The 55262-nt window shown below is 41.0% G+C and overlaps 6 protein-coding genes across 10 annotated transcripts; all 6 read left to right on the plus strand.

Moving 5' to 3' along the window:
* The first annotated feature begins 544 nt into the window (after positions 1–544).
* Positions 545–5406, plus strand: zfpl1 (zinc finger protein-like 1). 2 transcript variants are annotated; one of them, XM_082548551.1, is made up of 8 exons: positions 545–715; positions 1944–2061; positions 2153–2264; positions 2431–2624; positions 2792–2870; positions 2989–3174; positions 3948–4071; positions 4162–5406. In XM_082548551.1, the coding sequence occupies exons 2-8, from the start codon at positions 1960–1962 to the stop codon at positions 4346–4348; spliced, it is 984 nt and encodes a 327-aa protein (XP_082404677.1). In that variant the 5' UTR covers positions 545–715; positions 1944–1959; the 3' UTR covers positions 4349–5406. The 2 variants fall into 2 exon arrangements, with proteins under 2 accessions (XP_082404677.1, XP_082404676.1); XM_082548550.1 differs by having other exon boundaries at positions 1947–2061.
* A 3345-nt stretch (positions 5407–8751) lies between these two features.
* On the plus strand, positions 8752–17136 carry LOC309715778 (uncharacterized protein). 2 transcript variants are annotated; one of them, XM_082549160.1, is made up of 8 exons: positions 8752–8831; positions 9862–10119; positions 10444–12997; positions 13399–13427; positions 13577–13738; positions 13827–13893; positions 13997–14101; positions 15383–17136. In XM_082549160.1, exons 2-8 carry the CDS (start codon positions 9980–9982, stop codon positions 16223–16225), a joined length of 3900 nt encoding a protein of 1299 aa, XP_082405286.1. In that variant the 5' UTR covers positions 8752–8831; positions 9862–9979; the 3' UTR covers positions 16226–17136. The 2 variants fall into 2 exon arrangements, with proteins under 2 accessions (XP_082405286.1, XP_082405287.1); XM_082549161.1 differs by having other exon boundaries at positions 8765–8831; positions 9868–10119.
* Positions 17137–18832: 1696 nt separating this feature from the next.
* Positions 18833–23844, plus strand: rom1a (retinal outer segment membrane protein 1a). 2 transcript variants are annotated; one of them, XM_082549504.1, is made up of 5 exons: positions 18833–18945; positions 19197–19433; positions 22028–22458; positions 22594–22840; positions 22980–23844. In XM_082549504.1, the coding sequence occupies exons 2-5, from the start codon at positions 19284–19286 to the stop codon at positions 23187–23189; spliced, it is 1038 nt and encodes a 345-aa protein (XP_082405630.1). In that variant the 5' UTR covers positions 18833–18945; positions 19197–19283; the 3' UTR covers positions 23190–23844. The 2 variants fall into 2 exon arrangements, with proteins under 2 accessions (XP_082405630.1, XP_082405631.1); XM_082549505.1 differs by lacking the exon at positions 18833–18945 and adding an exon at positions 18963–19126 and having other exon boundaries at positions 19201–19433.
* Positions 23845–25274: 1430 nt separating this feature from the next.
* Positions 25275–36579, plus strand: frmd8 (FERM domain containing 8). The gene is made up of 11 exons (XM_082549591.1): positions 25275–25710; positions 26941–27038; positions 27166–27333; positions 27450–27551; positions 28810–28868; positions 29189–29355; positions 31273–31488; positions 31569–31692; positions 31788–31937; positions 33882–34110; positions 34240–36579. Exons 2-11 carry the CDS (start codon positions 26948–26950, stop codon positions 34347–34349), a joined length of 1416 nt encoding a protein of 471 aa, XP_082405717.1. The 5' UTR covers positions 25275–25710; positions 26941–26947; the 3' UTR covers positions 34350–36579.
* An 888-nt stretch (positions 36580–37467) lies between these two features.
* On the plus strand, positions 37468–43796 carry vps51 (VPS51 subunit of GARP complex). Its single transcript, XM_082549830.1, has 11 exons — positions 37468–37922; positions 38282–38411; positions 38521–38667; positions 38767–38986; positions 39181–40072; positions 40217–40432; positions 40543–40626; positions 40711–40845; positions 40932–41053; positions 42770–42857; positions 42948–43796. The coding sequence occupies exons 1-11, from the start codon at positions 37746–37748 to the stop codon at positions 43206–43208; spliced, it is 2472 nt and encodes an 823-aa protein (XP_082405956.1). The 5' UTR covers positions 37468–37745; the 3' UTR covers positions 43209–43796.
* Positions 43797–45033: 1237 nt separating this feature from the next.
* On the plus strand, positions 45034–55001 carry tm7sf2 (transmembrane 7 superfamily member 2). Of its 2 annotated transcripts, none has more exons than XM_082549831.1 (10): positions 45034–45110; positions 45963–46159; positions 46644–46698; positions 47086–47280; positions 47573–47676; positions 49972–50091; positions 50173–50341; positions 50445–50525; positions 50687–50809; positions 54518–55001. In XM_082549831.1, the coding sequence occupies exons 1-10, from the start codon at positions 45038–45040 to the stop codon at positions 54676–54678; spliced, it is 1278 nt and encodes a 425-aa protein (XP_082405957.1). In that variant the 5' UTR covers positions 45034–45037; the 3' UTR covers positions 54679–55001. The 2 variants fall into 2 exon arrangements, with proteins under 2 accessions (XP_082405957.1, XP_082405958.1); XM_082549832.1 differs by lacking the exon at positions 54518–55001 and adding an exon at positions 54123–54500.
* Positions 55002–55262: the final 261 nt, after the last annotated feature.

The raw sequence follows: 55262 nt of genomic DNA on the forward strand, positions 1-55262 counted from the left end.
TTAATTGTACAGTCAGTATTATGAAAATAGAAAGGGAAGACAAATTTATTTCATCAGTCAGACACAAGCCCCTGGAGAGCAGACTAGGAGAAAAGGGGAAAGAGAAACAAAAGGGAGGTGTGTGTGTGTGTGTGTGTGTGTGTGTGTGTGTGGGTGGGTGGTTGGGTGGGGGGTATAATGGTGTTATCGTTTCATGAAAAACGCTGCTTTTAATCTACATCTCAGATGCCATACTCCAAGTATTCTGTATCATGAGTAATTTTTGAAGTAGGAAAAAAACATGTCGGCTAGTGCCAACATTTGGCCCAGGGTCTGTAACTTATGTCTGTTTGGCATAAGCGCCAAAGAGGGTTGTGATTAGAAACAGATTTACAAAACAAAGCATGGCTCATGCTAAGGTTTATACTTATCACTTTAGTACATTTAATTACCGATATGACAACATTCAGCTTTTTACAAATCATTCTAACAGGGTAGTCCTGTGCGCTTCGACGCAGCAGATGGCAGTATACGCCAATCGGTTTGTTTACAAAAACACACGAAGAAGAAAGAGAAGCGGAAGAGACGTGGCACATAAACAGAAGGAGGAAGGAAACAGTTTTACTGATGACAACCTCTGGAGCCGCCTTCCATGTGAATTCAGCAAGGAAGCTTAAATGACAGGCGTACCACATCACCTAAAGCGAAAGCGACTCGATTAATGTCTGTCTGATAGGTAACGTCAGTAATTATTGTCTATATTTGAACTTCGTCAACTCAAACAGCTAGCTAGTTTAGCTCGCTAACGCTGCTTTACCCGGTAACTTCCAGTTGAGCTAGCAGCTAGCCGCTGTTAGCTCAGTTAAATGTTAGAATTAAGCTGTGGCCGGGTGTTACAGCTGTCAAGACGTGTTAGTTGATATCTAAAAAGACGTAGATGCTGAGCAGCTGGGTTTCCGAATTACTTATGGGAAGTTCCCACGTCCAAACACTGCGTGCAACTATTACAGATAAAGAAATGAAAAGTACTGACAGTAAATACAATGAGTAGCATCTGTTGCCGTGTTTGAGTGGTATATTGCTCATATATAAATTGTGGCACGTTGACAGAAGAACCCCAACCTTTAAACTGCGTTATAATATCCAAAGAGTGTTAGGTTTGTTTGGGACAGTTCATTTGCTGACTGTGATATGACAGCAGGATGACATCAGCGAAGTAGTTATGAAGACCACCCATGCTTCAACCTTTGTACTTACTATCACCTAGCTAGGGCAAAACACTCAGCAAACGTCACTTATATTTAATAGAATTCTAAATTCAGAAAAGCTGAAGTCAAGTTTACTTCAGCCCCTGCAATACTAACATCGTTTGTAACTCTGTATGGAACTATGTATGAAGTACTGTAACATATCAACATAAGATCTGTTCTTTGGAACTCCTGATCCCAGGAGGAAACAAAGATTCTTTGGGGAATATATTTGGTTCAAACCAAATATATATGTTTCTCTTTGTGACTGAGAGAGCAGACAAAGCTAGCTCTTTATAAATTAAATTTGTATTAAAACCATTACATATTTTTCATGCCAGATGTTGAATAGGTTTATTTTCTTGAGCACAACATAAGTTAAAACCCGACTTATTACTTTTTTTTTTTTATTCAGGAGGATTTCTACACTCAATGTCAGGAATTTTGTCAAACATTTCCTGTCAGGAAAACATCAACAAATAAAGTTCTGTCATTTTTTGTCTCTAAGCTGTATTTAAAGTGCAGCTGACCTCAGGATAACTAGATTAAATGTGAGCCTTTAAAAGTCTCATGTTTTACAGGCATGCTTCATGTTTGTAGCTTCTGCTCATAGTAAAATGGAGTATAGCCTTGAAGTTACAAAATGACAATTGTGATCCTCAGTCTGAGCTCATGCTTTTTTTTGGAGTCCAACACAAACTACTTGTTTGTCCTCAGCAGATTGCAGGTGGCCATGGGTCTCTGCAAGTGTCCAAAGAGAAAAGTGACCAATTTATTCTGCTTCGAACACCGTGTGAACGTGTGCGAGCATTGCCTTGTCTCCAATCACAACAAGGTTAGTGGGTGAACGCATGGTGTCACGCATATTTGTGCAAAACTTGTAGCATCACAGTAACCTTTTTTGTTTTTAACATTTTCTCCTTCAGTGTATTGTGCAATCGTATTTGCAATGGCTTCAGGACAGTGATTACAACCCCAACTGTACTCTGTGCAATAATCCGCTCGCTGCACAGGACACTGTCAGACTAATCTGCTATGGTGAGATTCAAGTTTCTTTTCCTTCTTTTCCAGCAGTTCATTGTAAGCAGAACAGCAAAGATTAATGGAATATTTAAAAAAAAAAAAAAAAAATTGTGCTCATAGCTTAAATAAATACGATTCTGATCCTATCTCTGCAAAGTGAAACTTTATTTTTCCCTCACAGATGTGTTTCACTGGGCATGTCTTAATAACCTGGCATCTCGACTGCCCCTCCATACGGCCCCAGCAGGATACCAGTGTCCCACCTGCCAGGGTCCAGTTTTCCCCCCTACCAACATGGCCAGCCCAGTTGCTGATGTGCTGAAGGAACAGTTGTCATCTGTTAACTGGGCTAGAGCTGGTTTGGGGCTGCCACTGGTAAGTCGTTGTTGTGTAATCTCCCTTTCGTCGTTGTATCCTGAAAACCAATAAAGTAAAAAAGCATACACACAGCCATTCTTAGCATTTTCTGGTTGTATTTAAATATCAAGTTTACACGTGTGATGCTCTGAGATAATGAAGCGAGTGATGTTTGACTATCTCAGATTGAGGAGCCTGTCCAGGTCCTTGATGAGACTGCATCTAATGATGTCACAGATTATGCAGACTGGTCAACATTTGATTGTAAGCCTTACTCCGTTTCCTTCTCCGTTCTATTTGAAGTGTTTTCATTTGTAATAAAAGTAGCAAACATCAGATCAGATCAGCTGTCTCTCTCTTTTTTTTGTGTGTGTTTCTACAGCACAAGAACAAAGCAACATGTACCCCAGCCATTCTTACACCAGCAGCGCACCATCTAATTACATCTCACCTCCACAACAGGGAGACATTGGAGGTCCTCATAAGAATGGGGATCCAAACATGCAGGAGCACTCTATGATCAACTTTACTACTGGCACCGCCGGTGACACTATCACAATACACACAGGTACAGTGCTCAGAAAGCCCTCCCAATCTGCTCCCACTCTCTGCTTAGACCTTCCACCCTTTTTTGCCAAACAAAGCTAAACTTTTCATAAGCATTCTCATAAATGCCAAAATGCATTCAGGGTATGAAACATAAGTCCTTTTACCACCATCTGACTTCCATACCCAACCTCTTCAACCCCAAGTTTCCCCAAGTGCTGTCCTAAAATGTCTTTGTACAGACAATGATTAAGATTCTAGTGGTGACAGTCCACGATGCTGTGGAGCAGTGCGTCAACCTTGATGCCTAAATTGGGCCAAGAAATTGAAATTTACAAAATTGGGCCAAGATGCCTGTCCGTTATTTCTCCCCCATTCGTCTCTGTGCTGCGTCCTCAGGGACAGCCATGATAGCAGCTGGAGGACGTGTCATAAATTTCTCCTGTCAAAACTCTATCCATCCATTTTCTTCCAGCTGTCCAATTCAGGGTTGCATGGGGGGAGCTGAAGCCTGTGTCGGTTGTCAGGGTGAAATGAGCAGGTACACCTTGAACAGGTCACTAGTCCATGGCAGCGCTAAAGTAGAGAGACAGCCAACTATTCACACTCGCATTCCCACCTACAGCCGGTTTAGAATCACCAGTGTACCTGGAGAGAACCTGCACATTCCACATAAAAAGATCTTAGCTGGCTAATCGGTTTGAGCCCAGAACCTTATTGAACTCAGTAGCTCAAAATATAATATGAAAGCAGTTTTCCTTTCTTGATGAGACGTGATCCTTTTCTTTCCTCCAGCGTCATCACCGAGAAAGGTCTATGACACACGGGACGGTGGTCACAGCTCTGTGACACAGATCGACTTTGATGACGACAAGTATCGGCGGCGACCAGCGTTAAGTTGGTTTGCTCAAATACTCAAGTTAGTATTATATGACAGCATTTTGGGACAGAGACTTCTTTATTTGCTGTGACAGAAAATAATATGGGAATGTTCTTGTGATCTTTCCAGGAACCGCACTGGTGGAAAGCGGAGCTCTCTTTCCTGGAAACAGCGCGTCTTCATGCTTCTGCTGGTCGGAGTTCTGGGATTCTTTACGTTGATAATCATCATGGCTAAACTTGGACGCGCGTCGGCTGGCTCAGACCCAAATTTAGATCCTCTTCTTAACCCCAACATCCGTGTGGGGAAAAACTAATGACATGCAGTGACCCCTTCTTTTTCTCATGCGTTACACAACGTATGCCTGTGTAGAAAAAGAGCTGAAACTGGACTACTATTATAGGGTTAGCTCACCAGAGGGTGCTGTTTACCCACTGGGAAGAGGCTGTACTTTATAGTGGAGGCAATCCCTGATTTCTCTCTGTTACACAGGGCCATGGACCTGGGGACGTGACCAAGGCTTGGTGTGTTTTGGCAAAGGATTTGGTAACTGTTGCTTTGATAAAGAGGGGCAGTATTTGTATAATATTTGTCACTGATCTCTATAATTTGATTTTCTCTTTTTTGTTTTTCTTTTTCCTCAAGTTTACTAGAAACTAAACACTGTTGATGTTGAAAGAACATCTTAAGCTGGCAGAAATGCCAGAATGTAACAAAAAAAAGCCACCTTTACCCAGATGTAAACAGATTCCAGTTACAGGTTTGTTTTTGAGGGTTGTGAATCTCTCATTGAGAAAATGTTGCCCTCATAACTGGAGTTGTACCCCACACATAATACACAACTATTTACAAGTGTCTGCATTACTCCTGAAAACTGAATGCTTTGCTTTTAGATTTTCCATACATACCGTGTGTACATTTTTTCCTGATGTTTTTTTGACTGGCCATTAAATAGAAATGCTCCAGAAAGGCAGTATTTTTTATTTTATTTTATGGTGATGTATTCTTCTGCTGTGCGCAACAAAAATCATGCGTGAGCTATGTTTGAAATGCCACTTGTATAGCTTCAGCGGGGATGTTATATTGCACTTTATAGTGTCGTATATCAAACGTATTTATTATCTTATTGCCCAGTTTTAATGAACCTCCTGCTGACTGCTGGCGATGCAGACCAGTGATTTTAAGAGTAAATAAGATCCCACATAAATGACAACATTTCTGGATGATTTCTCCAGCCTTCAAAGAGCAGGAAGAAAGGAAAAAACAACTGCAGGCAGACAGCCTGCAGGAGTGCGTCTTCTCTTCTACAGTATCTCACTGTGACAAAACACTACATATAGAGTACATCTGTTCTAATAAATGGTGACTTTGAAAGGTTTTGGAGTTTGTATCTTATTTCAGTAGGTTTTCATGTTTTTCAATCAGGATATATTTAAAATCATACTTTTTTTTCTTTTTTTTTTTTTTAAATTCTTCCACAGGGAGTATGCATGGGCTTTAGAATTATGTTTTGAAGGAGCTGCATGCTTGGACTTGATACATTAGGAAAAAAATACAGGCAGGTCTACATGGTGTAGACAAAGCCTGATGAATACACGGTGCTAAACCATGTGACTGCAAGCAACTCTAACTCAACTCCCCCTGCTGGTTTAACTTTGCTCTTAAAGATCAGAGTCTGGCCTCTGAACAGACTTCCAGTTCCCCTGTTTTAAAATGTATTATTATTAATTAAATACTTTATGCAGGGTTTTCCTGAATAGTTGTGTACATATGACAGTAGTCAGTGCTCAAAAGCATAATAGTTACAATTTGGGGCTTAAAGATCCAGAATCATATTAACTAAACCTTTTAGTCTCATCTCGTCACGCACTCACTGGCCACTTTGTTAGGAACACATTGCTAATACTACGTTCCTCTGGTTTTGTGATATTTGGCTCATATTTACTTCATAGATCAGCAACAATGCAGCCATTAGGACATGGGGACACTGTGGTCATAAAGGACACTGACATGTCAGCAACAATACTCATGCAGGCTGTGACCTTTAAACAATCCATCACCCTGAACTGTTGATACAAGGCAAGATGGATCCATGCTTTCATTTTTCAAAATTCTCACCCTACCATGTAAATGTTGCAGAAGACATTAGAATAGGCAATGTTTTTATTATTGCTGTTATTATGTTTTTCCACTCTTCTATTATCCAATTTTGGTGAACTTGTGCAAATTGTAGCTTCAGTTTCTTCTTCTTCTTAGCGGAAAGAAGTGTCACCTGATGTGGTCTTCTGTAGCCCATCTGCTACAAGGTTCAATGTGCTCTCCATTCAGAGATGCTGTTCTGCATACTTTGTAATGCATGGTTATCTGAGTTACTGTTGCCTTCCTATCAACTTAAAGCAGTCTGGGCATTTTGTTCTGGCAACAACATTGTCTCAACATTGCAACAACACTGAGAGCTGCCACTCACTGGATATTCTCCCTTTTTTTCAGAACATCCTCTGTAAACCCCGGAGACGGCTGGGTGGGGAAATGCCAATGTGGAAATGAATAACAATGAAATATTCATGTGAAAATGGCAATAGGATGCAGGAGCTTCAATTAACAGACCACAACTGGCCATTTATTAGAAACATACAAACATACAAAGAAATTATATGACCGCAAAAGTCATTGAATTCCTTGTATGGCAACAACTCCCGTGACTGGAGGCAACCACCAGCTGCAGTCCTAGAAGCAAACAAGGAATTAAAAATCTACACTAAATACAGCCGCTAGAATTACTAAACAAGTCAGTTCTGTGAATGGCGTCTAAAACAATCCTTAAATAAAAGGCAGCCAGTGCTCTGCTCATTTTCTGCCTACAATTAAAAGTAATGTATGAATTAATAAATACAAAACACACCAATACAGAAACAGTAAAGCTTTACAATTATTAAAACTACTCATAAAATATCTGTCATTTCATTTTATCTGGCAAAAGTATTAGTCAGATCTGGAAGTCAGGCAGGAAGCAGGCCCTACAGCTGGCAGCAATCACCTGTGTGACTCACTTGTGATTGGCCCTTCCCTTGCTTGGTGTTCCTAAGCTACACTCAGACCAGCACACCTGGCACCAGGAACTGTACCACATTTAAAGTCTCTTTATTACTTCTGTTTGTTTATTATTAAAATGATCTGAGATTCAGGAAGTGACCTTAAGGCATGCTTTGGATTGTTCATGTGATGTACCAAGTGAACCTGCATCACATGATAGGGCAAGATACCCATTCAACAGTCATATTTTCCCTGCATAAAAAGTTTACTTAAAAGCTATAATAATTAAATGTATTTGAAAAAGGACAGTCACAGTCTTTTAGCGTGGAGAGTACAGCATTCATTTCTGCCTGCAGTGACTTATTGCGTGATGTAACTTTGCCACATCCTGATTTATTGAGTCCTGTGCAGATATTAGTGTTATAAATATCCACCAATGCGCATGAGCATTATCTGACTCTCCCAGCTTTCCATTGTGCATGCTATTGATTTTCTGTGGTTCTGAGCCACGGTTACATTGATGAGGGGAGACCTGCCAGCAGTTATCAACATGCACATGTTGCAAAAATTACAAAGCGGATCACAGCTCTGTGGTATACACCAGAATATTTTGATTGTATTCTCCAACATGTTACTCGATACATGAAAATTTTCTTTGGTGGTTTAACATAACCGCTTGACTGCTTTGTGAAGTCTAATGGTTTTTGTCACTCTATCGGAGTTCAATGTATTTCTCAGTAACTCTGAGTTATTAGATTGTCCATTGCACTGACATAATAGGGACATCCTGATCAATACGTCCACACTTTCATGTTAACACGCTGCACACTTTTCCTGCACTTCACTGCACTCCTGATGCCAATCGTAGGCAGTAAAAATGTCTTTGTAATGAACTCTCACATCTGGAGTGAGTTTTATAGGCTAGCTTGGCCTTTTTAACAGAAGAATTTTCATTTCCCCATCTCTAACACATTAACAGACAAAAAAGAGCATTTTGTGAAATGTATGATACAAGAAGATAACATCTGATACCCACCCACCACCATGCCTTGCAGTCATACAGACTCGCTTCAAAAACAGTTTACCTCACATTTTGTTCCCTTTGCTGTTCCTATTTTTGATGAGCCCAGCTGTACGTGCCCCTGTGCACACTGAGCAATGAATGCTGGAAGCCATTGTGTGTTTTTGGCTGGCATAGCAGCTCACATCAGTGACATTAAGGCTTCATTCTATCGCTGTGTCTTCAGGCCATTTCCAAAATAAAGATAGATTCTTGTGATTTTTGAGACTTCTTTGGTGATATATTGAGACAGGAAGACAAAGTTCAAATAATGCAGCGCTGCTTCGATGTCTTGCAGCTTCAGCAGAACAAAACTTGTACAAAAATCCAGAAATATTAAAAAAAAAATGAAAGTGAATGAAAACTGCAGTGAAAATTTATGTTTCAGGCTTTTTTTTTTATGTACACTGCAGAAATGTGTACATGTGGCTTGTATTGATTTTGGAGTTATACTGTACATGCACAGACCAATGCATTCCTCATTCAGCTGGTTATTTTTAAATTCAAAAGGTGTCATACAGAGTATTCAATAGAGTTTAATAGAGTTCAAAGTAGCTGCTCGTGGCAGCTTTCCTTTCTGTCATTGGACGGTGCAGGAGTATAAATTGAAATGGGAGTGTGTGTGCTTCACATGTGCCTCCCAGTTCAATTAGAAGGCTCATCACACAAGGGAAGCTTCTGTGAACGTCAGGGCCCGTGGAAGACTGTGAGTACAGCTCTTGTCTCTATGGCAGCTTAGTTAGTCACAAAAAAGCAGCTGAAACAGTTTTTCATCCTCTCGAAACCTGTTGGTTTTTATTACATGTGAGAAATGACACTGATGTCAATGCTGTAATTTTAAGTTTAAATTAAGTTTAAGTAAGTTTATGTTATTTGTTTTCATTCTGGATCTAGATTGCAGTAATCTAGAATAGATCTATGAATTTGTAATCACTGAATGTATATTATAACAGGCATTCTCAGATTTTATAGATGCAAATATGAAGTATTGCTGTGTTCCTGTTATTATGCACACTTTGAATATGATAGAAAAATAAGCAAGACTGAAAGCACAAACCTCCACTAAGGCAGCTCACTCTCTTGGGGTCAACTTCAAAGACAGGCAGATGTGAAATGTAAACGTGAGGTCGGAGGTCAAATGTGACATGACATTTGGATACAAACTGTAATGTAAGAATCCCCATCATATACCAGTTTCATTTCCTTTATTCTGCCAACGCAAACAAAGGCAACAGAATTTTAAGCATAGTCTAAGAGAAAGTTTTATCAAAGTTTTACCTTATTTGGCCTTGAAGAAGTCAGAGGTCCAAAGTAATGTGATATTTAGAATCCTCATATATCATTCACTACATACCAATACCTTATCAGTACAAACAATGACAATAAGAAATATAGTTTAAATAGATCATTATTATCACATTGAAGCAAAGGTTAGAGGTTAAATGTGACATAATATTTTAAATCTTTCTATGGTACAATAAACACCACAATTTTGTTTCTAAGTTATAAGGTTTTTAGTCAATTCTTGACTAATAAATCATTACATTGACCTTGAAGAATTGGTGGATGTAAGCCAAATTTTAATGGACTGCTGACATATCCTACTCTACACCCCTACAATGTTTTATCACAATTCATTGAAAAACCTTTCACATTTATATTAGCAGAGGTAATAATGTGATCAAAGCAGAGGGATTTATATTGTAAAGTTGTAAATAAAGCAAATATTTTCCCAGGAACAGAGTTTGTGCAAGTTTCTGAGGACTCCTGATTGCATTGCCAGCTGATGGAAAAAAATTCAGACCTGTACATCCTCATCAGAACACCAGGGAGATCATAAGTCACAAGGCAGAAATGTGTGATCATCAAGAAAAAGAGCACAAGCACAGAAGACCAGCCGGCTCCAAAGGTCCACATGTGAAGCACCACCATCAAAATCAAGGCCATCAGCGTCACAATAATAAACAAAGGTCAGATGGCAACGATAGTCATGAGTAAGTCCATCCTTTTTCTAACTGTATGTTAACAGTAATTATTTAAGCATTTCATATAGATTTTGTTTTTATTTTTACAAAATTAATCACACATTAATTAGACCTCACATTAATCATGTGAGGTCTTTTCCATTATCAGTGATGAGAAGTAACCTTTTCACCAATCACGTCATATGCTATCAGAATAGAATTTTTGTTTCTTCTTAAAATTGTCTTGGGGGAATGAATCTCTGGGGTTGGTTGGTAGTTAGGCTAACCAAGTATCAGAATTAATTTACTGTAGACACTGTGCCCTTTAACACCCATGTTTTCTTTTTGAAATAGCACTCATTCTACAGCAGAGGAGAGCATTTTGAGTGATCATCATACCAACCGTCAACATCAGTCCGAATCTCACCATTACCACCACAAGCAAAACCATCGTCATGTTTCTCTTTCACAAACTTCCTCAAGTTCCTCAAGCCATTCTTCTTCATCCTCTTCATCCTCTTCATCTTCATTGACATCCTCATCTTCCTCTTTGTCCTCCTCTTCTTCTTCCTCCTCCCCTTCCTCTTTCTCTTCCTCTTCTACAACATCTTCCTCTTCTTCTAGTCTGTCTTCTGAGAACAGCAGCAGAAGTGACACTTCAGATAGCAATCCTTTCAGGAAGCCACAGCATTCACAATCCTGGACCGATATCTCTGGAAAACACAAGTACTTTGATGAAGGAGATGATATGGCTCCTTTGATAAATAAACCAGCTAATCTAAATGAGCTGCCCAGCAAACAGAAACAAGAGAAAAGCAAGTCCTCTCGTTGTGGCCCCAAAAAGGGAACCTCAAAAAGCCCTAAGAAAATTGCAAGAAGCTTTGAAAATGATGGAAGTTTCCGCAAGGCCAAATCAATGGAGGCTCTCACCACACCCAAAGACAAAGGACATGGAAATGAGGATGAAAATGAATCGGAGAAGAGGAAAAATGAAGCCAGGAAGAATTTAATGAAAGAAAAAATGAAGTTCTCTGCTTTTCTTAATGAGATTACTCGGCAGGTGCTCAGCCCAATGAGGCTAACCACTCTTGGCGTGACAGATGCGCAACGACCCTGCAGTCCAGGGCAGGCCTCTCTTAGATCCAGGAAGGCGGACAGCAGGACTGACAAACCTAGACAGCAAAGAAGCCGGCCCACCAGTGCGGACTCAATTAGCTCCAGCAAATATTCACACTCTTCGCAGTTGTCTCAGTCTAAATCTTTCCACGGTGAAAGTCGCTATTTTGAAGAGTCACCCCATCACATGCATCATAGGCCAAAAAGCTGCACAGAATTCAGCTGTTTTAGAAGACGTCACTCATGGTCTCAATCTCCTGAGCGTCACTCCCATTCTTTTAAGCACTACCATAACCACCACAAAGGAGACCATGAGACTTCTAGTCACCATCACCATCATCATTACCATGGAAATAGCCCAAGTCCTCACCATCATCACAGAAAGGACCACAGTCCTGTTTATCCCCATGGAGATTCACATAGCCATACCTACCACAACAAAGATCACCACTCTGCATCACATCACCATTACCGTGGGCAACATCGACATAGAGAACCCTATAGCCCATCCCATCATCATAGTAATGCACACCATCACCACCATGGCAAGCAATACGGTCATGTTCATCACCATCACCATCATCATGTAGACCACAATAGCCAAGGCCATCACCAAGGAGACCATGATAGTCCAGACCATCACCATCATCACAAAGACCACCATAGTCCAGACCATCACCATCATCACAGAGACCACCATAGTCCAGACCACCCACATCATCACAGAGACCACCATAGTCCAGACCATCACCATCATCACCAAGAAGACCATAGTCCAGACCATCACCATCACCATGGAGACAACCATAGTCCAGACCATCACCATTATCACAAAGACAACCATAGTCCAGACCATCACCATCATCACAGAGACCACCATAGTCCAGACCATCCACATCATCACAGAGACCACCATAGTCCAGACCATCACCATCATCACCAAGAAGACCATAGCCAAGGTCACCACCATCACCATGGAGACAACCGTAGTCCAGACCATCACCATCATCACAAAGACCACCATAGTCCAGACCATCACCATCATCATGGGGACCATCACAAGCCAGACCATCACCATCATCACGGAGATCACCATAGCCAAGACCATCACCATCACCATGGGGGCCACCACAGACCAAACCATCACCATCACCATGGGGACCACAATAGCCCAGAACACCAACTTCATCATGGGGACCACCACAGCCCAGTGCATCAGCATCATGGAGACCACCGCAATCTGGGGCATCCCCATCATCATCATGGAGACCGCCACAGTCAAGATCATCATCACCATCATCATAGAGACCACCACTTTTCAGACCATCATCGTCATCATGGAGACCATCACAGTCCAGAGCATCACTATCGTCACCGTGACCATCGTATTTTGAACATTCACCATCAACATGACCACCACAGTCTAGATCATCATCATGATGATGTTGATAGTTCAGGCCATCATCACCATGAAGATCAACATAGGGAATCTCATCAACATCAGCATCATGGAGACCAGCACAATCCAGGCCATTGCGTACAACATGGAGACCACTACAGATCAGGTCATCACCACCATGAATCGCATCCCAACCAGCACCACTCAAGAAACAATGATTTTGACCACGATGACCACCACACTCATTTGAAGGGGCATTCTGCTGGCAGTCCACTGGCACACAGGAAGACGGAGCCTCTTTCCATTAAACCAGAGTCTTCCATGACAACAACAAGCAACCCCAGCAGCCACGAAGAGGAACGAACAAGTTTCATTGGCCCATCATTACAACAAGTATGGCATTATTATACTCACTGAAAATGTTTTCTATTATGATGTGCATACACACAAGTAACTACCAGGATCACATGGCTGCCTGTGTTTTGTGTTTTTTATTATCTGGTTATGTAATGATGTTCATCTAATTTCCGTTCATATTGATTTGGGCAACAGCTTACACGTCATGGCAGACAATAGATCTGCAAATGACGTTCACGTGTTAAAGAACAATAGATTAGTTACAGAACAATAGATTAGCTACTAAATACAAACTAATAGCAATCAATTTGACATCCTAGACGAATATTATGTGTTCATCTTTCATTTCATTTCATTTTTCACTTTAGGCCTAACAGAGTACCCGTTGAATGCTTTTTAAAAAAAAAATAATTCATGTATTTATTACTTCAACGCAGGAGAAGAAAGAGGAGCTGGGTAGAATCATGTAAGTGCAATGTTATTCATTTGGGTGTTTGGGTATTTGGATGTGTAACATAGAAAATATGGAACTGTTCATTTAAAAAGAAAAACAACGATTTAAAAATAAATGGATCAAAGCTTGACAACTCTTGCTTTTGTCTGTCTGTATTTTAGGATAATACAGGAACAAAATGAAGGTCTGCACCACAGTTTGCTGAAGACAGCTGTGAGGATGGAGTGTTTGGGAGAGGAATTCATGAGTAGCCAAAAGCTGTTGGAGGCGGAACTTCAGAGGACACGCACAGAGCTCAGCAACCTCACAGAGAGGTTTAAGAGGTGAAGAATGCCTTTTCCAGAGACTAACTGCAAATAGTGATAACTGTTATAATGTTTGCTGAGTAAGTCTGTCTCTGCCTTATTTCAGACTACATGATAACTGCTCGTCCACACAGCAGACTAATAATGTTCTGGAGCAAAAGCTTCACTCAGTGGTGAGAAAGCAAGCATGGCTGTACATCTGATGTAAGACATCCATTACTATAAACATATATGTGAGCTATTACATCTTGTTCCCCCATTTTCCTTCTGTTTCAGACTCAAAATATGGAAGAAGAACGGCAAAGATTGAACTGTCGTATTTCAGAGCTGACACAGCAGCTTGGTAATGTGAAATTTGGCAACTCTGGCGAAGTGTTCAGTGTAAGCTCTTTGGCATTCTTTCATTTCTAGGTCTGGAAAATATTAGTAACATTTAATTCTGGCATTCCTTGCAAATATCAAAGTAGCGGCTGCTAAGGTTGCAGAAAAAAAAATCTGATTGTTTAGATCAGTGTGGAAAATATCTCTAGGTGCTGCAAGTGAGCTGCAGTAATAAAATAAATTCATTTTGAAATTACTTTCTAGTCACATACAGTTAGATATTTATATAAATGTATTTCATTATATAAAAATAACTTTAAACTGGTAACAAGGGGGTGGGGGTTAGTTTGTGATATTAATAATTACTCTCACCTAAATGTACCACTCTGGTATTGAAGTTTGTGTCCCAGAGGCAAGTGGGTCACACACTGGCCTAAACACTTGTGTCTGAGTAGGATTAGCAATTTATAACCAACAGCCTGTGTAGTTTATGTTTTTTGAATACAGTTTTCAAATGCATCACTCTTTCTTGTATTTTGATTAGAGTGAGATTTATGATTCGGTAGCCCTGGAATTCTTGGTTTTTAAGCAGGCCCGCAGCACTCTTGATCTCAGGAATGGCTTATTGCTCAGGTGGCAGAGCGTCTCAGCCACTAACCAGAAGGTTGGTGGTTCGATTCCAGGCTGCTCCATTCTGCATGCCAAATATCCTTGGGCAAGATACTAACCCCATGTTGCTCTCCGATATATCCATCTGAGTGTTAGATACTTAGCGCTTAAGCTTAGAAGTGCTTGGGTGATTGGGTGAATGGATTAGCTGTATAAAGAGCTTTGAGTGCTCGGAGAGAGTAGAAAAGCGCTAGATATAAGAATCAGTCCATTTACCGTTTATGGAAAAATACCTAAATTCCCACTGAATTCAATACCCCAATAATAATTTGATATTCTAGTTGTAAGTTTGTTAAATAGATGACAAACCACATGATTTATGGTGTTTCTAGCTTGTGATTGACAAAATGCATATGTATGTGGAGTGTCGTTGGTTTCTCAGTCGGATCCATTCATCCCTTGTGATTTCTGATGTCTGTGAAGATGATATTGACCAAAATGTCAAATTTGAGGTTTCAGAGTCCACATGACATGCAGGCTATATTAGTCTTTTCATACAGTATGAAGTATATAAATATGTTTTTCCTATGTCTTAAATAGTTTAGAGGACAGCGTAGTACTCGGCATTAGTATAATTTTGTTCATACAAAACCTTTGTTTTTCTTTCAATCATATTTCATATTTATTATTTCCAAATTCCATTGAACTGATCAGTTTCTCTTCTCATTTCAGGTGACTTCTGCAATACACAAAAACAACCATCATTTTCAGTCAGATGATACCATTAATCAGGTGGTTCTCCCAATCGCTCCCCCTCCAGTTCAGTTTATGGACAACGATAATTATGGAAAGGTTAAAGCTGCTGGGCAGGAGCAACCTCTAGGGTCAGTCCCAGAGGAGGAGGAATCTGACTGGTCTGAAGTGGGAGAAGAGACCCCACGGCTTATACTGACAGGATCAAACAGGGGTCAGACCTGGAGACACCGGGAAGCAGACCTGGACAGAGACAGCGAGTCAGGAAGTGAGGAAATTCCCAGACCACACTCTCCACGCCCACTGCAAATACCTCATCTTCAGTTCACCTCCCACAGTGACAATTTACCTGCACCACAAACTAGTTCTCGCCCTTCTGGCATTAAGAATCTTTCTGATGACATTACAGGTGAGGGAAGTTACAGGTCCTCTAGTCCAAATCATGGATCTGCCATTCTTATCCGGTCAGCAAGCCTGGAGGAAATTCCTCTGGCATGCCATCACATGCAAAAAGAGCTGAGAGGCACAGAGGCCATGATGGACCTCCGCCATCGAGGGAATGAAGCTACTGAGGATTTAGATAATGAGATCATTCATCATTGGAACACAAGCAACCACAGGGTTATTGGGAGGCCAATAGATAGCAGTATGTCAAAGGCAGAAAGCAGCTTGGCCAGCCTGCAGTCAGCCGAGCGGATGCTAAACCACTTCATATGTGATTCTTACACTACAGAGGGAAGAGAGCAGGACAGGGCTGAAGTACATGGCTGGATAGGAGGGATTCCAGATGAGGTGCTGAAAGGAGAGCGAACAAAGCTGTGACAGTAACATGACTGCACTAAAATCCTAATTTAATGTAGCTGTAGTAGCAAGTTTAATGAATAAGCTCGTTTTAGTGGTTTATGGATTCAGCAACATTAATTTGATGTTTGATGTAATTTAATTTCTGAATTTGAAAAGTAGATTTTATGGATTTACTTTGATAAACTTTCCTACTGTCCAATTGGTGTATTCAATAAAAGCGATGAGTTTCTAGCTTTAAATTATTATAGCTGGCATTTGCTGAAAGTGATTGTTGGTTGATGAATACTATATTATACTATACTATATACTATATATTTTCCACTACTTGGAAAATCCTGTACAGCTTAGATAAACTGATTAATTCATTGTAAAATGTAAATGTGTATTTTTGTTGCATAGATACAAATAGAATGGTCAGCCAAAACCACTGACAGGTGGGCCTCCAAGGCTCCACCACAGAGCCCACATGAGCCAAAGGTTCCACTGCTGAAACAACAAAATAGCCACAGTTCATACTCTGACAGGTCAAATGTGGTTTTGTGGCTAAAGGAGGACATACACAATGTTAGGCAGGTGGTTTTAATGTTGTGGCTGATTACTGCAGTTCCTTTTCTTTTTTCATCATTGCAGAATTTTAAAAAGTCATCATATAAGTTATACTTATTTACATAGCTAGCTACTGTTAGATACTCTTGAATGCTATAAACAACATCAAGCACAATTTAAAACAGTTAAAAAGATTATATTGAACCTGATTTCCTTTCAGTTTATAGTACAATTTAATTATGATAGGCTTGCCTTACATGCTACTGATAATATATATATATACTTATAAATACGGTATTGCTATAGCTTTTAAAATGTGAAAATTATGTTATGTTTGCTGTTTTCCTCATATTACAATATCCTGCCAAAATAAAAGCTTGCAAATGAACAGATTTTACAGTTGTGTCTCTGTCCATGTCACATCTAACTGAAATGAAAAAAACAAACCCAAAACAAAACAGTGAGACACAGTTTCAGCTGTGAATAGAATAGAATAGAATTCAACTTTAGTGTCATTGTACATGTCACAAGTACAAGGCAACGGAATGCAGTTTGCATCCATCCAGAAAGTGCTTTAGCAATAATATAGATATATTACAGAATATAGATCTATTATAGGTATGTTACAATGTACACGGTATGAAGGTATATTATGAATATACTATAACTATAAGCATGTACAGGCTATAGCTGTAGTAATAATAATAATGGATTGGATTTATATAGCGCTTTTCATGGACCAGTACGGTAGTTATTGGTAGAGCAGAGCAAAGCAAAAAAAAAAAAAAAAGAAGTAAATGGACTGGTTCTTATATAGCACTTTTCCACTCTTCTGAGCACTCAAAGCGCTTTACACAACTTGTGCATTCACCCATTCACACAAGCACAACTGACATTCACACTCCAATGAATGCATCGGAGAGCAATTTCAGGTTAGTATCTTGCCCAAGGATATTTGGCATGCAGACTAGGGGAAGCCGGGAATCGAACCACCAACCTTCCGATCAGTAGATGACCTGCTCTACCACCTGAGCTACAGCCACCCACAGTAAAAATTCAATACTAGCATGACAGCGTGGATACTTTGTTTCTATTATCTAAGTGATGTAATCCACTGAATTGAGTTAAATAAATTATTTTTTGGAAACGAAAAAAATCTATAGATACACCTTAAACATGAAAAACGTCTGAAACTTATAGCATTGCTGTCACATCTATTTTATTTATGGCCTATATCACATTTTAAAGAAAAGCACTTTACATTCCAGGTCTCCAAAAATTCCAGTTTCAAAATACAAGAAAAGCTGAAAGGTGTGTTTTGTTGCACTGACTAATAATTGTGGAAAGCAAAAATGTCAATACTTACCCTGTATTTACTTGATCCTGGATTGATACCAAAATTAGTACAACAGTAGTGATACACTTTCAGATGCCTTTTGTGAACTGTAATAAATCATCATCTCACTGTATACATGTTCTGATTAAGAAGGTGGAGACAAATATTCATTGTAGATTTGTTTGCTTACATATAAGAGGAGTTCTGCAAAGTCAGAGCAAATGAAAGAGACCATATTGACCAGAAATATTAATGGAAAATTGGTACCAGTATGGATGAGGAGGTGAGAATGTTTGCCACCTTGGGACCATGCTACTTGGATTCAGAGTATCAGTCAGGCAGTAATGAGAGTTGGCTACTCTTCCCCTCATATATTACTACACAGAGTTGAGAGCCAGTGACTCTGGGTCCAATAGAGGACTTTGACTGTTTCTCAACCTGTAGACTTCTACATAATGGCAAATTGAAAATGGAAATAAATATTTAGACCTATTTGTCTAAATATTTTTTTAAATCTCATGTAATTTTCTTGTACTTTGTAATTTTTTCCAGTAGATGTGTCCCAAGTGTCTGCATTACACAGATAATGACTTGTGTATTAATAATACCTCCCTGTCAATTTCAATTTGGCTTGTCATCCATGTCCCTCTGTATGAGTGACAGATGCTGAGCAGACAATGGCCTGGATCCACAAACCAGTTTAATAGGATAGGTAGGTATTAGTGGTAAGACGCCCCCCTGCATCCAGGTTTACCAAATCCAGTGTGCCAAATCCACTGTGTGGCACATTGGACGGTACACAGTGGTTGCTGGAGATAACTGGACTTTTTTTCAGAATCTTTTAGGAAAAAATAAGGTAAAATTTGACCCACCAACATCAGTTTAATTGAAGATGCACCACTTGTGATGTAAAGCTCTAAAACTCAGAAGTTTCCAAGGACTTTCTGCTAACCTCTCTACTTCTTAGTTTGGTTGTTTGTTTCTCACAAAACTACTGTTTTGTGTCTGAACTGTCCTCACACTGTTTATACAGGGGTGTTTCAGTTCTGCCATCTTCATCTTTAAGCCTTTGGAGTCCTCCCTCTCATCTCTTCTCCTCTCTCACAGCCAGAGCACAGCATCGTCCCCCGCGGCCTCGTCGCTCTCCTTCCCCTACCCCCCGGTGAGACCTGGTAAGATTCCCCCGCTGCAACCATGGTGGTGATGAAGATGAAGTTCCCCTTTCAGAAAAGGGTGAAGCTAGCCCAGGGACTGTGGATCCTGTCATGGTGTGCCACGGTTGCTGGGGCCACGACCTTCACCCTGGGGTGCATCCTCAAGACGGAGCTCCGCAGGAGGGCAGAGGTACTTAAAATTTGACCTCCTAGAGTGAATACTTTCTTATACTTTTTGAATTTACCCATTGTAGGATGCCTGAAAATTACTACTGGGTAACTACTATTTGCATGAAATGTAGTATTAAGAGTATGCATAGTTACTGTAACTGTGTGTAATGGGAAGAAAGTCATTAAAATTATTGTTGTCTGCAATGATAACTATTACAAATAATGTCAAATAATAAACCACTAATAAGTGCTAATATTTCTAATCTCACATCAAGTTGTGCATCAAATATCAGGGACGCTATATTTAATTGCCTAAAGAATCTGATTATACGCTATAATACCAGGTGTGAATATTCCTGAGTACACTCAACAAATGCCTTCTGTGTTGGGTTTTAACTGTAGACACTAGATTTTCAGGGAAAATGCAAAAGGAAAAAGTCTTAGAGGATAAATGAAATCTCCGTGCTAATCGGCAATCAACACACCTGTGACCCACTTTGGATCCTGACTCATCATTTCATAAATTAGGCTTCGTCAGTCTTAATTACCCTAATCCCTACTGCTACTTAAAGCTGTCACCATAGCTTTGTATGATCAGTTTTATTGTTACACACGCTTGGAATGATTGAAAAATGCAAAGAAAATATTATCTTATTATGTAGATTACAGTAAAGGTTTAATCCCATCATCAGAGAACGTTTGACTGAACACAAGACTTTGTTGTGTTTTCAAAATGAAATTATTTTTTTAAATTTCCATTTTACCAAAATGAATCTCTGAGGATGTTAGTTTGCTTGACATATAGCTTCAGGAACTGTGCTCTACAAACATGTTCCATTGGAATCACATTGGTTTACCAAATACGTAAACCAAAGACAAACCAAAGACAAATAGTGCAGCATTCAGTAGAACCTCACTACCATATTTAAAAGGGAAGTGGCTGCAATTTCATGCAGTTGTGGTGTTTGTGTCTGTTCTGTGTGGTAGAAGTGGATAACAAACTGAGTTCTGAGTTACTAAATGTACGACAGGTATCCTTGAACGATACTTTTAAGCCCCAGCTGCTTGTGGCTCATACATTCTGGTCTAGTTCTTCATTATGACATTTAGCATCTGACAGTAATGCTGACAATATGTTTTATTTCTATATATATTTACGCACATTTACAAATTGACGTCTCTTCATAAATAAAGGTGGAATCCTTTTAAGCCTTCTAAGCCTCATCAACGCATGTTGTGATGTCAAAAATGTTAACTTTCATTTCAGGACTGTACTCTCCGCATTAGTGTCTATATATTCAAAATAGTAGGCATTGGAGAAGAACAGTCTGACTTATTAGAGGAGAAAAATTGGTTAAAAAGTTTACATATACATGCAATTATGTTTATGGCTGTGAACATAAGCTCTCTGGACATTTTATTAGACATTCACCTGACACAACTGCTTTTTGCTTTTAAGAACTGACTTAATTATTCATAGCAAAGTTTCAACATGGTGCTGGAAACATTCCTTAGAGAGCTTGGTCCATATTGACATGATAGCATCACACAGTTATTGCAGATTTTTTTGGCTGCACATCCATGACTTGAATTTTGGTGTTGCATCACTCCCAAAGGTGCCAGATTAAGATTTGGTGGCTGTGGAGACTGTTTGTGGACAGTGAACATTATCATGTTCAAGAAACCAGTTTGGGATTATCTAAGCTTTGTGACATGGAGTGTTGTCCTGTACAAGGCCACAGCCGTCAGAAGATGGGTACACTGTGAATATAAAGGGATGGACATGGTCAGGAGCATGTAAGCTTTGGGGTTTAAACCATGCTCAGTTGGTACTGAGGGGCCCAAAGTGTGCCAAGAAAATATCCCCACATCATTACAACCCCAAAACAACAAAGTAAATCATTGATACAAGGCAGAAAACGAGACTCACCCGACCAACATTTTTCTAGTCTTCTGGTGTTCAATTTTGCAGAGGCCATGCAAATTGTAGCCGCAATTTCCTGTTCTTAGCTGACAGGAGTGGTACCTGATGTGGTCTTTTGCTGCTGTAGCCCATTGCTTAAATGTGTTGTGCACTCAGAGATGCTCTTCTGCATACCCTGTTTGTAACGAGTGTTCTTTTTTCAGTCACCATTCCTTACCTATCGGATTGAGGTAGTCAGGCCTTTCTACTTAAACCTTTAGTATCACAGAGACATTTTCAGTGTGAGCTGAAGCTCACTGGCTACAAGCAATCTTCAGTCATGGTTGTGTAGAACACCCCCCCCCCCCCCCCCCCCCCCCCCAGTATATCAGCAGTTTCTGAAATACTCAGACCAGGCACCAACAGCCAAGCCACTTAACTCACCTTTCTTCTGATGCTCGATTTGAACTTGAGCAAGTCATCTTGACCATGTCTACATGCCTAAATGAACTGAGTTGTTGCCATGTGACTGGCTACTTAGGTATTTTTGTTAACAAGTAGTTGAACAGGTGTACCTCACAAAGTGGCTGGTGAGTGCGATTTTCATAGAATTTCATACTTCACTAATTTTGTTTATTTGTTCTGCATAATTATTGAAATGAATTTGAATGGTTTAATATTCCACACATTGCTGTGTGACTCACTTTCAGGTAATGGATAACCAAGACATTCATATTGTGCCGAACACCCTCATGATTGTTGGTCTCGCCTCCTTGGGCATCAACTACTTTGCATCAAAGATCTGTCAGGATGCCCTGGACGCTGGGCGATTCCCTCGCTGGAAGAACTTCTTGAAGCCCTACTTTGCCGTCTCTTGCTTCTTCACCGTGCTCATGCTGCTAGCTGTCATCATGAGCTACGCAATGAAGGGCAGTCTGGAGTCTTCTCTAAAGGCTGGCCTGAGGAATGGCATCCGCTTCTACAAGGATACAGACACACCAGGCCGCTGCTTCCAGAAGCAGAACATCGATCGTCTGCAGATGGAGTTTCAGTGTTGTGGGAACAATGACTTCAGGGATTGGTTCGAGGTCCAGTGGATCAGCAACCGCTACCTTGATTTCAGCTCTAAGGAAGTGAAAGAGTAAGGGGCTGGAGGGTAGTGGGTTTCACATTTGTGCATATTCTTAAAAAATGAAAGAGTTTGGATTGAAAAAGTGTGACTAAAGAAAACAATCATGTGGTAACAGTGTTAGTAATCCCTCATTTGTTTCTATAGCCGCATCAAGAGCAACGTGGATGGCCGTTACTTGGTAGACGGAGTCCCATTCAGTTGCTGTAACCCCAGTTCTCCACGGCCGTGCATGCAGTATCAGCTTACCAACAATTCAGCTCACTATAACTATGATTACCAAACCGAGGAGCTCAACATCTACCTCCGGGGGTGCAGAGAGGCTCTGGTCAACTACTACATGGGCCTGATGAACACAATTGGGGCTGGAGTTCTGTCAATCTTCCTCTTACAGGTAAGCCCGACCATGATTTCAGGCAGAGATTGTGGTGCCACAGCGAGCTTGTAATTTATAAAATGTGAGACATACAACACTGGGTTTTAAAGAGCTTACCCTTGTCTAACTTGCTCCCCAATCGCTCTCACTTTTGCAGGGCTCTGTGCTGGTGAGTTTGCGCCTCCTGCAGACCGCCATGGAGGCAGTGGCAGGAAAGGAAAACACTGAAATCGAGACAGAAGGGTACTTGCTAGAGAAGGGAGTGAAAGAAACCATCATGGAGTATCTCGACCCTGTGCTGAAGTTCCTCCTGCTCAAAAACCAGGTCGAAGAAGGGAGTGCTGCAGCCACAACAACTCCCACCTAAACCACATTTTACATCAAACATCACGTGTAAATAACTTGTACAAGACGGCATCTAAGGAATGATTTCAATTTTTAAAAAAGAACACAAATAACAAATTTCTGTGAATTTCACAAATTTAGGGATAGTGTTTTTGTTTTTTATTGTCAGATGACCATCCACCCATCTACTCTAATTCCCAGTCAAATTCTATCTTGGTGTCTTTATTGCCAGTAAATGTACCCATAGCAGCTATGATTAATCCAGTTTTCAGACACTTGTACTCCTTAAAATGAATAAGATGCTTAAAATAATGAGAACTTTTTTTAATTGTCTATCACTTTTATTTTGCCTGTTATTCACTGCACAAGATTAACAAATCCTTGATTGTTTGTTTACAGTCCTACAAATATATGCAATTACCAATATTGCTTTTGAAAGTGGTTTGGATTATAATTACACACTCACAAGACTTGTTTGTCTCAAACGCAATAAAGCAGTCACCCATCAATCAGAGGATAAACATTAATCGAAGAGCAAGTGTACAAAAATTATATATTTTGTGGAAGATGTAAAGCTGACTGTAGAGAGACATGAGGCACAATGCTCTGCTGCGCAACAGGATTATGACAATAATATATAAAAGATGACTTATTAAAGTTTGAGGTTACTAAATGTCTCATGGAGTGGAGTTGTTTTCTTATTTTCTTTGTGATGTAAATACAGCACGCAGAGACATTAAAATACTTCACTTGTCACCTTCCATGACAGTGGCTGTGAGATAGCACTTTCTCCTCGCCTCTCTTCTCTCACTCAGTGAAAGGAATCAGATTACAAAGGCTGATTAATCGTTGTCAGTAATGCAGTGAAAGCCATCGAGTGTGTCCTCTGTTCTGACACCTTAGCTGCCAAATCCCATTAGTTAATACCCAGCCTGCTGCCTTAGCAGTTAGACGCCTGCGTCAGGTGGCTGGCAGATGAACGGTGAACCATATGAAGGCTTTGTCTCCCTATACAAATTTGAAAAGGTGAAAAATAATAATACTGAGACTGGTAAAAGGGAAGACTGGTAAAGCTGAGAGATAATCATTCAAACACAAAGTTATATAGGCATGCCAATATGTAATGTAATGCATTTCCCTAAAACTGTACAAGGCAGTTTATTAAAAAAAAATAAATCACTTTACTGTTTACATACATGCCTTTTTTGCACATTACAAATTGCAGTATTTCCATCATGTTATTTACACCTATCAGGCATAATTGATTATCTATTCATCTTGGCAAGAGTTATTGTGTGGGATAAATTAGGGAGCAAGTGAACATTTTGTCCTCAAAGTTGATGTATTAGAAGCAGGGAAATTATGCGAATGTAAGGATTTGAGAGAGTTTGATAAGGTTTGATCAGTTCCCCGGGTCTCAATCCAGTTGAGCATCTGTGTGACGTTCAGGGCAAACAAGTTCGATCCATGAAGGCCCCATGTCGCACCTTAGAGGACTTAAAGGATCTGTTGCTAACATCTGGGTGCCAGATACCACAGCACACCTCCAGGGGTCTAGTGGAGTCCATGCCTCCATGGGTCAGCAAAAGGGTGACATGTGACAAACGCAACTTTAGGCAGGTGGTCATAATGTTATGCCTGGTCGGTGTATATTTAGAGTCACTGTTTTTAAATCTGTTGAAAAGATTCATGACTCTTTATTGTCATTATGCAAGGATAACATAATTATGGCAATACTCCCTGACATGGTGCATTAAACTTAAATAACAGGTCAATATACTGCCAAGGATATATACACATACAATTTAAGAAGGCTATAAATATGGGGAAATACAATGGGTGATATTAAACTGTGAGTAAATGCAATCCAATAAATACCACTTTGTGAGACACGGGTTGAGACTGTATCAGATCAAAGTTGATTCATGAGGACGTCTGAAGCTGTGACTGCGTGGAATCGATTGTATTACCGTGGCTGTAATCTGTTTTTCGCAGGTAAACTTAATGACAGTCAGCAGATAAGCAGAATTAATCCGCTGCCTGCTGAAGTACAGCTGCGATTACGTTTCAGTCACGTGACGGGACGACGCACTCTCTGACGTTCGCCTCATTTTCCCCGTCATTCTGAGGATCAAATATTTTTGACCCGATCTCATGTGAACGACTTCAAAGTGTACACTCTATGTCAGTCAGTGAACTTTCAAACTACCTCCAGATGGAACATGTATGGATATTCGCTTCCAATTGCCTCCGCGACTGTTTAATTTAGAAATATTTGAATTGCTGTGGTTAAAAAAATCTTCTAGCTTGGCTGTCACACCCAAGTAATGAGGAACGGGTTAGAATAATCAAGTCGTTCGGGAGTCGCACAATTTGAAACTGTTGCAACTGCTAGAAGAGCTAGTTCAGGGTAGCTGGGAAGCTGTGGTGAGGGCAATAACAGCGGGTTTTTAATTAGTTGGTGTACTTGGCCACAGTATTTACAAAATCAACAGGATCCCATCGAGAGAAGCGAGTGGACGGAAACTTACAGGAACTGGCAGGTAGGTGGACAACAGAGACATTGGAACATAGTAGTTTCATCACTTGCTATTAATAGTGGGTCACTCTGTTAAACAAAACACACACAAAGTTAGCCAATGGGCCAGATAGCTTCGGCATCTAAATTGTTTCCTACTGGCAGATAAATGAAGCGCATTAACACGTCTAAAATGATCGCAGTGACGTCCAGTGTTGGTAATATTTCCGATGCCTAGCTTATTTAGCTAGCATGGTGTTTTCAACTGCCTTTTAGATAATAGTCTACGCAATTCACTTTTTGTGTGTTGAGTTATTCTCTATAATGTCACACAAATTTCATCCCCGGCTGAGTTTGGGGCAGCCCTGTTAAAACTGAGGAGCTAGCTATTATTTTATCCACGGGCGGCGAGATGTTGCCCGTTTCAACGACGCCCGTGTTTGTTGTCTCTCTGTAACGGTATGAAGGCTGTTCTAGAAATGTTCGAAGCCACGTTAAAAACCGTAACAGTTACATGTTGGTGCTCACGGAGCACTGCAGTTGAACAGGGTGAGGTCAGCAGTCGACTGACTGGGATGTAGTGATCGTATAGGATCATTCTCGGGTTAAAAACACGAGGTGGCGCTGGGTTATGTATTGAACCCTGACTTTTGTTTTGAACAAAATATAATAGAAAGAGCACCAAATGGAATAAAGTGATAAAGATGCACCCCCTATTATTGTAGGGTCTACCTTACAATATAAAGCTCCTTGAGGCGACTGTTCTTGTGATTTGGCGCTATATAAATAAAATTGAATTGAATTCCTGCTGGTCTAGTTATCTCTGAAGAGGTTACTTAGCTGTAATGCTTTGTTTAGAGACATATTATGTGGCTATTCCCAAGCTATTACACACATGTGTAAGAATGTCAGTATAAGCAGCACACACGCCTACACCGCTTTGCTGGCATTTCCTTTTAGTATACTGTTGATGAATAACTTGAGAGTCCATTTGGGTTGGGAGTGGGACTGTAATATATTGCAGGTGTGCTGCCTCTGTTGCCACTTCTGTGTTCAACTGCGACGTGTTTGTGTTCCTCAAGTGCAGTTTACAGTATTGTTTTGATTTTCACTCCTGGTGATTGTTTTGTCTCACCCATCAGACACTTGGGTAGATTTCTAGCCATCCCTTCCCGTTGCATTGCTCCTCCCTGTAAAGAATCTTGTCGTGAGTCTGTGTTGTTACTCATCTGAATTTTTGGTGTTTTCATTTCAGGTTAGAGATGGAAGGAGATGAGTGCAGTTTTCCTCCAGATTCATCAGATGATCACTCGCTAAGAGGAAGTGTGGCTTCCTCTGCAACACTATCTCGTGGTATGATGTCAAACAGTCTCACCCAGATTATTTTATCGTGCAAAAAACCCCCAAAGTAGTTAATCTATTATTATTGTTTTTGTTATTAATCTCTTTGCTTTTTTTTAAATTATGTTTGTTCACACAGCTCAAGATGTGCTTATATACTTGTTTGGTGACAGTGCAGTACACTTAACTCTAGAAGGGCTCGGCACTGTCACCGTGCAAGAGCTGGGCCGCAACGTTCGTGAAGCTCTCCATACTCCTGAGTCTGTACAGGATGTTTTTGCCTTCTGGCTTTGCTCTCCACTGCTCGGTTAGAACCCCAACCCTCCTCCTCATATTTCTATCACTTAACTGTATTATGTGATATCACTTGATATGAGTAAAACATGCTGCTGCATAACTTTTTTCCTCACTCCCTATCTTCAGAACTGCAGTTAAAGACGAGGCATCAACCGTACAAGTTGTGTCGGCAGTGGCACGACTTGCTGTATCGCTTCACCGAGGCTTCAGAGGAAGACATTTCACAAGGTCAGAGTTTTGACTTGCGTGCGCCACCAAACACTGGACTAAAGAAAAGCTGTCAACGCAAGAAATCTAGTTTCTGTAATGAAAGCATGACTCGAACTTTGTACGGGAAAAGGGTGTTGCAGTGTACAAAGAGATGAAAGGAAAGATAATGGCTTCTGCTGCTGAGTGGTAGATTATTCTTGTAAATCCTTCCTAATAAGATAAAGTAAAGCTTTTTGCTTACGGAGTATGCCCTCTTGTTGCCATAAATCTTACAATTAAACAGCTGCAATCCTCTACAGACTGAAGAATGTTATTCTATAGTTTCTAATACACTGTAGTTACCAATGAGCTGCACGTAAACATCAGTCCAGTCTAGTAATTGGCACTCTCTGTTTGCCTTAAGCTGACTTCTGTCACCAGCCTAGTTTTCTGCCTCCAAACAAAGCATTTTTACGTGCTGACAACAGCTTGTTTCTTTTTCTGCAGCTGTTTCCTCTTTATTTCTAGCTTACTTATACGTTAATGGTGGTTGCTGGCTTACTTGAGGTAAATAATGGATAAAAGGGCTGTCAGGTTTGCTTGGATGTGATAAAAGAGAAACATGGAAAAGGAGGCATTGACATGAACTGCTTTTGTTGAACAGGAAAAGAAACAACTGAAACAGGTAGAAAATCAAAGTAAATATGGAACAAGCATTTGGAGGAAGAGAAAAACAGACGTTATATTCCACACTTTGAGAGATTATGTGATCCTTTTAGGATTACAGCAGTTCTCATGAGCTAAATCATTAGCATCCCTTAGCATGTGTTATGCAGAACAGAATAGCAAAAGTTTTTACAGTTAGTTACTGCTTGTGTTAAGTACAACACATTTTAAAAGAGTTGCAAGTGGGGTAAGAAGCACTGACTCAGTCTGCTGTTTTTTGTTTCTTTTCCTGTTTGTTTTTTTGTCCTAAAACCTCCCCCTCAGAGACGATCAGCCCACACATTTGCAGTGTGGCAGGTGCTATTAGTCTACAGTGACAGCTTTCCACTAATAAAGCATAAAAAGTATCACACAGGTATTGTATAATCCCTTAAAAGCTGTTACTTTTCCTGTGGAGTAAATTCCACCCACGGCACAGGACTGTGAGCCACAGCAGAGTGGGCTTGAGGGGACTCACATTGTCTTTCTACCCTCACTCCTCCACACTGGATGATGAGGCTGATTGTCATCCAATGTGGACTTGAATACTTCGCGAAACAGTAAAGCATGATTGTCCTCTGCCTTTTTACAGATGAACCATGTCTCCAGTACAGGCGCAGTGTGTTTTATCCGAAATCTAAAGAGCTGCAGGTATTCTTAACTCTGCTACAACTTAAACTAATCTTAGAATGGTGGAAACGGTGTTATACTCCAGGGGTAACCGAGGTCTGCATTTCATTTTTCTGAAGATTTTGTCTAATTTATTGACTTCACATGGCTTGTTAAAACTAACAGTGTTTCCTTGTGTTACAAACATAGCAGCAAATTAAAGTTGACGACTCATAATATTATGTCAAATCAAATCAAACGAAGCTAAATGAAATACAAATTTTGACTTAATTAGACAAAAACTCTTTTTCAGTTTCAAATTTAATGTGCTTACTGGGAGTTACTGTCTCACTCCGGTGCAGATACAAGAGGAGGGAGTGTTGCGACTTCTTTATGAGGAAGCCAGGAGCAACATCCTCACCGGTCGATACCCCTGCGACCCTGAGCATTGGACTAGTCTTGGAGCTTTGTCTATTGCTCTCGATGAGGGAACTAGTCTGGACAGCCAACAGTTTACTACAACTATAAGGTGAGAAGCAACTGCTCATAAATAACTACACATGATGATGCTAGGGGGAATTTGTTTATGTTTCATGTGCCTGAAAGAAAAAAGTATTGGCCGATATGTCTTAAGTCTTATATCAGTTGTGCTTCTGGGTCTGAAATTGTAGCTTTGGGGGGGTAAGTTGTGAGCTACAAGCTTAAGGAATGGTTAGATTTTGTCAGTTTCAGTCATTTATCTACAGGACAATGACAATTTGAAAGCAATTGCTTCTTCCTACTTCAGTTATATCTTCCTCTTTACATAATAGAAAAGGAAGAAATCGGTCCCCAGACCCTACTGATGTTTATTTTATGTGTTTTGTTAGTGGTCTGGCAACATTCAGTCATTGCCTTATTCACATTATGTACCCTCCACCTAAAGTAGTTAAAATAATTTTTGCTTAAGGCCTTCATAATTTAGTGGGATTCATTTTTTTAAAAACACATTTCTTAAAGCATAGATGGAAGAGAAGGAAACTGCAGAGTCAGTGAGGTTAATACATACCTGTGAAAGTGAGCCAGTTGCGTGCCATTTCAGAAAAGTAATCCTTGCTTAATCTGACTAAGTTTTTCCCAGTATTCTACTCTGTGTATGTTTACTCTTGCACTTAGAGAATGTGCTCATACACGTTCACACAGACTTTGCAGTTTATGCAAAATGAAACAGTATCTCTCTTCCATTTATTTATAAAGAAATGGTCGATCTGCCTTTCATAAATCTGTCAGACTCTGAGATGATTCCTTTCTACTGCACAGCCTAATGTAGTAGAAAAAATAAACAATGTAAAAAGCACCACCCAAACCATTTCCCACAGCCTGCATATTCCTCAATTAGGGATCTGATAGACTGAGTAGCTTTGAGTGCTTCACTACAGTCTATGACAATGTGATGCAGTCCTGTAAAAGGTACACAGATACTGTGAATAAGGTCAGTCGTCCTTTTGTTTAAGAAGCCTTTTTTTATATTAACAGTTGCCTGAACACTGCAGTGTTTTTCTAAGTACTTGTTGGTGTGCAGGTGGGATAAGGCATTTCTAATGACAACATTCATCATTGGTTTCTTCTCTGTCAGGTTGTCTAAGAGCCACTGCAAGTGAAGTACTAAAAATTGACACTGCACATACAATACAGCATTAGGTATATTATTATCAGTGTAACCTATCTACTCTTAGAAGCATCTTACAGGCACCCACAGCTACACAAAAACATGCATATTTATAGACTTTTTAAGGAAGTCTTTGCTTATGGAGTTGCAAAATCCTACTGTGTGTTTTTATCTGGTGTCTGAACTTCCTGCCTGCTGTTTCAAAGCAATTTACTGACTGATCCATAGGTTTTATACTTCGAAAGATAATCCGATGTTCTTACTGCATGAACATAAACAATAATGCTGCACCCCAACCAGTTTAAAAATGAGACGAGATACTTGCTTTGTCCTCTACATAAAACATTTTCGTTAACTGTCCAAAGTAGAACAAAATAGATTCCTATGATGGCCGATGACGAGACAAAGCCGGGCAATTCTTTGAGGCATGTTTATGGGTTATTTTAAATCTAGATGCTCTTATCAGAAGATTTCTACATAATTATATGAAATAGATTCTGTAAAGGAAGTAGTCCTCTTGCACTTAAGGAGCGTGTTTATCTAAGAATGTGAGTGGTAGCATTTAAGGAGGAAAGGTCAAAAACTAGAGCTACACTCTAGACAATTTAATTGGGAGATGAGTGCATTTTGTCCTTTGGTCTCACAAAAAGTCACAGTAAGACGCGCTGCGAAGAACATTTAAATGAGACCAACATGAAAGGAAGAAAGATTGACAGTTGGGTAAATTAGGAAAGAGGAGCAGACGAGAGAAAATACTTCACAGATCCGATGCAAACCTCTGTCCTCTGTTTTCCACAGGGAGAAGAAGCTGTCTTCTTATCTGCCTGCACATGTCACCATGGGGAGTGGAGGCTTGTTCTCTACTTTGCGAGGGAAGTCAAGCCGTCAGGTCGGGCTGGAGCAGAACCTTTTTAAGGAGTACAGTAAGATCTGCACATCTGCTGGAAGCTCTCCTGAGCCCACGCAGCTCCTACACCAGTACCTCAACACTTGTCACACGCTGCCTTATTATGGGTATGATGTAGCATAATGACACATTTTTGCATTGTAATTTTCCACAGAAGGCAAATGATTAACTTTAAATGTGAAAACAGGTGCGCTTTCTTCTTTGGGGAGATTGACAAACCAGCGCAGGGGATCCTGCAAAGGGGAAAACGTAAAGCTGTCAACATCGGGATCTGCCTGGAAGGTGTTTATGTGATGGATGTCAAAGAGAAGGTGAGCAGTGATTCACACCTTTTGTAAAACAGCAGCCACACTTGCTGTGGTTCTCACTCGGTTTCTGTTCCTGTTATGGAAATGTTTTCCCGCAGCACGTGCTGCTTGGCCTGCGCTTTAGTGAGCTCTCCTGGGACCACAGCTACCCCGAGGAGGAGGGGGATTCACACATCCTGTGGCTGGAGTTTGACGGAGATGAAGACGGCACTCCTGTCAACAAGTTGTTAAAGATCTACTCAAAACAGGTAAGAAACTTTTTCCATCCATCCATCAGGGCTGAGGCATTGTGGCAGCAGCCTTAGCAGAGAAGTCCAAACCTCCTTTGTGTTCCCCTCGCTACCTCCTTCAGCTCACCCAAGGGGAACACTGAGGCATTCCCAGGCCTTGGGGAATCTTCTTGGTAGGACATGCTCAGAATATCTCAGTTTCTAGTAGACATCCTTGTCAACTGGCTCCTTTTAATACAGTGGAGTAGCAGCTCAACTCTGAGCCCTGAACTCCTCACCCTATCTTTAAGGGAGAAGCCTACGCCCATTTGGAGAAAGCCTCTATCCACTATCCTATGTGCTCAACTACTGACGCCAGCTGTTTGAAAACTTTTTATGAAATTAAAAAAATAATATGGTGTGAATATCTCCACTTTCTTTGCTCTATTCAAGCATGTCTTATGGCTGTCAGCTGTAGTCCTCTGACGCAGTTTCAAATGAGATGTTTTCAACTTGGACAAAAGATGCAGTCACTTGTCAAGAGCACCTGCTGTTTGTGAGATTTCCAGGATTGAATGAAGCAGCTGTGCATATTTATGTTTAGATGAGTGTTACAATTGATATAGGTGCTGAAGCCTAAAAAATATCAAGTCATTTTTGTGCTTCAGGTTTATCGTCCTCATTCGGTGAACGTGGCACCAAAAAGTTGTTACCTAATAGTAAAAGCATTATTACCATAATCACCAGGCTCTAAGCCTTAGTAGGGCTGTAGGATATGGCGAAATATATCGGAAGATGGAATTAAAATGCCTGTTGTTTCATATTATACTGTTGTTTATTTTGTGCTGTCACACGCACACTGTTTACTGCAAAACAAATCAAAGAGCTCGTTCCTAAACGAGGGGCTACTTCTGTAGCATATACATAGTTGTGTTGTAAAAAGTCTGACATGGACCAGAAAACTATACTTTGCAAAATTATACCACAAAGCAGTCCCCACCACAGACTCCGACAAAACAAACCTGTTCTAGCACCTACGCAAGGATCACATGAAAGAGTATGGAGAGGGTTCACGAATGAGAAGCAAAAAAAAAAGAACTGTTAGGTGCTCAAAATAAAACGGAGTCAAGTGTTAGAACATCACAAAGATGGAAGGAGATAATTATTGCTTTTGCAGCTATTGCAACTTTTATCTGTAAAGACACGGTCCTAACTTAGAATGTCGAGAAACAGGGATTTCTAAATTGGTCAAAACACTTGACATGTCCAGCCGAAAACACTTCACACAAGTCCAGTTGCCTCATTTATATTATGAGTGTCGGGCCAAAACATTGGAGGAAATCTACAGTGTGTCATGCTAGACTGCAGCATCAAATGTATGCACAGTGCACTTCATCCGAGACCGACACACTGCAGTAAGTGTTTGCAGACGTGCTGTTTTCCTGAGGACCATGCAGGGGAAATGTTAGCCAGAGCCCTCAGGGAGGCTCTCGAGTCATGGGGACTGTGTGAGGGTCATCTAGTATGTGCCACAAAGGATGATGCCACATAAGACCCATATTTATTTTGTTTAAAGTGTTTAATAGCCTTATATCGTTTTTAATGTGCATTTGCATTTCATATATTTTGTGAGTATTTTATGTTGGGTCTTTAGTCATTTGATATTGAAAAGTGTCATGTCAAACATATGTCAAGATGTTATACATAAAAGCACAAAAATAATCACGTATGACTGAGTACTGTTCATTTTTTATTAATTAATTTAAGTGTAAAAAAGAATTTGTACTTTACGTGTGGCGATTATATAAACTATTCACTGAATTTACAGAAAATGCACTATATTGTGGTGAAGTAGTGACTTCTATTGTGATATTAGATCCCCCACCCCTCAGTCTTAGGATGTCTGGGTTCTGTAATAGGCCATTAAACAGCAGACTACAGCAGACTCAGTTATGATTTTTTTTCTTCCCCGCCTCCAACAAGGCGGAGCTCATGAGCGGCTTCATCGAGTTCTGCGTGGAGCTTAAGTCTGCGTCCGAGGGGGCAGCTGCAGCCGAGATGGACGGCGAGGTGAGTTTGTCACAGCAGCCCGGCGGACAGGAAGAAAGGAGCAAGAATGGGCGCGGCGGAAGGCGCGGGATGCTGCACAGGCAAGGCAGCGTTGTGTGCAGCCGAGTCCAATCGCTCAACACCATCAGCTACGTCGATGATGGTGAGGGCCAAACTTGTTTAACAGCACCGTTATCCTTTCTGGAGGTAGCTCCTTCTGTGCCGTTTCACAGTGTCAGAGATTTTTTTTTAGCCTTTGTTCATTTTTGTGTTTTTTGTTTTGTTTTTTTAGGAAAAGAAATCAAACGCTTGAAGCCCAAGAGAGCGGCGTCTTTCTTCGCCCGACAGGCGTCTGCAGTGTCGTACTCTGCAGTGCAAACAGAGAGTCTGGAGCAGGGTTAAAGTCGCCCATCAGATCTGACCCGATCCTCTCAGAGACCAAATCTGAACATTTTACACTGAGATTTAAAACAAAACAAAAAAAACGGAGAGACTTACTTTGAGCTTGAGACACTTATCTGCTAATATGTGAACATGTAAAGGACCAAATGACAGCGATCCAAGTGTGAGTGACAATATTTATCTTCTGAAGTTGTGTACATTAAGCGAGTACAGTAATGTGAAAAAAGATCTAGCAGCTATGCTTCCAAGGTTCAACTGAAGTGGCTGTTCCTTAAACAGCCTACTGTAAAGATCATATGATGAATAAGTGTGAGACGAGCCTTATAACAATCTTCAAACAGTGACTCCAGTCAATAACTGTTTTTGACCTTTCTGCAGCGCTCTGGAAGCGGATTTACTGCTATTATTCAAACATGTTGCACCTCAAATGAGTATAACCACTGCATTACCTCTACTCATCTTATCGGGGATTGAGCATTAAGAATATTTAAAGCTTTCGTAACTCCACTTCAGACTTTTAAGCGATACCACAAACGGCAACAGTCAGCATGACAAACACTTTTCAGGGGACTATCTAAGGGTGCATTTCCGCTATTCTGCTTTGTTCAAACTGCCAGTGCCTTGATCTCTAGAAAGGGTGAAGCCACTTCAGAAAAAGTAGAAACGTTTCGCGTCCGGCTATCCTGACCATAAACAATCCTTATGGGAGCACATTGGCTGTGTTGTGGAGGACTTTTGTAAGTACAGGAGTTTTTGACAAAGTCAATATTAAGCGATATCTGCAGCTAGTTTGAAAGAGGTGGCACGACCGACCTGCTTTAAAAAATGTGAGTTTTAAAACTTCTTGTTAAAGAAGCTGCAACTCTGTGGTCACAGTATCAAGTGTTTAAATGGATTTGCACTAATAAAAGAATCGAATTAAAGCTATAAAACTGTAGAACCTGTGTAGGAAAAAATATATTCATCTAAAGATCATCCAGCACTGCCGCACCATGCTTGTATTCAAATGTTAAATTTCAAAGCATGGACGATTAATACAAGCGATCTCTCGGCACACAGTCTAACCTGACTGTTGGACCTGATGAGCAAGAAAACTGATGCAATACTGTTCTTGTGCAACTTCTGACATGACAGAAGGTAAATTGAAAGTGTAGACATTAAAGAAACTAACTGTTGTTTTCTGCAAACACGGTCACTGTTGACATCATTGGGGGGGGAAAAGGCCTCGTTTTCAGCTTTACGACAATGCGAAGAATTTCATTACTAGATTATTAGATTTATATAGCATTAAAACAATTTCTGCTTCACTTTATCTCCAAAAGCTACCCAGTCTGTTGACACAGTTGTGACTAGAGAGCGGCTGTGTGTTCTGAACACAAAACAAGGACCAAGTTGTGGCCACACTGTTGAAAATCTTAAGTCTTTCCACCAAAGCAAGCCTGCCTGACATGCTGCAACCAAGTGTATGCTACCTTAACGCTGCAGACTCCGATTTTAGCCTCCAGCACTTGGCAGAGTCCCCCGGGTGTCACTCTGAACCCCACCCTAATGCTAACGGAGGCAGTTTCTGTCTCCACATCTCTGTAATAGCACCTTCCACTTGAACACGTGCCCTCATTGGAGATGTGGCGGCACATGCGGTCTATTCTTCCCGACTCTCCTCAGCACGCAAACGGCAGAATGTTCTTACTTTTCTATGCTTCGACTTGTGTATCAGCTGCTGTCTGTATACTAACGCCAGCAGCACAGTATGTTGTTGCGAACAAACACTATGCATGTCACGTTGTAGGATAGGCATTCCGACAGTCTACACATCATGTGATGCTGCACTTGTTAATACTAATACACTGTTTCTAAACATTTTACAGCAGGAGATTTGTTTTGTATTGTTTGTTAGCTTTTATGAGAGAACATTTTTACTTTCTTTTGGTTTGTTTTCATGTACTTGCCAGTGTTTGTATATGTGAATGAAGAAATAAGTCTCAAACACTTTACAGAAGATTAAAGTGCCTTTTTTGTTTCTACTAAGTTGGCATATAAATTACTGTTTTGGTGCATTGAAACCAGAAAATGGACAGTTGTGGTATTGCTATGGTTTAAAATGATGTATTTCCTTTATGTTATCTGATGTGAGTATATTTGAGTAACTGGATGGCGGATGTTGAACGGTGTACTGTAATTCCTCTCGGTTGTCAGCTCGGCCTTCATTAAAATTATGGGATGATGCAAAGTGGCCCCGTTTTTCTGAACATACCTGTCATCAAATATTCCTTCCTCAGTGCTGCTGCTTAAGTGTACTAAAGCCATATTTTAACCAACATGTTATTCTGCATATGATTTAATAACATAACTTCATGCAAACTTCTCATCAGTATTTCTGTGGCATTTTGTTTTACTTTAACACTTGCAGTTGTAAATGGTAAATGTAAATTTCTTAGTTGAGTGGCCATCTTAACTAGATCCATTTCAAATTGTTTGAGGAAATAAGTTCATTGTTAAATGTTTATGTTTTAATATATGGCAGGTATGATAAGAGTTGATATATATCTGTAGAAAGCTTGGTGAGTGCTCCTGTGGAAATGATTTAACATGCACCTAAAACCTCTGATTTTCTGTTTATACAAATGATTTTCAAATACCTGAACTATATCCCAGATTATTATTCCTCTATGATTTTTATGTTCATGATACAATATAGACTTTTGTCACATTTTAAATCTTATAATAAAAGTGTTTTTTTCCTCTGAGCACTCAAGGGATTAACATTTTTGTGTTTTTCTTGATTTCAACACTGTAGGATTTGCTATGATCACAGATTGCAGTATAATCAGGGCTGTATGTTAATTTTATCATACACATTTAATCCATTTTGGTGTCATCAATTAATTTTCCCTACAACCAATCTAAGCACTTTTATATGGCGTTACGTGCCAATTAGGACATGCGCAGTTGTGCGCATAACTATTACACTTACCTGAACAATTATGAGCTTTGTCTCTGTCTATACTTTGCCAAAAAAATACATTCTTACATAAAATACATAAATTTTGAAGCCTTTAGTGAATAAAAAGCTAAACAAAGAGAAACTGCTCTAATTGGCTGTTTAGATTACGTGCACTGGTGGACGACGTAACACCGGATAGGCTAGAAACCCGGAAACAACAGCGCTTCCACCTAGCTGCTTCTGTCTCAGAGAAAATATGACATTTTCTGAATATTTATCCTGAATGAGTTTGTTGTTTCCAGTTGGCAGCGAGGCTAAACACACAGCGATTACACAGGAGCTGTGTGCCGCTAGTGCTAGTGGCTGTCGTTTGTCTCCTGTCAGCTGGTTTGTCGTCGCCTTTGTTTATCGTTATTTTACTTTAAACGTTTCACAGCTGGCCGCCGTTCATTATGGACGAGGGCTCGGTGCCGGTGGCTGAAGACCCGGGAAGGAGGCGGAGGGTGCACGGCATGTTGAAGATCTACTACGGGCTGAATGAGGAAGGAAAGGCCCCGGAGCAGCCGGAGTCCCTGGATCCCTGCGACATCAATGGGCCTCATTTCGACCCGGAGCTCTATCTCAACAAGGTGCGAAACTGCTACTGTCATTGTAATCCGCTCAGTGGCTCACAAAGCTGGACTGCTTCAGAATTTTAGCGTAAGCTTGATGCCAGATAATAGAAAATGAAATGCTGAAATCGACAATACTATACACAGTGCAGATTGCAGTAATGTTACTTCCTTCATTTGTCCCAGTTGTAATGTCACTACAGGTGAAGATGTAGATGGCTGTGAATGTTAAAACACTTTTTAAAAATCTGCTTCTGTCTTTGCCAAACAGTGAGGAATGAATCAGTTTTAATGCTATATCACACTATATCTAGAAAACACAAATGACCACTGAGCATACGTACAGTAACTTTTTTATTTTAAATATCCAAATCCAGCTCAGGAGGGAGTGCTCTCTCACGGAGCTGATGGACCAGGAGACCTGTATGGTCAGGCAGATCCGCTCTTTGGACAGCGACATGCAAACCCTGGTGTATGAAAACTACAACAAGTTTATATCTGCTACAGGTGAAGGAACATCATAAACACACACACTGCTGCCCTAACGTAAGCTGACATTAAATTGTGCAAACCTGGATAGCTGAAATATCCTTCTTTCTTTCTTTCCTTCTGCCAGACACCATAAGAAAGATGAAGAATGACTTCAAGAAAATGGAAGATGAAATGGATTGTCTGTCTGCTAACATGGCTGCGATCACAGAGTTCAGCGCTCGGATCAGCGGCACTCTTCAAGACCAGCACGCGCAGATAACCAAACTCTCTGGTGAGACCTAACCTGACTGTTTGTTTGGATTAAACTTTTTAATAGGTTGATTCATATTTTATTTATTTATTTTGGGGGTCTTACCATGTTTCACTCCAGGTGTTCACACTCTGTTGAGGAAGCTGCAGTTTCTGTTTGAACTCCCCGCAAGATTGAATAAATGTTTGGAGCTGCAGGCCTACGCTCAGGCGGTGAACACCCACCGCCGTGCCCGCTGCGTACTGCAGCAGTACAGCCACCTGCCCTCCTTCAAGGGAATTCAGGATGACTGTCACGCCATCATGGACAAGCTGGCCCAGGAGCTTCGACAGAAGTTCAGGTGACAATGACTAGTTATTACAATATATAAGAAAAATAATTTTAATTAGGATAAACAGCATGTTTGACACAACTGCATAGATATTAAAATTACAAATAAATAAACACAAATTGAGTTGACTGACCAAACTTCATGGAAAAAAATCACACGTTTCATTACATTTCTGCTTCTGTCTTTTCTTCTTGTGATCATAGGGATGGTGGGTCAAGTGCCAAAGATTTATCAGAGTGTGTGGAGCTTCTGTTGCAGTTGGATGAGCCTGCAGAAGAGCTCTGTGATAAATTCCTGAGCCACGCGCGGTCTCGCCTTGAGTCAGATCTTCAGGGCCTGGAAGCAGAGATAAGGCCGTACCCGTCCACAGCCACAAAAGATGCTTCCGCGCACGGGTTGTCGTCTGCAACAGCCCCCGGATCGCCGACCGACGGCTCCCCCAAAAACAGCTCTCTGCCTTCCCCCGCATCAAATACTGACATCCTGGAATTCATTGACAGAGGCTGCAATGAGTTTGTGAGCAGCTTATGCTTGGTAATCACTTCCTATCAAGAACTGTTTATCAACCATGCTCAAAAGGGCGAGCTGGCATCCAAAAATATTCCTCAGATGGCAAATGGCAAGCTGCATGCCTTTGTGGATGATTTGGCTGCTCGATATTTCATGCTTGTCGAGCGGAGAATACAAGAGGAGAAAGGGGTTGGGGATAACTCCCTACTTGTACGTGCGCTGGACCGCTTCCACCGCAGACTCCAGGCTGTGGCCAAACTTCTGCCTGGCTCAGCTGTGCCAAACAAGGGGACGGAGATTGTGATACGGGCGGCGACGGAGCGAGTCAAGCAGTACCTTTCCGCTCTGCAGAGCTTCTACATGGACAGCTTGACAGACGTGAGGCAGGCTCTGGCAACTCCTCGTCTCTCTGTGGCTGGCACTTCTGTGGCTGGGCCAGCCTCTGGCAGAGACGCTCCAACCAGCCTACCAGAGCTGCTCTCCTCCCTGTCAGCCTCAATTCTCAATCAGATTAAGTCGGTGCTGGCATCAGTGCATCTCTTTACAGCTAAGGACATCACATTCTCTAACAAGCCGTACTTCAAGGTGAACATTTTCTGCTCCCAAACTACCTTTTATAATTTTCATTTGTTTGAACTAATGTGTGACATCATGTGTTACTGTAACCCTGCGTGTTGTCTCTACATTGTGCGAGTGATACCGGTTTGTGTGTGTCTCCCCCCCTTTTAGGGTGAATTCTGCAGCCAGGGTGTACGTGAGAGCCTGGTGGTGAGCTTTATCAAGTTTGTATGCCAGTCTTCTCGGCAGTTTTGTGAGACCGCCGGAGACAAAGGAGGTTCAACTCCCCCAGCCCTTCTGTTGCTGCTGTCTCGTCTTTGCTTGGAGTACGAAACCTCAACCATCTCCTACATACTTACTCTCACAGATGAACAGTTCCTTGTACAGGTATCACAAAACAAGGAGAACTAGCTCTCATTATGTTTTTGATCTCTTTTATCAGCCAGTCACTCTGCCAAAGGTAATGACAAGAATGTGCTTTTTGCTCTCTGTCTCAGCACCACAGTCCCGTAACACCTGTTACAACTTTATGTGCAGAAGCCAGGGAGGCAGCACAGAAACTACTCAACCATTATGTCAAGGTAGGCTTTTTATCAACAACCTTTAAAAGTCACAAAAGCGAAACAACCTTTTTATTTAGTTGCTTTATTTTTGTTTTGCTTCAGGTTCAGGGTCTGATTATTTCCCAAATGTTAAGAAAAAGCGTTGAAACCAGAGACTGGGTTAACACTATTGAGCCAAGAAATGTCCGCGCTGTCATGAAGAGAGTAGTAGAGGACACCACATCCATTGATGTGCAGGTGAGAGTTTTTGCAACTGTCCCAATGTCCTCATGCACCCATGATCCCACATGAACGGGGTGTTTTATTAACCTTCTGCATGATAGGTTGGTCTCTTGTATGAAGAGGGCGTGAGGAAAGCGCACAGCAGCGACTCCAGCAAAAGGACTTTCTCTGTCTACAGCAGCTCCAGGCAGCAAGCCCGCTATGCTGCCAGCTACACCCCAAGGTACCATAGCTCTACACACACTGCTCAGCTGGTGGCAGTTGTGGTTTTGGGGTTTTTTTTGGTTCTGTTCACACCAGGCTTGGCCAACTCCAGGCCTCGAAGGTCGGTGTCCTGCAGGTTTTAGATAACACCCTGGGTCAACACACTTGAATCAAATGATTAGTTAATTAGCAGGCCTCTGGAGAACTTCAAGACATGCTGAGGAGGTAATTTAGCTTTTAAATCAGCTGTGATGGATCAAGGACACATCTAAAACCTGCAGGACACCGGCCCTTGAGGCCTGGGTTTGGACACCACTGCGCAAAAGTAGAGTAAGTAGAGTCTAATGTGTAGAAAATGAAACAATAGAAGGGCCTTTATAAATTTGTCCAATGTTTCCCGTCAAGATTTTCAATCAGCACTTGGATGTTCTTGAACATCTGTGATTTCAAACTTCCATAGAGAACAAATACCAACTCCCAAACAGGAGTTTTCAGTGGAAAAGGTTGGAGTGTTCAAGCTCAGAGGCCGTGCATTAGGTCAAAGGTGAAAATGCATAATTCGTGTAGTTTACTTGCAACATTTACACAGTTTTGTGCTGCGAGTTTGTCTCCAAGGTCATAACGGTCTATGTCTAGAGGTATCTGAAGATAAATATTTCTGTAGAAACTAACTGACTGGTGTGTAAGCATGCAGCACATGTTCAACCTGTTTACAAGTTATGGCTCTCTGGCTTGTAACTTTGTCCTCTTAACCACAGAGCATGTGATCCAGTGTGCACTGCAAACACACCAGTGCAAGTGGACAGAATGGGATTTTCAGCAATTGACCTTAAAATAGTTAATAATAGTGCTAGCAGTGGTGCAGAGCTACCTATAAATGGGGCGAAAGCAAATTTTAAATCAGGAATGTCAAACTTGTTTATATTGTGGGCCACATGCAGCCTATTTTGACCGTAAGAGCCCCAGAAGTTTAACCAAACATTTAATCCCTAATATATCCCAATATAAGAAAAAGAAGTGTAATTTCAACACTACATCTCGGTTTTTCTACGTGATGAAGAAATGCTGCTGCAGTTAATGAAAGAAAACTGTCAGCATGACTCATTGGGCTTAAACTGTGAGAAATAAATTTGTAAAATTACAGAGAAAGATCTGGTAGCTTGTTACCATACCGTCCTATAATTATAAGGCTGAAATCTTTTTTGACTCACAGTAAAAATTACAATATACAGTGAAAAAGCAGGAATCTTTCTGTAATTCTTTGCCTATCTTACTTTACTTTTCTTAATTATTTTACTTTGCTGTGAATGGCCACAGGGAAGCTCTTTATAAGTAAGAAAAGTTTTAAAACTTCTGAAAACACAATAAAAATTCCAAAATGGATGCTTGCCTTCACATTTTTCTATGCCAGTCAGAGGGCCAGATTGGAACCTTTGTTGGGCTGATTTTGGACCATGGGCCTTATGTTTGAAACCCTGTTTTTGATTTTGATTCATTTATTTATTTTGGTAGAGTACAGAGAGTGATTTTGGAAATGTCAGCATAAAGTAATGACATTTTAATAACCACTGAGTGGTTATTAAAATATTATAAATAAAAGGCACAGATACAGTGTTACATTATCCTTGAAAGTACGATGTCAGTTGTTTCATAGGCATTTTTAATCATACTTTAACTTTTTTTATTTTATTTTTAAACACATTTACTTGAACACTTGTCTTCTGTTTACCTTCAGTGCTCCCATGGATACCAATCTGCTGAGCAACATACACAAGCTGTTCTCTGAAAGGATCGACATCTTTAGCTCAGTGGAGTTCAACAAGGTGGGTGCAGATCTGCAGATGGTCCTCATTTAACAAAATGAAAAAGGAAAAATCTTAGATTTTCACTTGCACGTCTTTCTGCTTCCTCAGGTGTCCGTGATGACGGGAATTATCAAAATCAGCTTAAAAACATTCCTGGAGTGTGTCCGCCTGCGCACTTTTGGCCGATACGGGCTGCAGCAGATCCAGGTGGACTGCCACTACCTGCAGATGTACTTGTGGCGCTTTGTTTCCGACGAGAATCTCGTGCACTTCCTGCTAGATGAGATCGTTGGAAGCGCCGCCCACCGCTGCCTGGATCCTGCACCAATGGAGCAGAGTGTTATCGAAGTTATCTGTGAAAGAGGCTAAGGCTCGAGGGATGGAAAGATTTACACCGAAATCATGAATCCAAATTTAAACACTTCTGTTCTGTTCAACACTTGCTGTTCAGTCTGTTGATCCAGATCGAACGAGTCAGGAATGATTACTTTTTCAACACTAAATCAAACAGTAGTAGCTGTTAACTGACGGCAAATTTGTGGCAGATTTAAATCGAAGTGCTTGTCATTAAAGTCCAAATGAGCCTGTACCACTTTGGTTTGATATCGTAACTGTTACAAACTAATAAAATCATCTCCATCTCCTCCTTATACAAAGATAGAGTTGAATAATCCACTGTACAAGCTGAAGCTTTTAGCACCTGTTTCACTTGAAGGATAAAATATTGACCTTGAGTACATAATATTAATGACTACAGAGAGAAGCTGTGTCCTGTGAAAATCACATGTATTAATAAATAATTTTTAAGAGTGCTTTGCTGAATAATAATTTTCTGATTATGTAATCCATGTGTGTCTACCTGCTACCTTCAGGTCGTTTGAGTCTGTTTTCTGGGCTTGTTTCCATGAAAGGAATGTTTAAATGTAGCTTGTCTGCAATAAAAGTGTATGAATGTGGGATTCGGAGGTTGTGCTGTCCCTGTTGAAATCAGCTTGTAGATATAGCACTGCGCTCTGCACTGATCTAAACTTGTGAACATGAGAGTGACTGAGGCGAATTTCACAACATTTTCTACTATCTGGAGGGTACAGCTGACTGTCGCCACCTGACGATCGCATTTGATTGGCTAAGCCTTTTTCTCCCACCCTCTTCTGATGACCGCGGAGCCTCCTGATTGGCGCGGGGAGGATTTCGTGCTGCGGTAACGTAGTGGGGGGCGTGTCCGTGTGCAGGTTGCTGGATGGACGCTCACGAGCTGCCTTGATGCAAACATCCCATTTTGCAGTAACCTGTAAGAAGCTAAACAGGACTACAGATTTGCACTCTTCGTGTTTGCGGAAAGCCTTCAGTTCGTTCACAGGTAACTGGTCCGACCCGTGTTTCACTGTCCACAGCAGAACTGCTCAGGAACTGACAGCAGCTTGACCTGAACTTTGCCTTATTTATTTATGGCACCCATGGCAACAGTCCCACGGGTGTGCAGAAATAAGCAGCAATTTAACATTTTATAAGAAAAAGGTTTTTAAATCGAACCATAATGACTTTTTGATGACTCTTAATCGTCTCGTTGACCATTTCTCTTGCTTTTTGTCAAGTTTGATTATTAGCCCACATTTAGAATTCCCTTTGAGTATTTGAATGCATCATTATTGTGGCCTCGCCATTCAGTGTGAGGGGTTTACATCAAATATAGTCTGAAAAGTATGCACCTGTAGAAGAAGTACTTGGATCTACTCTGGTAAAAGTACAAATAGAATCATTTAAAAATTACTCTACTGCAAGCGGAAGCCCTCAGCTTTAGATTTTACTGAAAGAGGAGAGATGCCTTTGAAGTCAACTTCACTTTCCTGACAGCTTTGTTACAGAAAGAGTTCAAACGCTGACAGTCTTGTTGGTACAGTCTGGTGGAAATCTCAGTTTGTCTAACCTGAGGAGGGCCTCTGTGGGTTTACAGGGTTTATTAAATCAGTTATAAGTGTATTGCAGTGCGTATGCTCTTTGAATCTCCGGTTTTAGATAATCATTACTGATTGCTGGTAGTTGGTAAAAAGTGCCCAATAAAATGGAAATACTCAAGGGAAAAAGTTCAAGCTTCAAGATCTTAATAATAATACAGTCTCTGAGGGGTTTGTGTTGTCATTCTTACAACCTTTTAACCTATTGTATATATTGTCTTCTTTTTAAACAGGAGCACAATAATGAGACCAAACAGTCAAGCACTCAAACACAAACTGTCACATGACTCAGAGAGGGAATTTGGAGGAACCCTGGGTAAGTCACAGCAGTGTGTCTTAATGTTGCGCTAGTAGACATCTTTGATTTAGTTTGATGTCACGTTGCCATGATCACAGTGCTGAGCATTGATGCAGCATGTGCCATTGCTGCACTAAACTAGAAAAACAACAGCAACTTTTCTTTCCTTTGATTCATTCATGCATTCTGAAGCTCAAGCTGCTGTCTGCAAATGCAGTGCTATCACATTACTTGCATTTCCCTGCAGCTAAATGCTGTTTTTATATACAAATTAGATAGAAGCTAAGAGGATCCTGATTTTATAAAAGGAAGAAATAAGCGGTGGTGATCATTTTAGCTGACATACAAAAGAACGTTTACACTAATGCGCTATTTATGATGCTGACACTGCCTAGAGATGTGTTGTTTTATTAAATTGAGCAGTTTGTTTGGTGGACCATAAGATTGATGCCTCAGTAAAACTAATAGGATGTAGGATGTTGCACTGTAGTAATGATCGCTGGCATCACAGCATCATCTCCGTCATTACACCTCTAATCAAGAATCAAGGCAGCCTCCTATGTCAGATTCATCATTGCTGAAGTGAAATGTGCTTGATGCTTCATGTCGTGCTTTTCCAGTTAAGCTAACTACAGATTTCACATCCGCCACTACTGATGTTTACAGTCAGCTGACTGAATTGTTTTGCTACTCTGCAGTTATTAGAGTTACCACAGTTTACCTGCATATGCATTATTAATGTGCTGCAATGCCAAATCTCCACAGATGCTGTTTCACTTCTCTACATGTTGTCTCAGCCATGCTGTCTTAACACGCACCTAACCTGTCATCATACTTTTGTCTGATTCTTTAATTGTATTCATCTTTCAGGTGCCGTGTGCATTCCCATCTTTCTTCCGTTAACGGTGCTGTTCCTGATCTGTTTGAGCCGATCTCCTGAGGCCAGTTTGTTCCAATGGCCGCCCCCCCTCCCCTCAGCTGACCAGCTGTGGGACCCGCTGGCCCCCGTGCTTCTTCTTGGGTGGTTTGCTTTGCATGCAGTCATCTATTTGATGCCATTAGGAAAGGTACGGCATGTTCATCAGCCCAATTCAATGTGAAACTTACAGTGAAATCTGCTGTGGGTTTGTGATCTAGCTTATGTGTATACTGAAGCTGTAAACATAGCTTTATAACATGCTGTGTGTAATAATTAATACTAATAAATCAGAAGATAATTATTGTCTGTTAAGTTCCAGTCGGTGTGATCATCCTCTTGGTTAAATGACTGTACTCTGCAATTAGAGTTCTTTCAGAGCTACACGCCTCAACACTTCTCCTTTGCTACATACTGAGAAGTTTATAAAATACAGCGACCTGTATAATACAGTTCATCTGTGGCTATAGGCGCTCTCTGCCTATAGAGTCTAGCATTTTTACAGAGGAACTTTCTAAGCTGCACAATTATGAAGAAATGAGAAATGAGAAAGAATGGGTTGAATTATTGACCTTATGACACTGTAATAGGTATGCAGCATATGATTTGTGTTGTATTCTGCTTATTGCCTGCAGGTGTCTGAGGGGCTGGTGCTCAGAGATGGAACACGCCTCAAGTATCCCATAAATGGTATCGTTGAGCAGGGCGCGATATAACTACAAGCATTTCTGTTTAGGACAGAATCTGTGCGCCTTCAAGAAACAGATTTAAATATTAAACCTAAGTGTGAAATAATTTGTAATCCTGCTGCACTATCTGCAATGTTTCACAGCTATTCTTTAGTATTATACATGTTTTGACTGCAAATGTGTTGTTCACAGTTGTGTTGCTGACTGTAGTATATTTGAAAAAAAAAGAAAAGAAAATCTAAAATCCACAGGTCTGATCTAAAAGTTGAAGTTACATAATACTCAGCTCTTCCAACTTTTACCTTTTTCTCCATGCAAGCCTCTGTCAGCCTGCTTATCTCGCTCCTCCAGGCGACAACATTTTGTGTTGTTTGTTTCCCTCCCTCAGGTTTTCATGGCCTGTGCATCAGCGGTGTGTTCCTGATGTTGTTACTGGGGCTCGGGGCTCCTCTGGGGTATCTGTTTGAGCTGCTGTTGCCTTTGGCAGTATGTGCAATAGCAGTGTCGTTCCTGTTCTCCATCTACCTCTACATCCGCTCCTTCTGGGCTCCTTCCCATGCGCTTGCTTTGGGGGGAAACACAGGTGAGATGTTGAGGATCATTAATAAAGGTTGAATCCATGCTAAAACACGGTTTGAACCCGGCAGCTGGCAGCATTCAGTGCGTCCACAGGCTTGTTGTATTGTTTGCTGGAGGATTTGGGTGTTCCTGTGGGTAATTATCTAACTGCCACGCTCAACAGGAGCTTGTAGGCATTATGCATGAGGCAAACTGTTAAGTGAGATAGCGCTCCTGTACTTGCTACTCTGCTACCTTTATGTCAGCATGTAATTATAGCATTTGATTTTTGTGATTTTCTCTTTGATATGATTTAGGAAACCCGCTCTATGACTTCTTCATCGGGCGGGAGCTAAACCCCCGGATTGGAGATTTTGACCTGAAATATTTCTGCGAGCTCAGACCGGGTCTGATTGGCTGGGTGAGTTTACCCAGAGTAGCAAACTACTTGGCTCACCTTAACACTGTTCAAAGATTTATAAATACAGTACTCTATAAGAGACACATTTGAAAACTGTCTCTAATGAGATAACAAGGTCCTTTTAAGTTAGTCGTCATCCATTCATTCTCTTCCACTTATCCAAGTGGCTCCACTATCCTATCCCTATAGGCAAGGTACACCCTGGACAGGTCACCACTATGTCTCAGGGTTAACACAAAGAGACAAACAACCGTTCACACTCGCATCACACCAGAATCACCAGTTAAGCTAACCCCATTAACTGCATGTCTTTGGACTGTGGGGGGAAGTCAGAGTACTCGGACAGAATCGACACAGCCGCAGAGAGAGCATTCAGACTCTGCACAGAAAGACCCGGCCAGATAATAGAGTCTTACCCGGATGTATTTGTAAGTGTGCAAAACACCTTCAGATTCACGTTGCATTAAATAACATTGATGGTCATTTCTGTCCAAGAGCCCAACATAACCAACAGGTGGCGGTATTGCTCTCCTCTGAGCTTCCATAATAATTTGCAGTCTGTGAGTTTGACACAGTCACAATCAAAAGCTTTTCTCCCTGCTGACCTGACACAGTAAGACATTTGCTGGAGGACTGGGGTGCGCGCAGCTATCCGTGTCTGAGTCATCAGACTAAATTAGACTAAATGTGCTGTAGAACCTCAAACAAGATCCCTAAAATGACCACGAGGTTCTCAGTGTCATCGCCGGTCACAAAAACGACAGCACCGAGACTGCAGAAGGTTGAAGCGTCTCGGTAAAGCACTGATGCGAGCAGCCGTTTTCCTTTGGTATTTACAGTGTACAAAGGAAAAACCTTTGCACATGTGAATGTTTTAAAGCCATGTGCGTGGGAGAGCCCAGAAAAAGCCTCCACCAACTGGCTACAGACACTGTGTGGGATATTTTCATTTCCTGTTCAACGTCCAAACTACTTTCTTTTAACGTTCAGCATTTCACAGTTGTTGATAAAGTCTCAAATATTAAAGCACAATGGGCTTTCTTAATAATTTAATGGATTCCTTGGACTTTGGTATAATGGTGCCAAATATTGCTTCTTAGATCTAAATCAGCTTCATATTTAATAACTCAGTTTGAGTTATGGAAGTGTTTATAGCTCGAGTGTGAAATATTTATTTTGTTTCTGCATTCTCGTGTATCATCAAGTCGGAAAAATGTACACGATGTATGGATTTCTTTTCCCACTAGGAACATAAATGACAACAGTCTGGGGAATGAATGCAGCTGCAGAATATCCTTCACTCAGAAAGCATTTGGAGTGTGATAATGCATTTATTAATCATTTATTCGATTAGTCCAAATGGCAGACAATTGATTGGCGTGCACGCTGTAATTATTTGCACATTTTTTTGTTCTCTAGACTTTGCACTCCAGCTCATTCCATTTGACATAAAATGATGGATCACAGCGCCTAGTCTGGGCTTTCATTCGAGCACTGAAAAGATACGGTTAAACGTGTCGCCCTGAATCACAAATAGTTCAAATGTAAATTGGACATTTACGCAAAAGACCTCACATGTGACCCAGAGTTGACTGCAAGCTGTCATTCAGATTGAGGTGGTTCAGAGGAGGTGAAGAAGATATCAAGGACTTGTTTGACGACATGACCGGTTTGCCAAAGTTAGATTCATTCTTAATTTTCACTCAAGAAAACTGGAACAAGACCTGCAAATGATCTCATGGATGGATAAGGCTAAGACTTGACTTTTAATGAAGTCTATACTGTTTCATGTTATGTTAGATTAAATGTACCTAAATACAGAGTAGGTTTTTACTGTATGTTTATAATCAATTCATCACAGGAGGAATTTTCTTATTTAGAAAGACAGAAAATGGGACATGTGTCTTATATTTCACGCACAAATGAAAGACTCGATTAAGTGAGACATTATTTGGCAGATTATTAATCCTAAAAACAGTGGCTCTGTAGTGTAGTGGTTAATTTGCCTAACACATGAAAGAGCCCCTGTTTGAGTTTGGGAGGAGATGAAAATCCCTGGGAGGGTAGCATCAGGTAGGGCATCATCTGTAAAAATCGCATATGTGGATCCATCCACACGAGAATAAGTGACCAGCCAAAAGAAGCTTTTTATTTATTGCAAAATAAATAGTAGAATAATGACAGCATCCATTTATTTTAGTTGGCAATCTCATGATCACAGAAGGAATTTGTCTGCCCGTGCAAATGAACACACGCAGCCCCACTTGTGTTCATCATTATTCACGACCCCCTCAGGTGGTCATTAACCTCGGCATGCTGATGAAGGAGGTGGAGCTCCGAGGATCCCCCTCCCTTGCCATGATTCTGGTCAACAGTTTCCAGCTGCTGTACGTGGCGGACGCTCTGTGGAATGAGGTGAGAGTCACACTTTTTTTTTTTTTTTACTTTATTTGATCACTGCTTTTATTTAATGTCTGCTTCATTTTGCTGTAACAGGAGGCTGTCCTGACCACCATGGACATTGTACACGATGGTTTTGGTTTCATGCTGGTCTTTGGTGATCTGGCCTGGGTTCCATTCACGTACGGCCTGCAGGCAGCCTTCCTGGTTGTGCACCCCCAGACCCTAAGTTCACTCAAGGCTGCAGCCATAATAGCACTGAATGGTAATCGCTTGTCAGCTCTTTTCTGCTGTTCTGCTGAAAAGTGGCTGAAAATGAATAATGAACCTTTTTTTTGGTTTGTTTTTTGGGGGTTTTTTGCTGTCAGGTATTGGATATTACATTTTCAGACAATCCAACTCACAGAAGAATCAGTTCAGGCGGGACCCCACTCATCCAAGTGTCACTAGTCAGTTTGTTTCCCTCCGTTTTTATCTTTATCTTTTAATGCATTCAGATAAAGTCTTTTTTTTTTTTTATTGATTTCCTCCTCACATCAAAGTGGGGAGGGAGACAGAGAGTTGGTAAATCTTATTCAGAAATATCGGTGCGTTTTACGACTCCCTACAGGACTGGAGACCATTGCCACAGCAACAGGGAAGCGGCTGCTGGTGTCCGGCTGGTGGGGTCTCGTTCGTCATCCCAATTACCTTGGGGACCTCCTCATGGCCCTTGCCTGGTCCCTTCCGTGTGGTAAGACATCTTAAAAGCCCTCTGCCCTTTTTTTTTTTTTTTGCTAGAAAAGAAGGCCACGCTGACATAACAGTTTTTTTTAGCATATGTGGGTGAAGTCATGGATAAGAGATTAATGTCAGGCTGAGTAATAATCATCTTCAGCCTTGTTTATTATTAGTATGGATAATGATGGCTGGTTGTGTTAATGATCCACTGTGAAATCCAGGTTCTTTTTTTTCTCGGAAACTTTACTTGTATGCATGTACGAAAGTTTTGACCTCCTCATTATGAATGTCACTAATCCCTGGATTAGTGACATTCATAGCAAAGTAACTCATAGCAAAAGTCATAATCTTTCATTTTTATTGTCATTATACCTCAAATTGGTCGTTTTAAGAAAATCTTTACGTTTGTATTTAGCTGCAAGGACCCCAACCCCAAATGCATTTATTGATAATGAAGCAGCAAGCTGCGGTATGAGGAAGCCTTTATCGGATCAGGGGTGACTCGTGAGCCTGGCATATACAACTGATCGCTTTAAGAAAGACTGACCAACAGAAGAAACAGGAGAGGGAGAATGAATGGGTGTGTCGCTGCCGCACAAGTAGAGATTTACAGATCTATGGCCAGTAGGGGAGTGTTTGCGGCGTGCTCCAACTCCTTTGAGTTTATCTACCTTTATAATATGATTGGAAAGATGTGTTTTTGGTATTTAAATAGCGTTTTGTATGGGGTGCTGATCCAAGGATTTTCAAATATTTTAAACTTAACCATGAAAACCTGGCCAAGTCCAACACCAGGAGCAAATAATTGCCAGTAAGTCCAAGCTCTCACTGCAAAATGAGGGCCAAATGGATCATAGCAATGGGTCAGATACCCCACACTCCTGAAGCACATACACATGAGGGTTACAGTTAGACCCCTTCTTCAAGTCCACAAAGAACATGACTGGTTGTGCAAACTCCCACACACCCTTGTTGTGGAAGTTTTCCATTTAAAGCCTGCAGACGAGCGGTAGCTAACATTCTTTAATCAAAGCACACAAAGAACAGACAACCAAGCTTGATGGAGCCCCTGCATGTCCGCGGGACAGACGGTCAGCAGAGTTCTCCCTGAGTCTAACATGGCTCTCCAGGAACAAAAGGCAGTACACAGCTGTTTCACACCTTAAGGTTCACACTCCCTTGCTACCTCCCAGAGTCCTCGAAGAGACAAAAGACTCTTCCTGTGGAGTTCCTGTTTCCCCCAAGATCCTTACTACACCCCCTACCATTTGTCTTAAGACATGTTAAAATCCAGTGGCACCAAGGCATTACAATAAAATAATGTGATTAATACATAAGTAAAAGAACTTCCTATACACCCTCAAACATGCTCAGCAGGATAAAGAAGCAGTCCAGTATTCCACAACCAGGACGAAAACTAGATTTTACTACATACACTACATACAACTTCTTTAACTGAGCTTCAGGAGGACCAATGTGGACAAACTTCTTCTCTAGTACATCTAGTAGCTTAATATTTCCAGCGAGGCTTAAAAGTGTGATCCTTGTGTAATTGGTCCTGGAGGACATCAAGAGCCTTAAGATGCTTCTAGAGAATCTGATCCACCCCAGGGGCTCTGTGACCAAGGAGCTGTTAAACTACCTCAGTGACCTCACCCCCAGTGATGGGTTGGTCATCCCCCTCACTTCTTCTCTTCCTCTGGGTTTGATAATAAGATTGAGGGGGTCCTCAGTGGAAGTATTCCGTCCACTGCTTGATTATATTAAGTTGAGGTCAGCTGCTTTCCCATTCTGTCACACGACAGTATCCCTGAATCGTTTCAAGGCTGTCCAAAAGTCTTGTTTCTTGCTCTCACCCAGTCCTCCCTGACCTTCCTTCAGCTACTAACAGGGCTGAACTCTTTGCTGGCAGAACAGACACCAGCCACTTTGCAGCTGCAGATTCGTGCAGCATGTTCCTCTTTTTAACCCAACCTTCCTTTGAGTGCTTCAGAAGTTGTGCTGGAGGTTGGGATGAAAATCTCACTCACAGACTGGGGGCTCTGCAAAATGGTCCTCACTGTACATTTGGGTACACGACACCTGTCCAGGACCCTGCTTACGAACACCCTTCTTCTTGAACATGGTGTTTGTTTTTGACAAACTGTACTTAGCACAGAAGTCCAACAGATAAACATCACTCTGGTTCAGATCAGGCAGGCCATTCATCCTGATCAATCCCCACCTGGTCTCACCTGTTCTGTCACAAAGTGGGATGGACTCAAGCGCAGACAAGGCAGCTAGAATACAGTTCCGTTTATTACTATACAACACCAGGTGCAAATATATACAAGTGAGAGGGCGGGGGGAATCCAGGGCACAGGGAAATCCGGGAAAGGAGCTGTTCACACACGAGGGACTTCACAAAAAACACAGCACACCAGCAAGCCTGCACACCAAGGGTTCCAGGGAAACAGAATTCCTGTTTACAGACAACAAGTGATTAATCCAAAGGGTCAGCGATACGAAAAGGCAACAAGAGACTAGTACTCCGGAGCTTACTACCAAGGTTACTCAGTAGTCCAGCGACGAGATGCTTCCAGCCACTGCCTTAAGTAGTGGATGAGTTTAGGCGATGAGCCACAGGTGTGTGATTAACCTCAGGTGCGAGGGCCAGGGGCGGGAGCCCGCAATAAGCTCTGCCCCGGCGAGACACGGCAAGCGTGAGAGAGGTAGATGTAAACAAGAAACATATGTAGCCAACCTGAGTCAGCCAGGCAGATACGGGGACCATGACATGTTCGGTGCCCACGGTGGAGTCTTAATGGCAGGGGTACCCTGAACTGTTGCTCAGCACTTAAGGAACAAACAGCAGTTAAGACCTGTTTTACCCCTCCTCACCGAGCCACTATTGTTTTTCTTTTTTCTTTTTTTTTTTGCATTGTGGTAAATACCGGATGGAAAACAGCCTCAATCTAACTAAGCATTTAATGCCACATTTTGTGTGCTCTCAGTACAGTTTGATGTGGTTTTGGTTATATAAGGTATTAATGGCCTTGTGCACTGTGATATTTTTTTTCAGACTACCTCCATGTCCTTATGAAATATTTGCATTACATTTGCAACTGGTGTGCTTCCAACAAAGGCAGCAGGAAACTGTTCTCTTTGTTCTTCTGTAAATTGCCCTGTTCTCTCAAAAACCCACTTCCTGAAATAGTGACTGTCAGACTTTTGTATAGCTGACACTCTCATTGGTATTCAACATTATGTGACTCATTTGTCTCTCTGCTTTTGTAATTGAGACGCATTCTTTAGTTTCTGCTTTTTATCCTTTTTTATCGCTGTAGCACAAACTGCAAAAATATGCACTCCAAAAAAAAAGTGATGACAGATGAAAGCTGCCCTAACAAACGAGCTCAGTGGTCCCCTGTAAACCTGGACTGAGGAAGCGCTGACTAAAGGGACAAGGGGTACTGCTCTGATTACTGTGATGACTCAACACTGAATATTAAGAGCTTAATTAGACTGGTATTCACTGCAGGGCTTTTGTACAGTAAAGACTGAATAGAAAGTAAACTGCTATTTGCAGAGGAGGATGTACACTTGATTGCAGCTTGTTTTATACAAATCACAAATGCTGATGTCAGTAGCAAAAGAAGGTACTAGTTTTTTTTCACCATTCATTACTGAATCATATAATACTGTCTTGTGTTTTTTGTCATATGTGCCTCTTTATTTATAGGATTCTCATATCTTCTGCCTTATTTCTACGTCATATACTTCACCGTTTTACTGATTCACCGAGAGGCCCGTGATGAAAGACAGTGTAGAGCCAAATACGGGCTGGCTTGGGACACATACTGCCGACGTGTGCCTTACAGGATTTTCCCTTATATATACTAAGAAGAAAAGAAGATGTGGAAGAGAGGGATCTGAACTGCCGTACAACTTATTGAACACAAACCTAGCAATAATTTCATGTAAATCTATTTTCAGTGAAACAAAGATGACTAGCGTCTGCGCTCCACATCTCTTTGGAAAAACAAATATGACTTAAATACTGATTGGACGGCAGAAACAAATCCATAAATATCAGTGCCTTTGTTCAAAGAATGTCTGCGTAAAAGCGTTTTTTACAGTGTCTTGTTTTGTTGTTGTTGTTGTTGTTTTTTAAAATGTGGTGCCACAGTAAACTACATTGGAAATAAACAACTACAAAACACCAAGTATTCGAAAGTGCTATTGAAATAAAATAATTATATTATAATATGAAGATAAAACGTGATGATGTTTTACATCGTTGCATTATGTATGCAGAAGTCAAGCCCATTCTTTTGTGAAAATGTGACTCATACACTCAGTGGACACATCCCTTTAGTGGGTTTCCACCACATCCCAAAGGTTCTGTATTGGCCTGAGTTTGGTAATTGTGAAGGCTGTTCAAGCACGGTGAACTCATTGCCACATTCAAGAAACCAGTATGACCT

This window comes from Aulonocara stuartgranti, assembly GCF_965226115.1.
Source record: "Aulonocara stuartgranti genome assembly, chromosome: 10".
Classification (NCBI taxonomy): Eukaryota; Metazoa; Chordata; class Actinopteri; order Cichliformes; family Cichlidae; genus Aulonocara; species Aulonocara stuartgranti.

Bases quoted from the DNA above. Each gene is read 5' to 3' on its own strand.
- zfpl1 (XM_082548551.1), top strand. From the start codon at position 1,960: ATGGGTCTCTGCAAGTGTCCAAAGAGAAAAGTGACCAATTTATTCTGC. The intron at 2,265-2,430 runs GTGAGATTCAAG...TTTCCCTCACAG, and splicing joins TGTCAGACTAATCTGCTATG to ATGTGTTTCACTGGGCATGT. The intron at 2,625-2,791 runs GTAAGTCGTTGT...TGACTATCTCAG, and splicing joins CTGGTTTGGGGCTGCCACTG to ATTGAGGAGCCTGTCCAGGT.
- LOC309715778 (XM_082549160.1), top strand. From the start codon at position 9,980: ATGTGTGATCATCAAGAAAAAGAGCACAAGCACAGAAGACCAGCCGGC. The intron at 10,120-10,443 runs GTAAGTCCATCC...TTTTTGAAATAG, and splicing joins GATGGCAACGATAGTCATGA to CACTCATTCTACAGCAGAGG. The intron at 13,428-13,576 runs GTAAGTGCAATG...TCTGTATTTTAG, and splicing joins GAGGAGCTGGGTAGAATCAT to GATAATACAGGAACAAAATG.
- rom1a (XM_082549504.1), top strand. From the start codon at position 19,284: ATGGTGGTGATGAAGATGAAGTTCCCCTTTCAGAAAAGGGTGAAGCTA. The intron at 19,434-22,027 runs GTACTTAAAATT...ACTCACTTTCAG, and splicing joins AGCTCCGCAGGAGGGCAGAG to GTAATGGATAACCAAGACAT. The intron at 22,459-22,593 runs GTAAGGGGCTGG...TTGTTTCTATAG, and splicing joins AGCTCTAAGGAAGTGAAAGA to CCGCATCAAGAGCAACGTGG.
- frmd8 (XM_082549591.1), top strand. From the start codon at position 26,948: ATGGAAGGAGATGAGTGCAGTTTTCCTCCAGATTCATCAGATGATCAC. The intron at 29,356-31,272 runs GTGAGAAGCAAC...TGTTTTCCACAG, and splicing joins CAGTTTACTACAACTATAAG to GGAGAAGAAGCTGTCTTCTT. The intron at 31,693-31,787 runs GTGAGCAGTGAT...GTTTTCCCGCAG, and splicing joins TGATGGATGTCAAAGAGAAG to CACGTGCTGCTTGGCCTGCG.
- vps51 (XM_082549830.1), top strand. From the start codon at position 37,746: ATGGACGAGGGCTCGGTGCCGGTGGCTGAAGACCCGGGAAGGAGGCGG. The intron at 37,923-38,281 runs GTGCGAAACTGC...ATCCAAATCCAG, and splicing joins CGGAGCTCTATCTCAACAAG to CTCAGGAGGGAGTGCTCTCT. The intron at 38,668-38,766 runs GTGAGACCTAAC...GTTTCACTCCAG, and splicing joins GCAGATAACCAAACTCTCTG to GTGTTCACACTCTGTTGAGG.
- tm7sf2 (XM_082549831.1), top strand. From the start codon at position 45,038: ATGAGACCAAACAGTCAAGCACTCAAACACAAACTGTCACATGACTCA. The intron at 50,092-50,172 runs GTGAGAGTCACA...TTGCTGTAACAG, and splicing joins CGGACGCTCTGTGGAATGAG to GAGGCTGTCCTGACCACCAT. The intron at 50,526-50,686 runs GTCAGTTTGTTT...GACTCCCTACAG, and splicing joins CACTCATCCAAGTGTCACTA to GACTGGAGACCATTGCCACA.